Below are 72,089 nucleotides of genomic sequence, written 5' to 3'. Positions count from 1 at the left end.
GGGCCTGTTCTGCACTGTATCTCAATAAATAAATAATGTATGGGCTGAGGGTGGTACTCTCTGCAGCTTCTTGCATTCTGGCACATTTGAATTGCAATATCAGGCCTTAATGCAACATGTCAGGATACTTTCAACAGTACATCTCTAGAAGTTTGTTCTTATTCGGTAACTAGTCAAATCTCCTTGACCACCTGAGAAAGTAACGGTGCTGGCATGCCTTCCATGTGATTGCATCTGTATGCTGGGCTCAGGACAGATCATCGGATATACTCCATCTTTTTCAGTTTATTCAAATCACAAAGTCTCTAATATCTGAAATCTAAAACCATTTTAGATTCAGAAGTGGGAAGAAGAAAACTGGTTGGAAGAAAATGCTGAGAGTTGAGTCCATTATTATAAAGGGATCCCTATAATTGCAAAATCTTTTATGTTCCACAAGTATGCTTGCCTAAAAAACACATGAAAATACCTCTGTCACAAAGCATTCTACAGAAAACCTAACGTTTTTATCACACCAAACATCCTCATTATCTTTTGACAATTCAGGTATTCCCTTTCAAATCTAATAGTGTTAAAGGCCACTTGTCCAATATGAGCAGGACAGGAAAGTGTTGTATAGAAATTGTATTTATTTGCTTCAAGTAAAAAAGAAATTTCTCAATATAACAGCATGAAATGTATACACCCTTGTACGATGATAATGCAACATGTTATTACTTCTGCAATGGTAGAGCCAGGAAGTTTTCTTTAGTGATACTCTTAGCTGACATCCTCTGATCTTTAGAGCATGTGAAGATGTTGACACAGATTCAGAAATGTTGGACGTCAACAGCCATTGAACCATGATTGAATGAAGGTGGTAAGAAGTGGAAGTGCTTTTTGCAGAATCAAAACAAAAACTGCTGGAAGAACACTGCAAGATCATCGGCTGATTTCTTGTTTCTGTAGATATTTTTGTATCTCTGTCAGCTCTCTTCTGAGGACTTGCCTATATTTCACTCTTTGCTATGTGCAGGAGATCATTTTACAGAAAATCAGTTGGTCATAGCAGGTCCAATGTCCAAGGTTGGGCTCTTGGTTATTGTATTTAGATGACATTCAATGTTTATGCACTATTCAGGATGTAGTAGTTCTCTTTCAATGGCTAGTTCTGATTATCTCCACAAGTGGCATCTTACCAGTGGAAGAAGACATCATTGAACATGCAGTCCTGACGAAGGGTCTCAACCCATAATGTTGACTGTTCATTTCCCACCATGGATGCTATCTGACCTTATGATTTCCTCCAGCATTTTGTTTGTATTGCTCAGGAATCTATTTCTATCTGGGTCCAAATTCAAGGATAACTTCTATCCCACTGTTATCAAACTCTTGAATAGACCTCTCATATACCAAGTTCATGCACTGGTATAGAAGCACCAATGTCCTTGAATGGAAAATCCTTCTAAAAGTAGTCGATACGGTCCATTCCAACAGGGGTAATGCCCTCCCCACCATTGAGCACATTTACATAGAACATTGTCACAGAAAAGCAGCATCCATCCTCAGGGACCCCACCACCACCCAGATCATGCTCTCTTATCACATGCTCTCACATCAGGAAGAAGGTACAGGAGCTTCAGGACTCACACTGCCAGGTTCAGCAACAGTTACTACCCCTCAACCATCAGGCTCTTGAACCAAAGGGGATAACTTCACTCAACTTCACTTGCCCATCACTGAAATGTTCGTGCAACCTATGGACTTACTTTCAAAGACTCTTTATCTCCCATTTTCAATATTTATTTTGTATTTATTTATTATTATTATTTCTTTATTGTTCTATTTGCACAGTCTGTTGTCTTTTGCACACTGGTCAAAAACCCAGTTGGTATGGTGTTTCATTGATTCTATTATGGTTATTGGAATTATTGAGTAAACCCACAAGAAAATGAATCTCAGGATTCTATATGATAACGTGTATGTACCTTGATAATAAACTTACATTGAACTTTGGACTTTGATATCTCTATCATATAAGCTAAACTTATTAATCTCTGAAGATGGGGCATGTGCCATTGACCTGTACCTCTTTATTGTTAAAGCAAGCACTGTACTAACAGTGATAACCATTGATTGTGGTGATGTTCAGCAGCATTTATTCTGCTCTCTGTTAACTGGAAACTTCAGCTGGATCCAATATCATCAGAGGCCAACACAAGTTAAAACCAGTTTCTGCACCTCCACATGATCTGCAAACAAATGTTTCTCACATTATCTTCGTGCACCTAACAGTAATTGACCACTGTGGCAATCATTCTACTTTCATGTTTGAATTGCTGCTCTGTACTTTTGCATTCATATCTCCTCAGTGTCCAGAATGGGCAAGTTCTGTACACACTGACATGGGCTGTCTTCTGCGACTTATCGCGTTCCCTCTGACTTTCTCACTTCTGACGGGTGAAAACCCAACTACCTGCCCTACTGGGTTAGGCTGTAAAGAGTTTTCATGAGCCCACTGATGGGGTTGAACTCTATTGAGAGACAGTCTATAAGACCATAAGACATGGAAGTAGAAGTAAACCAATCATCCATCGATTCTGCTCTACAAACAAAACCAAATGTCAACAGTGACCTTGAACAAATCTTTCCAAGCACTTGGGTGCCCAATAGCAAATAAAATAGATCACTGGGGAAATATAAGCATAGGAAGACTAGGTCATTATTCTGAATGTGATCTTTCTTCACTTGCCACATTCATCAATACAAAATGACCAAAATGACATGTGGCTGGTTGCTAATTACTTTTCTTTAGATGCCATCCTGGACCCATTGCAATTTGCCTATTGCCACAATAGGTCAACGGCAGATGCAATCTCAATGGCTCTCCACATGGCTTTAGACCACCTGGACAACACAAACACCTACGTCAGGATGCTGTTCATCGACTATAGTTCAGCATTTAATACCATCATTCCCACAATCCTGATTCAGAAGTTACAGTACCTGGGCCTCTGTACCTATTCGCTGCAGTTGGATCCTTGACTTCCTAACCGGAAGACCACGATTTGTGCGGATTGGTGATAACACATCCTCCTCGCTGACAATCAACACTGGTGCACCTCAGGGGTGTGTGCTTATCCCACTGCTCTACTCCCTATATATACCCATGACTGTGTGGCCATGCATTGCTCAAATACCTCTATAAATTTGCTGACGATACAAACATTGTTGGTAGAATCTCAGGTGGTGATAAGAGGGTGTACAGGAGTGAAATATGCCAGCTAGTAGAGTGGTGCTGCAGCAACAACCTGGCACTCAACATCAGTGAGACGAGAGAGCTGATTGTGGACTTCAGGAAGGGTAAGATGAAGGAACATATACCAATCCTCATAGAGCAGGGGTCCCCAAACTTTTTAGCACTGCGGACCAGTTTAATATTGACAATATTCTTGCAGACCAGCTGACCGGGGGGGGCGGGTAGGGTTGCCAATGGACAGAAGTAGCAGTCAAATACGTTGTGTTTACCCAGAGAAAGACTACAATGACCATGAAGCCTCGCGTAGGCACCAGTGCGCATGCGTGTACCTGCCGATTTTTTTTCTGCAAATCGTTTTTGGCGATTCTGTTCGGGGCGGGGGGTGTTAATCACAACCAGAATGTAGGTGATAAGTGGCTAATACACTCAATTTCATTTCTAAAAGGGTTTACCTAACGGATTTAATATTAAACACACAGCGCATATTTTCCTCGCATGAATATAGTGATGTCAATTATCAGCGGAGGACAGGGGAGCTTGAAGTAAGTGTTGAACGAACTTCCAGTAGAAGTGGCAGAAGCTGGTTCAATATTATCATTTAACGAGAAATTGGATAGGTATATGGACAGGAAAGGAATGGAGGGTTATGGGTTGAGTGCAGGTCAGTGGGACTATGTGAGAGTAGCGTTCGGCACGGACTAGAAGGGCCAAGATGGCCTGTTTCCGTGCTGTAATTGTCATATGGTTATATAAGTAAGTCAATAGCATCATAACATTTTAAGTAATGTTTGGATATTAAACACACAGCACATATTTTCCCCATATGAACATATAAAATCATTACAACACACCAATATCGCTGAATCAGTGGGCGCCCTGGGCTTGTTTCCCTGCAACAACACGGTCCTATCGAGGGGTGATGGGAGACTGCGATACACAAATGGGTTCCTTATGTCCAGTCTATTCCGCAATTTAGTTTTCGTTGCATTCATTGCAGAGATATGTTGGAAATGGAAGCAATGTTTTCAGTGCTTTCATGGCTATCTCAGGATATTTAGCCTTGACTTTGATCCAGAATGCCGGCAGAGATGTTATGTCAAACATACTTCTCAGCCCACCATCACTTGCAAGCTCAAGGAGTTGATCTTCTTCCCGCGCTGACATGGATGACGCACGGGTAATGACCTCGCGTGCGTAATGGCTCAACAGTGGCCGTGACAGGGAATGAGGAAAGGTGCAGCTGACTCATATCGCCAAATCATATCATTTCCTCACGGCCCGGTAGCACATGCTTTGTGGCCCAGTACCGGTCCGCGGCCTGGTGGTTGGGGACCACTGTCATAGGGGGATCAGAAGTGGAAAGGGTGAGCAGTTTCAAGTTCCTGGGTGTCAAGATCTCTGAGGATCTAACCTGGTCAATGCAGTTATTAAGAAGGCAAGACAGCAGAACTTGTTAGGAGTTTGAAAAGATTCGGTATGTCAACAAATACACTCAAAAACTTCTGTAGATGTACCATGGAGGGGATTCTGACAGGCTGCATCAATGTCTGGTATGGGGGGGGAGGTCTACTGCACTGGACCGAAAGAAGCTGCAGAGAGTTGTAAATTTAGTTGGCTCCATCTTGGGTACTAGCCTACAAAGTACCCTGAAAATCTTCAAGGAGCGGTGTCTCAGAAAGGCAACGTCCATTATTAAGGACGTTCAGCACCCAGGGCATGCCCTTTTCTCAGGTAGGAGCGATAGAAGCTTGTAGGCACACACTCAGCAATTCAGGAACAGCTTCTTCCCCTCTACCATCCGATTCCTAAATGGACGTTGAATCCTTGGACTCTATCTCACTTTTTTTAATATATAGTATTACTGTTTTTTACATGATTTTTAATCTATTCAATATACATATACTGTAATTGATTTACTTATTTATTTATTATTATTTTTATTTTGTTTTGTCTTTTTTCTTCTATATTATTTATTGCGTTGAATTGCTGCTGCTAAGATAACAAATTTGATTTCACATGCCGATGATAATAAACCTGATTCTGATTGTAGCAAGATATACTTTAAATTGTGTGGTAAGTTTCCTGCGCAAATTTGTATTTCATGACTTCAAATTTTCCATGAATTAGGGCAATCAGGTAGTGTCACGGAAAATAATTTTCTTATATTTGAAATTAGTGTTTCAGAGAGTTAATGCTGCAGTATTATTGATACAGTTGAATTTATGCAAAAATAATCTTTTATTTAGGGTGTCTGTGGATAACCTGTTTTTTAAATAATTGAAAAGTACTTTGAAAGAAAATTCCACAGTAGTGTATTCATTAGAGAAACTAAACAGCTCTTGGAGAGATTAAGCAGCTCAACCCATCCGTTTTTACAATCTACTCAAGACGTCTCACATCCTTTAATATCTAACTCAGTCATATACAGTATCTATAAAAAGTATTCACCCCCTTGGAAGATTTCATGTTTTATTGTTTTACAACATTGAATCACAATGGATTTAATTTGGCTTTTTTGACAGTGATCAACGGAAAAAGACTCTTTTGTGTCAAAGTCTTTTGTGTTTTATGTTTGTAATTAATTTAGATCACTTTGTAGAGATCTGTTTTCACTTTGACATGAAAGAGTCTTTTTTCTGTTTATCAGTGTTGATTTTATTTACCAGAGATATTATTCTGTTTCCTCTCTTTCCTCATTCACTTGAAAGATCCTGGATTTGAGATGTTGACTGTTTCTCTTTCTACAGATGCTGACTGACCTGCAGTCTGTTTCCAGCATTTTCAATTTTTGTTAAAGTATCTAATAGATATATATTGCGATCTTAGTTAGGTTCCTGTAAAATCTTGGCTTGACTTGAACAGATTCATTGAAGCCTTAGAAATGAGTGCAATCTGTTGCAGCTCAATTCTCTGGGCCAGGACTAGCTTCCAGCTTTTTTTTTAAACGCAGAAGTAGGAGGAGCTTCAAATTCAAATACATAGAGGTAGCTACCATCAATACATCATTGATTAATAATAGCAGTTAACAAATGGTTACAACAGCATGTCAAAGTTAGGGGTTCAATTCTGACTGCTGTCTATAAGGAATTTGTATGTTCTCCCTGTGACTGTGAGTTTCTTTCAGGTGCTATGTTGTAATTGAGGTGGGGATAAATGATCCGAAGCTCGGACTCAGAGACACTGTGCGGTGATTTCTGATGTAAAGTGTATGTGTGAATGGCAGGTGAAGACCTGCTAAATTATGTAGCCTGTCAGCACCCATGGCCTGGACTCTTACATGAAGGATAGCCACTTCACAGAGGAATAAGAGGATAGCTGCCACTGCAGAATTGTGCTCAAGTATGAGTCAGCAGCTCTGAGAAGGAGATGACGAATGTTCAAATAGAATGCTTGAATCCCAGTCCACAATTAGAGCAATAATAACTGACGTTCATGGTGAGTGCCTCATTCTTTGGTGATTGGAGGATGGGTGGGGGAGTTTGGCAGTTGGTGTCATGGTCCCTTCTGGCAATCCCCCACCATACCATTTACCTCAGGATTTGGGCCTCAATCACCTCATTTAAATTCCAATCATTCCCAGGTTCCACTAACTACACACACCTGCTTCCCATCAGAAACTGCAGGATAAAGACCCTGTGACCACAACAAGGAGTTGCCAGTTTGTTGGTCAACTCTTGTATGAGTAGCCTTGTTGCATGGTTCTTAGGACTGTCAGTTCTAATTCTAGCATCATTCCTGAATTCTCTACTAAAACCAAGACTTTGGCTAAAGACTCTCTCTGGACATCAATTCCATGCTCGCTATGACCATAACGCCTCCCAACTCAGCCTCTGTGCCTGTGTTCAGCTCTTGGGTTCATACCACCGCCATGTCCTTGCAACGATTTGTTATTCCATAAAGTTGTGTTTCCTTCACAGCTTGCTATTGTTAAATGCAAGAACTAATTGCCATTCAAGAATCTGTTTCCTGCATTCATCATTCTTCCCAGGTGGCTAGAAAAGTCATTTTTAAGAAAGTTCTGGTTTTCCATCCCATAGTCTTACTGTGGTTAATACTGATTCACAATGTTTCTGAACTTGAAATATAAAAATTACAACCTTCCAACCAAGCCAGCTTGTTTTGGTGGTTCAAAAAATCTAATTGTTTTTTTAGTAATATCATAGCTTATAAAAAAACAATGTCACAATGTCACCTCTGAAGTACAGCAGATTCAGAAATAAATTCAACTTTCGATATCTGCTGTAGGCTTCACCAATTTTGTTGCATTTTAGATACAAGTGTGCCCTCAGTTCTTATTTTCCAATTACAGAGCACAACACAGAAGCAGGCCCTCCAAATTTTCTTGACCAACAAGCATGTTTCTCTACTCACCCTACATTAAGTTAGTGTTATAGTCTCTGCATTTCTATCAGCTTCTCCCAAATTTGATTCTACACACTGAAAGCAATTTAGTGTTGCCCAATAACTTTACCCTTTTGGGTGCTGTGAGAAGAAACTGGTGCACGCAGAGGAAACCCATGTGGTGACAGGGAGACTGTGCAAACTCCACCCTGCAGGTTAAGCTAAAATCAGCTTGCTGGAGATGTGAGGCAAACAGTCTATCAGGTGAATAACTGTGCTGCTTGAAGGAGTGTAAACAAAGCCTGATATCTTAAAAAAAAAGCAGAATCTGACACAGTCTAAGCCACATGTTCAAGTATTCCATGCATGATTCACCCATACAGTGCATCCAAACAGAAAGTGCTTAATTAGCTGAGGCTAGTTACCTGCTTTACTTCAAAATAAGGCAGCAATTACAATCAGACTTAATTAATTTAATTTGTGCAACTTGTCTTTGCATAATAAAAATGAATATGATACATGTCCCTGTTATGATCCATTAGCTAGCTTGATTTCACTGAGATAAGCTACGCAGGTATTCTCTTGCATTTACTTTTGAGAGGAGTGACAACTTCATATCTGATCACTATGAGTTGGAAACTTCCTAACATGATGTGTTTAATAGTTAAAATTTAATAAGACAGAGCAACATACTGTTTTCAATCTTTAAGAAAAACAACAGCTGGATTATATTAACATAAATATGGTTAATTATGTTTTGATTTCAACAATTATATGAATTCTAGATAGGTGTTCATGCAGAATACTTTCTTCAGAAAGAGCTCAATGAGTTACTGCGGCAACAATGATACTATTGGAATGAGAGCCAGTGATGAAATTCAGATACACTGATGAAATCAAAATATCTATTTACATACTTCTCTCTATAGAAATATTTCTATGTTCACACATTTCAATATGCTATTACAGGTGGCGCGTGGCCAAGTGGTTATGGTGTCGGTCTAGTGATCTGAAGGTGGCTAGTTCGAGCTTCAGCTGAGGCAGCGTGTTGTGTCCTTGAACAAGGCACTTAACCATACATTGCTCTGTGACGACACCAGTGCCAAGCTGTATCGGCCCTAGTGCCCTTCCCTTGGACAACATTGGTGGCCTGGAGAGGGGAGACTTGCAGCATAGGCAACAGCCGGTCTTCCATACAACCTTGCCCAGGCCTGCGCCCTGGAAACCTTCCAAGGCACAAATCCATAGTCTCACAAGACTAACGGATCCTATTACTATTATAGGTGGAATTAAAACCAGCTGTAGTAGGGCTTCTGGTTGTACAGCTGGATGTTTACAATTCATTTTTCATGACATTGCTGGCCAGGACAGAATATATTACCATCCCATATTGTCCTTGAGAATGTGATTGTGAATCACTTTCTTGAACTGCAACTAACCCTGTGTTGAATTCTAAGATTTATTTAAGGATTATGAGTAACTTGGAAGGGACCCTGTTGTTGGTGACGTACCAAGAAATCTGCTGCCTTTATCCATCTCGTTGGTAGAAGTTCCAGGTTAAAGAGGTGCATAAGTGAGTACTTGCAGTGTATTCTGTGCTTGACCACACCGTAGTCACAGTGCACTGGTGATAAATGGAAAGAACAATTAGCCTATTTGGTAGGGCAAGGGCTGTTTTTTTTTCCCTGAGTGGTGTTGAACTTCACAATTGATTTTGAAAACTTACTTATCAAAGAAGTGAAGAGCGTTTTATGAAAAGGTTGATGTGTCCTTTCTTGATAGTAATGAGGCTTTAAGATGCCAGGAAGCTACGTGTTACTTGGGCTCCCAGGATATATTGAGTACGTTGCATTGCATTGACAATTACTTGAACCACTTTATTAAAAACATATAAGCTGTTGTTTCAATGAATGTTTTTAACTGAAGATGCATAATTTTCAGCTGAAAGGTCAAATTACAATTATTCCAAAATTTACCATTAATGTGTTGCCTTCCTTGAAATTACCTTCTCTTCATGAATTAAAATAACAGCTCATTTAATTTAGTCTTATTGTACAGTGCAAGTATGAGAATGTAGGATGCACAAAATAGTTTAATTGATAATCGTTCTTGATTGGACGCTTCATTTTACTATCCTTTCCCATGTCAAGTTTACCTATTCATTTACTTCAAGATTTCTATGAAAGAAATTCATTGAAATCAGATAAACAAAACAATTCTCATAAATTTCAATGAAAAATGTGTGGTTTCTATTTATGCATGGATATGAATTTTTTAGATTATGAGAACACTCAGTCCTCTTTCATTGTCATTTAGAAATGCATACATTCATTAAGAAATGATACAGGTACAATGGTTCTCCGGCGTGATATCACAGAAAACAAGACAGACCAAAGACTAACACTGACAAAACCACATAATTATAACATATAGTTACAGCAGTGCAAAGCAATACCATAACTTGATGAAGAACAGTCCATAGGCACAGTAAAAAAAATAGTCTCAAAGTCCCCGAGTTGATCAATTCCTGAGTCCCCAATAACGGTGGCAGAAGGGAGAAACTCCCTGCCATAAACCTCCAGGCACCGTCAACTTGCCGATACCTTGGAAGCAGCCGACCCCAGCCGACCATGAGTCCATCTGTCCGAAAACTCCGAGCTTCCGAGCAGCCTCTCCGATACAGCCTTCCAAGTGCCAAGTGCCATCCTCTGCCGAGCGCCTTTGACCTCTCCCCGGCTGCTGAAACACGCAAAGCCGAGGATTTCGAGGCCTACAGCTCCAGAGATTCCGGTTACCACACAGTAGCAGCGGTAGCAAAGCAGACATTTCAGAAATTTTCCAGATGTTCCGCTATGTACTCACGTCTGATTCCATCAAGTCAGAATTGTGCACGGTCCCCTACATGACAAATAACAGATATTCATCACTGGAGAGGTCGTGCGCGCTGCCATTGCACCACCATCTTCTCCCAACCTTTTGATAGCAAATTGAAAAATCACAATGATCGAGAAGGAACAAATGCTCTTTAGATTTTGTTAAATTTCTGATTTGGGGGGAAAAGAATTGTACCCTGAAACTGTGAACATAGTCCACATTTGAGTTTTCCACTGGACAGTGTAGCAATAAAGAAGATCTCTTTCTTTCTGATGTATACAAAACTTGTGTTGATGAATTAAGTTTGATCAAATTTAATTTGTTTGCAGTAATATTACTTTATCTATTGTGCGTGAGCTATATGTACCGTGTTATGTACCTTGGTCCGGAGGAATTTGTTTCGTTTGGTGCTATACGTGTATACGGTTGAATGACAATAAACTTGAATGTGGATTTGAATGATAGTTTGCGTGAGGTACATCTTTAAGTAAAATATTTGAAAATTTTGAACTTTAACTTCAATGTAAAGATGGTACCACCTAAATCTGCCTGTTTATTTCCTGATGAGACTTATCTTTATTTGTACAAATGATTTGAATTAAAATGCAAATAAAATAAATGTCATTGTGATTAGATTGCATGCAGTTTTCACTTCCAGCTACCTCCTTCAAAGCAACGTGGCTGGGATAGGAAGCAGACATTGTTTTCCCGGCAGTTTCCTGATGCATTTTATGGACAGATAGATTTTTCCACTTGTGGTAGAAACTTATTTAAGATTCCTTCTTAAATAATTCAGAGTAATTTATTGGGTAAAGCAATTCCTTGTGAAGTTGGTACAAAGAGAGAGAGTTGTAATGTTCAGCAAAGGTGACTTTTAAGCTGGAGAATATTCATTTGCCTATAAAATTGGATAGCGTTGCCATTTAGTTAAGGCATTGTTACAAAAACAATCTCTCATCAAACCCCTTAGTTTCATCTCATTGCCTCCAAACAGAAAAGGCACTGAGTACAAAATTAAAATAATCCTTACAATACGTTGAAAGGAATGCTGTTTTTTTTTCAATTAAGAAATAATCAGAAATATAATTATTTGCTGGCTAAATTTGTAAGCACTGTAATTGATGTATTCAAATTAATTTTACTCATTCATGACAAAGACCTCCAGCTTCATTGGTATTAGTTTATAGGCCGTTTAAAAAGAAATATTCAGTGAATAGCATGATATTTCCCTTATCATCAGAAAACATATCATCCAACCAGCTCAAGGCTCAAATGGTGAACCAAAATATAGGCTCACAACTTAATGAGGACACAGAATCCAATGCTGTCATTTTTCAACAGTAGGGTTCTACTGATCAAAGAAGTGGTTTGTTAATCGGGGCATTGAACATAAATTGCAGGAGTATTTGCTGAAAGTATGTCATCTTAATATAGTTACTTAAACATTCAAATGGAGGAGTACTAGGTGTAGTCAACTTTCATATAATGCCTGCTTTTAAAGTTTATAATGAAAGTCAAATATTGTATATGCCAGAAGTCTGAAATAAAAGCAGAAAATGGCAGAAATACTCAGCATTTCAGGCAGCTTCTATGATAAAGCCAACAGAATTAACATTCAGGTCAAAGGCCCTTCGTTAGAAATATGTCTTCTCTCTGTATTCAAAGTTCAATGGATTGGTCATTTGAACTAATAAACAAAGGTATCTCATTCATAAAATAACTTCAGTTGTGAGAAGAAGCATCTCTCTTCTTCATGTCACCTATGGTTGACTTCAGTCAGAGTCATGTACACACAGAAATTAGTTGATCCATGAAACATTAATAAAAGAAAACAGAACAAATATAGGGTCTCCCCAGCTTAAAAACACCTGGGGATGGGTGGGCTAGGTTTGCCAGCAGCTGAAGGGCTGCAGGCATCTTCTGCTACATGGGAGCTCAGTTTATGGCAGCATTTCTGACTTGCCATTTCTAACTAACATGTCCAGGTTATGAATGGTTCACAAGAACTGGGGAGATTGTGGGGATGTCCTGTACAAGATATGGTCTGATGTCTACATTGATCCACAGAGCTAACATGCACTCCTGATGATGAACAACATTGATAGTCATGGCACATAACAATCTTGCTGGGAAATTGAATGCAAGAACATTAAACATGTTGTAGCAACCAACTAAACCTGAAGTATGTTTCAATTGTTCACCACATTCAATGTAAAGCATTCTAGGTTTCTTTGAGACCCAGCTGTGCAACAAATGTATTTGATTACTTTGTTCCTAGCCTAAGCAAAGTTGTATAATAATTCCACCGTACAAACACAAGAGCTCAGTTGTAGCGATGTCAATTGTCAACCAGCTAACACTGCTTCTTAAGTCAGTCAAGACTCAATCAACCTTAAAGTAACAGTTAAATTGAGTAATTAACATACATGAGCTATTAAGCAATATATATTCACCACACAACTGCTCTCTTTAAAATAAAAATGGAATGGAAAATACTGCACGCGCAACTGCATAGGGAACTGATTTGCACTAGCAAATTAACACTTTAGTTGTTGACATTTAAGTCTGGTTCCTTCAAGAAATGTTGTGTGAATACACAAGAGCAATCTAGCCATGCCAGAGATTATTATTTTTGTGTGACTGCTCAACGATCCATTGCGTTGATACCTCACTTTGGATGCTGGTGACAATGAGGACTCGTCTTTTTGACACCCTCATAAATCTCATTGATTCTAGACCTCAGCTTAACTCTGTCTTGTTTCTTGTTCTTCAGCTATCATGTCCACAACATCTTCCCTAATCGTATGTCTGATCACAATCAGGTTTACATTCATTGATATTATGGCTTCCACATTTTTTCCTTTGGACCCTTTCTGGGAAACCTTCTCAATGAATGTATTCCCTTTTCCTGTACTGGAATTCATGTCTGTACTCTGGTTGTCTTATCGTCATGTACTCTTTTTTTCCCCTGTTTTTTTTCTCTGCACTTCTTCCCTTTTGAAATCACTGTTGATGGACTCCAGTTCTGCTTGCTTTTCATAGAATGTTCCCATGGTATCTTGCTTGGAGTCTGTTCTAACATGTAGGAGCGACTATATTCTAAGCATGTATTCTATCTATCTATCTATCACTGTCACTCATCTATTCATGTAATAGATTCTGAAGTACTGCTATAATACTGATTATTTTTACAACTCATCCAATTATATTTGATATTTAGTCTTTCAGGAATGCCATAATAATTAGGCTGATATGTACACAAAAATTTCATGTGTTCAATAGTCTGACCCCGATGCAAAAATGATTAGTGGAATGCCTCAGTGCTCACAATTCCATTGACCTTTCAATACCATCAAAGCAGCTTCCTTGCAGACCCTTTTCCATGTTGCCCTGATCCTTGTATAATTACCTGTTCAGGTACAAGACTCTGTACGGATCAGTGGTGAAGTGCTTGACTTCATGGAACTCCTAAAAGGCTGAACCAGTTATATATGGAAAGAACTTTTTACGTTATATGTCAATGATTTGGATGATGGAATTGATGACTTTGTTGCAAAATTTGCAGATGATATGAAGATAGGTGGAGGGACAGGTAGTTTTAAGGAAGTAGAGAGGCTACAGAAGACAGATTGGGAGATTGGGTAAAGAAATGGAAGATAGAACACAGTGTCAGGAAGTGCATTGTCATGCATTTTGATAGAAGAATAGAAAGGGTTGACTATTTTCTAAATGGAGAGAAAATACAAAAAAACCTGTGGGGCAAAGAGACTTGGGGGTCTTTGTGCAGGATTCTCGAAAGGTTAATTTGCAGGATGAGTCTGTGATGAGGAAGGTAAATACAATGTTAGCATTCATTTCAAGAGGATTAGAATATAAAATCAAGGATGTAATATTGAGATTTTATAAAGCACTGGTGAGGCCTCACTTGGAGTATTGTGAGCAGTTTGGAGCCCCTTATCTTAGAAAGGATGTGCTGAAACTGGAGGGGGTTCAATGGAAGTTCACAAAAATGATTCCAGGATTATACGGCTTGTTATATGAATAGTGTATGATGGCTCTGGGCCTGTATTCACTGGAGTTCAGAAGAATGAGTAGTGACCTCATTGAAACCTATTGAATGGTGAAAGGCCTTGACAGAATGGATGTGGAGAGGATGTTTCCTATGTTGTGACAGTCCAAGGCCAGAGGACACATCCTCGGAATAGAGGGGTGTCCTTTTAGAATGAGGATGAGGAGACATTATTTTGGCTAGAGAATGGTGAATCTGTGGAATTCTTTGCCACAGGCAGCTGTGGAGGCCAAGTCTTTATGTATATTTAAGGCAGAGGTTGATAGATTCTTGATTGGTCAGGGCATTAAGGGATACGAGGAGGAGATTGGGACTGAGAGGAAAATTGGATTAACCATCATAAAATGGCAGAGCAGACTTGATGGGCCAAATGGCCTAATTCTGCTCCTATATCTTATGGTCTTATGGCCTTATGAACTGATTTACAAGGAGAATGTTGTTCACTACAGAAACAGGATCAGGGTCCAACCAGTTCAAGAATATAGAGCCATAATAATTCTGGTGATACGTCAGCAAGCATGAGAAAATCAGGTTGCTGAGGAGAAAACAGAATCGAAGAACACCTGACAAGTTTCAAAGAGGAAGAAGTAAAGCGAAACAACATTGGCAGAGGAAGACCTGTTTATAAAATGACCAAGAGTCCAAAGGTGAATTCAGTAATTAAAAGAACAAATGTATTCAGTTCATTCTAACCACACACTAGACATGAAGAGTGTCACTCACTGGTCCCTCTCTATAACCTCACCAGCTAAATTTCTTTCTCTGGCATTGACAGGCAGTCTTCTATTCAAATTATTGAAGATGACCTGGAATTCTCAGCATACCTACACTACCAAATAGCCACAAGTCCCGGACTGAGTGAGAACACGGCAATAAATGGGTGGGGTGTTGGTACAGCCGAGTGATGTTGTACATCCAGTAAAGATTGAAGCTATGTCTTCCAGAGGGATAACTGGTCAAGTTCATTTGGGAGTTCAGACTGTTCGTCATAGAGCACCAAATGGCAATTATTGGGTATGCAAAGTCAAACGACATTGGCCTAATTTTTCCTAGATGTTGTGGTTTAATGTGATCTCACTTTAAACTAAAAAAAACTGGAATTAATGTTAAATTATTGTAACTGGATGGTTGGTGATCAGTGCAGACAAGATGGGGCAATGGGCAATGGGCCAATTTCAATGCTGAATCTCTCTGTAACTCTGAAACCCCTACTTCAGTTTCAACAGCTACCTACACAGGAGGGGCAATTTACAGTGGGTAATCTTTGGGATGTGGGAGGAGGAAATTGGAGAATCTGGACCAAATCCAGCAGTCTCAGGGACAACATGCAAACTCCACACAGGCAGCATTGTACCATTGTGCTGCTTCACTGTGAACTTGTCCTTACTTTTTAAGTTCCCCATGGCAGAACATGTCAGTTGGATGATATTATAGACCACCCAACAGTCCACAGAATTTAGAGGAATCTCCTTGTAGGGAAGTTGCTAACTATTGCAAGAAACATAATGTTGTGATAGTGGGTGATTTTAGCTTTCCACATATTGACTAGGACTTCCATATTGTAAAAGAACTAGATGGCATAGAGTTTATTAAATATGTTCAGGAACATTTCCTTAATCAGTACATAGAGGTCCCAATTAGAGAGGGTGTGATATTACACCTCATATTATGGAATGAGACAGGGCAGGTGATAGAAGTTTGTGCAGGGGAATCCTTAGCATCTAGTGATCATACTGCCACTAGTTTCAAGATAATTATGGAGAAGGATAGGTCTGGTCCTCGGGTTGAGATTCTAAATTGGAGAAAAGCCAATTTTGATGGTATCAGAAAGGATCTGGCAAGTGTGGATTGGGACAGGTTGTTTACTGGCAAATGTGTACTTGGTAAATGGAAGGCCTTCAAGAAAGAATGAAATTTTGAGAGTACAGAGTTCATGTGCTCCTGCAAGAATAAAAAGCAAGGATAACAGCTTTAGGGAACTTTGGTTTTCAAGAGATATTGAGGCCCTGGTTAAGAAAAAGGAGGTGCATAGCATGTATAGGCAGGAAGGATCAAACATGGTACTTTAAGAGAACCATTAGAAATGCAAGAGAACAAATGGAAATCAGGAGGGCTAAAAGAAGGCATGAGGTTGCTCCAGCAGGCAAGGTGAAGAAAAATCCCAAACAAAAGAATAGTAAGGGACAATATTGGTCCTCTGGAAAATCAGTGTTGTCATTTATGCATAGAAGAAAAAGAGATGGGGGAGATCTTAAATTGATTTTTTTGCATCAGTATTTCCTCAAGAGATGGACACAGAATCTATAGAAGTGAGGCAAAGTAGCTGAAAGATCATGAACCATTTACAGATTAAGGAGGAGGAGGTGTTTGCTGTCATGAGGCAAATTATGGTAGATAAATCCCCAGTGCCTGACAAGGTGTTCCCTGGGACGCTGTGGAAGGCTCTAACAGAGATATTTAAAACGTCCTTACCTACAGGTGAGATGTCAAGGGAATGGAGGATAGCTGATGTTATTCCAATGTTTAAGAAAGGTTCTAAGAATAAACCAGGAAATTATAGGGCACTGAGCCTGACATCAATAGTGTGTAAATTATTGGAAAGTATTCTTACAAACTGGATACATGAGTACTTAGATAGACAGGGACTGATTAGAGATAGAAAACATGACTGCGCGTGATAGGTCATGTCTAACCAATTTTGTGAAGTTTTTCATGGAGGTTACCAGAAAAGATGATAAAAGCAAGATAGTGGCTGTTGTCTACATGGACATTTGACAAGGCATTTGACAAGGTCTCACATGTCAGGTTGGTCAAGGAGGTTCAGTTGCTTGGTATTAAAGATAAGGTAATAAACTGTATTCGACATTGGCATTGTGGGAAAAGCCAGGGAGTGGTAGTAGATGGTTGCTTCTCTGACTGGAGGCCTGTGGCTAGGGGTGTGCTGCAAGGATCAAGCTGGTTCATAATTCCTTGAAGGTGGCGCCACAGGTGGATAGGGTCGTAAAGAAAGCTTTTGGCACATCGGCCTTCATTAATCAAAGTATTGGTACAGGAGTTGGGAAGTTATGTTAAAGTTGTATAGAATGTTGGTGAGGCCTAATTTGGAATATTGTGTGTAGTTTTGGTCACCTACCTACAGGAAATATGTCACTAAGATTGAAAGAGTGCAGAAAAAATTTACAATGATGTTGCCTGGATTTGAGCAGCTGAGTTATAAGGAAAGATTGAATAGATTAGGACTTTATTTCCTGTAGGATAGAAGAATGAGGAAAGATTGAACAGAGGTATACAAAATTATGAGGGGTATAGATAAAGTAAGTACAAGCAGGCTTTTTCCACTGAGGTTGGGTGAGACTAGATTTAGAGGTCATGGGTTAAGGGTGAAAGGTAAAATGATTAGGGGGGGATCATGAAGGGAATTTCTTCACCTTGATGGTGGTGGGAGTGTGGAACGAGTGCCAGTGGAAGTTGTGAATATAGGATCGATTTCAACTTTTAAGAGTAATTTGGATTGGCATATGGATGGGGTTGGTATGGAGGGCTGTAGTCCGCGTGCAAGTTGATGGGATTAGGCAGTTGAATAATTCAGCATGGACTAGATGGGCCTTAGGGCCTATTTCTGTGTGGTAGTGTTCTATGAGCACGTACACTAAAAACAGAATACTGCAGTGCTACATTTAGCTGAACAGGTAAGAAGACAGCTGAAACGTCTCAACCCAAGCAAGGCTGCAGGACCGGATGGTATCAGTACCAGGGTGATCAAAGCCTGTGCCCCTCAGCTACGTGGAGTACTTCACCATGTATTCAACCTGAGCCTGAGGCTCCGGAGGGTTCCCATGCTGTGGAAGATGTCCTGCCTCGTCCCTGTGCCGAAGACGCCGCGCCCCAGCGGCCTCAATGACTACAGACTGGTGGCATTGACCTCCCACATCATGAAGACCCTGGAGAGACTTGTCCTGGAGCTGCTCCGGCCTAGATCCCCTCCAGTTCGCCTACCAGCCCCTACTAGGAGTTGAGGATGCCATCGTCTGCCTGCTGAACCGTGTCTACGCCCACCTGGACAAGCCAGCGAGCACTGTGAGGGTCATGTTTTTTGACTTCTCCAGTGCGTTCAACACCATCCGCTCTGCTGGGGGAGAAGCTGACAGCGATGCAGGTAGATGCTTTCCTAGTATCATGGATTATTGATTACCTGACTAGCAGACCACGGTACGTGTGCTTGCAACGTTGTGTGTCCGACAGAGTGATCAGCAGCACTGGGGCTCCACAGGGGACTGTCTTGTCTCCCTTTCTCTTCACCATTTACACCTCGGACTTCAACTACTGCACAGAGTCTTGTCATCTTCAGAAGTTTTCTGATGACTCTGCCATAGTTGGATGCATCAGCAAGGGAGATGAGGCTGAGTACAGGGCTACTGTAGGAAACTTTGTCACATGGTGTGAGCAGAATTATCTGCAGCTTAATGTGAAAAAGACTAAGGAGCTGGAGGTAGACTTGAGGAGAGCTAAGGTACCGGTGACCCCTGTTTCCATCCAGGGGGTCAGGGTGGACATGGTGGAGGATTATAAATACCTGGGGATACGAATTGACAATAAACTGGACCGGTCAAAGAACACTGAGGCTGTCTACAAGAAGGGTCAGAGCCGTCTCTATTTTCTGAGGAGGCTGAGGTCCTTTATCATCTGTGGGACGATGCTGAGGATGTTCTACGAGTCTGTGGTGGCCAGTGCTATCATGTTTGCTGTTGTGTGCTGGGGCAGCAGGCTGAGGGTAGCAGAAACCAACAGAATCAACAAACTCATTCGTAAGGCCAGTGATGTTGTGGGGATGGAACTGGACCCTCTCACAGTGGTGTCTGAAAAGAGGATGCTGTCCAAGTTGCATGCCATCTCCGACAATGTCTTCCATCCACTACATAATGTACTGGTTGGGCACAGGAGTACATTCAGCCAGAGACTCATTCCACCGAGATGCAACACAGAGCGTCATAGGAAGTCATTCCTACCTGTGGCCATCAAACTTTACAACTCCTCCCTTGGAGGGTCAGACACCCTGAGCCGATAGACTGGTCCTGGACTTTTTTCATAATTTACTGGCATAATTTACATATTACTATTTAACTATTTATGGTTTTATTACTATTAATTATTTATGGTGCAACTGTAACGAAAACCAATTTCCCCCAGGATCAATAAAGTATGACTATGACTATGACAATTATTATATCATGACTTATGGAAGTGAATGCTGGACCATTTCTCCAGCAATGGAAAAGAGACTAGAAGTTACTGAATTATGGTTCTACAGGAGAATGTTAAAAATATCATGGACCACACACACATCAAATGAAGAAGTTTTCAGAAGAGCCCAAGCAGTTCGATCACTCATACCAACAATAAGAGAAAGACAACTCAGATTCCTAGGACACATCATGCGGAAAGATGAACTAGAAAAACTCATACTCTCTGGAAAGATTGAGGGGAGTAAACCTAGAGGAAGACCTCGGTTATGTACATCAAAAGCATAGCCAGGTGGCTACACATCGAGGAAATGGAAGTCATCCAAAAAATGGCTAGATCTATATGGAAAACCATGGTCACCAAAGTCCGCATTGGACATGGTACCTAGACAGACAGACAGTGTTCTGTGACTGTATGCTGCTCCATCCGTCACTCTACTTCACTTCAAGTCCAGTGAAGACTTCCAGACATACTGTGATGCTTCAGGTTTTTGTGAGGGAATCCATCTCCATAACATATACCAGCCAGACCTGCTTTATGCTTAGTATTATCATTCATTCAAACAGGAAATCTGAAAAGGGGATTTGCAACAAGTTATTTGTTTTACTTACTATACAAACTTATATTTAACAAACTTATATTTTAAGTTGTTACTTTTTAAAAATTAGTTATAGCAGTTTAATAATTTCCAAATTTCTCTGTATATCTGCTGACCAGTACAGCCTTGTCACATCATCCGAGAAGACAGTGGGATTGGGACACTCCCTATGATTGGATTCACATATCTGCACAGAATGGGGAGAGTGAGAGAAATGGCAAATCATAGCAATGAGCCAAACTGAACACAAATTATCTGATATTATATGAATTGGACATCCTTTATGTTTCTGCAGCATGACTTTCAATAGCGGGAGTGCAAATGAACATCTGATAAATTGTGCTGTCAGGTATTTGAGGAAAATTCCTCATTTCCAAATCTCACCAGATCCCAAACTTGGATGACTTTCTCAGAAACTCTCATTGTTGACATATTTGGCTAATTTATTAAACCATTCGTGGCACAAAAACTTTCTACTGCATATTATTAAACATGAGAAAGTCTGCAGATGCTAGAAATCCAAAGTAACACTGACAAAATGCTAGAGGAACTCAGCAAGCCAGGCAGCTTCTATGGAAACGAACATAGTTGATGTTTCGGGTCAAGACCCTTCTTCAGTTCATCCAGCATTTTGTGTCTACTGCATATCAATTCTTCTACTGAGCACAAAGCCAACTAATACCAATACTGAGCATTGGATTCCTCTTAAAATTAGTTTGCACATTTTGTATGCTCTGCTGAGAGATTTATTTGTCATGTTTATTTTCCTCTGCCTTGCAGCCGGAGTTTATTTTAGTCATATAAATAGAAGAAACACGTGCAAAGCTGCTGTTGATCTTTTGTGTTGCCTCCAGGCAGTAATATGTTTTTTAAAAACATTGGTTTCTTTTGAAGGCCACGCTTCTAGCAACCTTTCTGACTTAATAAGAATGCACATAAAATGAAAGAAGTGCATCAGATACTGTTGAGTCTGCAGAGTCCAAACTGAATATGAAATCACAGGGAACATTTGATCATGTAGAAAGCTTTTACAGCTTTGTTTTTTTTTGCACTCTAATGAAAAAAATATTATGTAGTGTAGATTATTTAATTCATCCATCCATTACCTGATATTATAAGACCTGTTGTTGTAGTATTTGCTAACTATTAGCAGCTGATTTTGTTCTCAAATATATGAACAAATTGTACTTACCCCGTGGATTAGTTGTGTGGACAGGTGGTTCCAGGTGAACACAAGCAAACTACCAAACACCTATCGTCTGCTCCACTGGGGAATTCTCTTTCAAAACAATACAATTTTGCAGTAATTGTTTGATGTATAACATTACTACCATCCATTGAGTGCAAAGATAAATTCCTAATGTAATTGTCTATTTGGCTTTTATCTGACTAAAGGTTGGATGACCATCTGGTCCAAACGATGAGGAGTATACTTAGAATAACTAATGCAATAAACATGGGAAACATTTCTCGGAAGGGAGATAGGCAGAAAGTGTGATGGTTACATATGTTTGTATTTCAAATTGAATGTAGAATCCATTGGCACACTATCCTCTTGCAAAATAGGGTGGCAAAGTTCAAGTTTGGATAGTGAGATGTGCTAAACGACTGTGAATTTGCACAGCAGTCAAGGATGTCACTATGGTTACTGTTGCATGCAAAACATCTACTTGCTGTCACAGGTGAGAGCAAAGTGTCTGGTAGGGGCCAAAGGTGAGCAAGCTGCCCCAGAATAGACACAACATGCCCCTTCACTAGAGGAGTTACACCCCCCCCCACCCCTGGACACCCCATACACCTCCCATAAAGACAGGTGAAGAGTAAAGAAATAAATATGGTTACATTTAAATAAAGATTTATAATATCCATTGAAACATCAAGGTTTACAGGAAGCCACATTATACGAGTGAAATGTAAATAAATCCTGCTTCACAAATCTCTTCTTTCTGCTTCTTTTTCACAGTTAATTGTCTGTTTTTCCTCCATGTAATGTAGTGATCTCCTAATATTTTATATAAAGGTCTGCTCTCCTTTGTGGTTTCCTTTGTAAAATAAAAAAAAAGTTCTTCCCTCATTTTTTAATCAATTTTTAACCAAAAACAATGCTCTCCTCATGCACTCACTTAAAATCATTCATAGTTTTAAAGTTGCTTCTATTGGTCCTCTTCCTTAGGTCTTGTCTTCATTGAAATTGAATGAGGATGTCCCAACATAGTTTGATGCAATGTCCTCATTCTCTAACGTTCTAATGTTTAGGAAGGCCAACGCTTACACACAGGGGAATAATCCTTCCTCAGGCTACTGTGTGCAAGGATCTTTCTCTCTTGACTTCCCATAATCAGATACTAGAAACAGTTGATTGGGCAATGGAAATGGAGTGACTGAGTGGTATGAGTTACTAACTGGAGGTTCTGGGTGGAAGATCCAAATAGGTGTACAGAGATGCAAGCAAGCCTTAATGACTATCGCCCGGTAGCAATCACATCTACAGTGATGAAATGCTTTGAGAGGTTGGTCATGACTAGACTGAACTCCTGCTTCAACAAGGACCTGGACCCATTGCAATTTGCCTATTGCCACAATAGGTCAATGGCAGATGCAGTCTCAATGACTCTTCACACAGCCTTAGACCACCAGGACAACACAGACACCTATGTCAGGATGCTGTTCATTGACTATAGCTCAGCATTTAATAACATCATTCCCACAATCCTGACTGAGAAGTTACAATACCTGGCCTCTGTATCTCCCTCTGCAATTGAATCCTCTGCTTCCTAACTGGAAAACCACAATCTGTGCGGATTGATGAAAATATTTCTTCCTCGCTGACGATCAGCACTGGTGCACCTCAGGGGTGTGTGCTTAGCCCATTTCTCTACTCTCTATATACCCATGACTGTGTGGCTAGGCATAGCTCAAATACATTTTATAAATTTGCTGATAATACAAACATTGTTGGTAGAATCTCAGATGGAGAGGAGAGGGCGTACAGGAGTGAGATACACCAACTAGTGGAGTGGTGTCACAGCAACAACCTGCCACTCAACATCAGAAAGACGAAAGAGCTGATTGTGGACTTCAGGAAGGGTAAGACGAAGGAACACATACCAATCCTCAATGAGAAATCAGAAGTGGAGAGAGTGAGCAGTTTCAAGTTCCTGGGTGTCAAGATCTTTGAGGACCTAACCTGGTCCCAACATATCGATGCAGTTATAAAGAAGGCAAGACAGCAACTATACTTCATTAGGAGTTTGAAGAGATTTGGCAATCTCAACAAATACACTCAAAAACATCTATAGATGTACCATGGAGAGCATTCTGACGGGCTGCATCACTGTCTGGTATGGAGGGGCTACTGCATAGGACTAAAAGAAGCTGCAGAAAATTGTAAAACTAGTTGGCTCCATCTTGGGTACCAGCCTACAATGTACCCAGGACATCTTCAAAGAGCAGTGTCCCAGAAAGGCAGCGTCCATTATTAAGGACCTCCAGCACCCAGGACATGCCCTTTTCTCACTGTTACCATTGAGTAAGAGGTACAGAAACCTGAAGGCACACACTCAGTGATTGAGAAACAGCTTCTTCCCCTCAATGTTCCTAAATGAACATTGAACCCTGAACACTACCTCACTTTTTTAATATATATTATTTCTGCCTTTTGCGCAATTTTCAATTTATTCAGTATATGTATACTGTAATTGATTTGCTTTTTTTTCTTCTTCTATATTATGTACCACAATGAACTGCTGCTGCTGAGTTAACATATAGTGTATGTAATTTGATAATAAATTTTCTTAAAATGTTGAAAAATTATCTTATCTAATATATATGGCATGTTGTTTTTGATGCTGGTTGAGAAGGGGGTAGGTAGCAAAAGAAATGAAGTTGCCCATTCATCTGTCAAGTCTGTTCAATCATTTTGTTTCATCATAGTTATGCAATACACAACTGAGAAGCTATATCAGTCCCACACCCTACATCCAGTATTTGAGAAAGATTGACCAATCCCAGTCCTGAAAATTTCAGATGGGTTAGAATCTGGAATCTTGTCAGATAGCATGTTGCAGGTTTTCACTAACCTCTAAGAGAAAAAGTGTTTCCAATTTTATTCTTAAATACTACCAATGTTACCATCATTTTCTTTTATCCTAAACTCTCCAACCGTTGATCTTTGATTTTCAAAGAGAGAAAAAATGGTTCTGTTTCTACTTCTTGTCATATTACACCCTTTAATTGGAGAAACCCTAATTTTGCTGAACAATTAGCAAAAGCATTATGTCCTCAGTTTATTTTATGCCAACAACTTTGGCAGGACAAACATCTCTTGCCCCAAGGGCACAATAGAAGTCAGAATTGAACAGGAGATAAAAGAAATTTGGTAAACTGCAAGGAGGGTAGGAGGAGCAGTAATGTCTCTCAGCAGGAAAAACAGAAGATGGGGTGTAAGTTGTACGTAAGGTTGTCTGGTCAGTCAGTGAATGGAGCTGGTTAAAGAGTGAGAATGTAGATAAAAGAACATGGATAATGTTGGAGCTCTGAAATGCAGAGCAGGAAGATATGCCAGGTAAGTCAGGCTAGACGTGTCCTCGACTTCCAAAGAAAATAAAGGGGAAAATAAGCACAAAAAAACACATCTAATGTCATGATTGGATGACTGATACAGATTTAATACCACTTTGCAATTCAGGTCTTGAAATGATATGTGAATCTGTCAGCAAAATCCAAGGTACTACAAACTGAACCAGTAATGTATTTCTTCAATTGACCAGTGGATGATTTAAATAGCAAATGAATGCGGGTGGTACATTGCTTAAAAAACAACAGGGAAGGACCAGGAGCAAGTTCTTTAGACAAGTTCACATGTATATTTTATGCATTTTTATGGTTACGTTCACTCAGAAGAGAGAGGAGGTTGTGCATCACTAGTTCAGGATTATAATGGCTATCCTGAAGGATGCCTGCACATCAAAAATGTATTAGCATCATTTTTCAGTAATCACTTAATGTATAATGCTGGTAGCATTCTTTGATCAAAAATAAACAAAGTGAATGTTCAACTGTGTATGAGGCTTCCTATGAATTAATTATAGAGGTAGACTCCCAGCTGGTTTAAATGTTGAGGATCCTACTCAGAACAGCAAATTAAATTGGTGTGGAAATGTTTCTTGGTGGAGTGAAGGGAAGCAGCAATTATGGACACATATGTTTGTTTTGGAATTGAGTGAATTTTATTGGCACATTGTCCTGTTTTATATATGTTTGTGTTAAAATTCATTGGCCTAAAAATCGCATTGCACAATCTTATTTAAGCACCCCAAGTTTCGTCTTTATGGACAAAGCCAACTGTTAAATATGATTGGGTATTTTATGGACAAGTTACACAGTACTAAATGTTGTCACTGCCCTCTGCCTGAATGGTTGCAGGTGGACATGCTTAGTGATATCAAATGGTTGCACAGTACATCTTAAGTATTAATCTGTGTCGGAACCCATGAATATCAGATCTCACAGCCCAATGGTATTGGTAGTTTAACTGTCACTCTCCTTAATATTCCAAGTTACAGACTTGAGCAAGGGTTTCTTATATTATTACTACTTCACTTCATATAAATTAACTATGATTAAGTGAAGATCTAACATAATGAGACTTCTGCAAAAACATATGATTTTATTGCAATTTTTGCTGATGTTCTGATTGATTTTTCCAAATGTGTTTTGATATGTTGATTTATCTTATTCCTAATCAAAATATTTACAAATTTTCTTTCTGAAGTTATATTTCTTTCTAATTTTTGCTCTCCTTATTTCAAAGGTCTCAGGATAGTGCACGCTGTATTGAATTCCAAAGCCGCAGCCTCAGGGTAACGTAAATACATTTTCGTGACTTTTTCTGTATAATTAATAACAATACAGAGAAGTGCTTAAACAGACCAAGTAGATTCTTTGTGAAATATGATGATTTATTTGAGTACTGGTCAAAATACATTTTCTGATCCTAATTTGCTGAATTAAACAGTGCCTATAGAAAGTATTCAAGACCCCCACCTGCCGCCCCCGACACCTTGGAAGTTTTCATGTTTTATTGTTTTACAACATTGAATCACAGTAGATTCTATTTGGTTTTTTTTGACACTGATCATCAGGAAAACACTTTTTCGTGTCAAAGTGAAAACAGATCTCTACAAACTGATATAAATTAATTGCAAATATAAAACACAAAATAATGAATTGCATAAGTATTCAACCCCTTTAATATGACACAACAAGTCATCGCTGCAACAGCCTATTGGTTTTAGAAATCACATAATTAAATGGAGCAGTCAAAGTGTTTCAATTGATTGTAGTAAAAGTATACCTGCACCTGGAAGGTCAAACTGCAGGTGAGTCAGTATCCTGGCAAAAACTACACCATCAAGACAAGAGAGCACTCCAACCAACTCCATGAAAAGGTTATTGAAAAGCACAAGTCAGGAGGTGGATACAGGAACATTTCCAAGTCTCTTGGAGTACAGTTATGTCAATCATCAAGAAGTGGAAAGAATATGGCACAGCTGTAAATCTGCCTAGAGCAGGCTGTCCTCAAAAACTGAGTGACCATGCAAGAAGGGGTCTAGTGAGGGAAGCCACCAAGAGACCTGTGACAACTCTAGAGGAGTTACAAGCTTTAGTGGCTGAGATGGGAGAGACTGCGCTTACGACAGATGTTGCCCAGGTGCTTCACTAGTTGCAGCTTTATGGGAGAGTGGCAAAGAGAAAGCCACTTTTGAAAAAAACTCACATGAAATCTCGGCTAGAATTTGCCAGAAGGCATATGGGAGACTCTGAGGACAGCTGAAAAATGGCTTTATTGTCTGATAAAAGCAAAACTGAGCTTTTTTGGCCATCAAAATAAACACTATGTTTGGCTTAAGCCAAACACTTCATATCATCAAAAACACACCATTCCTACCATGGAGCATGGTGGTGGCTGCATCGTGCTGTGGGGATGCTTCACTGCAGCAGGCCTTGAAAGGCTTGTGAAGGTAGAGGGTAAAATGAATGCAGCAAAATACTGGGAAGTCCTGGAGGAAAATCTGATGCAGTCTGCAAGAGAACTGTGACTTGGGAGGAGATTTATTTTCCAGCACGACAATGACCCAAGCATAAAGCTAGAGCTACCCAGGAATTGCTTAAAAACAAAAATGTTAATGTCCTTGAGTGGCCAAGTCAGAGTCCAGACATCAATCCAATTGAAAATTTGTGGCTGGAGTTGAAACGGGCTGTTCACTCACAATCCCCAGGCAATCTGAGAGAGCTTGAGCAGTTTTGTAAAGAAGAATGGGAAAAATTGCAGTGTTCAGATATGTAAAGCTGATAGAGACCTATCCACACAGACTCAAGGCTGTAATTGCTGCCAAAGGGGCATCTACTAAATACTGACTTGAAGGGGGTGAATACTTATACAATCAATTATTTTGGGTTTTATATTTGTAATTTATTTAGATCACTTTGTAGAAATTTGTTTTCACTTTGACACAAAGGAGTGTTTTTCTGTTGATCAGTGTTTTAAAAAAAAACAGACTAAATCCACTACGATTAAATGTTGTAAAACAATAAAACATGAAAACTTCGGGGGTGGGGTGTAGAAAACTTTTTATAGGCACTGTATGGTTTGATTTAATAAATAAAGTATTTCTGAACATGGTTATAAAAGGCTGTTTTTAATGTTATTTATAGTTTTAAACCTGATTCTGCGCTCCTGAAGTTGCCTAGAATCATTATGTGGTACTATTTTTATGCACTATAAATCACATAGATCTCAGTTTAAGCAGCAGCTTGTGCCTTGTGAACAGCTGTTTCCTTGGTTATCAACTACTTTATACTCAATGACAACAGCAGATTATGTTGAATGTTTTTAATCCATAAGTAAATGTTGTTGTACCTAACTGCTGGGAAATACAACTGTCAGTCTCACCTGAGATTTGTTTATAGCTGCTTGTGGTGAGGTGTCGTCTGACAAAAAATATCGTAGGGCAGGAAGTTTAAGACCTCTTAGCATCTTTGTGCATTCACTTTCAATAATTCACAACAAGACTGGAAAAATAATTTACCTGAGAACTAGAAAATACAACATTAATTTATGATATCAGGTGAATCACCCTTTGAGTTGAAAGTTTATATCCCTTGTTAATGATTGATAGATAGCCTTTGTTCATGATCAGAGTTTAGTGAGATGAAAGGCCTATATTTCATCCTATGTAGAATAGGAAGTGTCAGTCTTCAACTTCTAAAAAGCAATGAGTACTCGATATTAATGTTGGTTGCAGTCTTAAATATCATTTGGGTGTCATGCTGAACTCTGGAATCAAAAGTTGGAAATTCATATAAGTATCCATTAATCTATATTCAGTGATAAACTGATCCAATTGTATTATGTTCTTCGCCTGTATTTCCAAGGGAATTTCCCAAGTGACCACTGAAACCTTGGTGAAAGTTGACAAATTTTTTGAGGAGCCATTTATCTCTGGATTACCCTCCAAAGTAAGGCAGGAGATTAGACGTTCCTTTTTTTTCTCTATCTCCCAGAGATATCATGAATTCAGAAGGTAGAATTACCATAACACTGTGTTTCTATTGAATGAAGACTTAAATAAAAGTTCTTTTCCTTTCTATTCACCGCTCTAAAATCACATCATATTTTTTGAATCTACACAACTAGTCACCTAGAGAGGACAAATAATTAATTTGTGCATGTTAGTTGTTTTCCACTGGGTCACTATTGAATCACTTTCCTTAAAACTTCGAAATGAAAGACAGTAAAGTTCCTAATTATGTCTCTTTCTGATGTAATAATTTAACAGATCTTTGGAAGCGTGGACTTGTTTCAACAAAGTAGTCCACAGAAAATAGGTGGACTCATTCTTAGACTTGTGTTCTTAGGTGGCATGTTCTGAGAGTCATTGCAAACGTTATAGTTAAAGTTTGATGTTCTTAGAGTTAAAGTAAATACAAAACCCACATGAAGCAGATAAGCACTTTGAGTGGAATATGAAGCAAATTGTGTTCATTTAGTAGTGTTGAAGTTTCAATTTAGTTATATGGGAATCAGACCAAATTTCTCCTACTATCTTCCTATTGACTGTTACATCATTGTCTGGAAAGCAGCTATTTTTTTATATCGCAAATTCTGCTGGTCAAACGGTAATCAGAAGCAAAGAAATTAACTTTAAAATGGGTGAAGCATATTTGTTGTACCAATATCATCCTTTAATTTAAGAAACACATCAAAATATCACAAGCCAGAGATACATTTTCTCAGTACACTCTCTTTAACAGATAAAAAAATCTATTTGAGAAATGGATATCTGCCCCCAGGTGGCTACACAAGCATGCAATTTCTCTGCAAAAGAAATATCATTATTGTGACTCTTTAAAGAGAAGGACTGATAAATTGATTTTTATTTGGTGCTTCCTGCTGCCAATATTGTACATTAAATTTAACCATACCTAGATGGAGAGTGAACTTTATACTCACTACTCTGTGTACACCTTTGACACCACCCCATCTAACTTTTCAAAGTCCTCAGCTGAAAATTCTATAAACAAAGACGTTACTATCCAGTTGTGTTCCGTATCTTCCAGCAAAACAATCTTATTGAAGTACCTTGCAAGACAATCTAAAAGATGTGTCAGCATTCAGTTGATAGGAATCAGAATACCTGGTCAGTGGGATGCATTGCATGAAAGCCTTTGCTGCAATATATAGTAGAAGGAAAGAGGTATGCTTTATCAATCTGTTCTTCTGTTTACACAACATCCAATGCATATTTTTGCTGCAGCATTTACCAGCATCATAGAAGGTGACCAGGACAAATAAAACATAGTTAAAAGCCGCAATTAAAAAATTAATTCATCATAATTATCATTTAAATCACGCTACAGGTTACCTCTGGTGAAAAGTTAGAATGCTTCATCTGCAAACTGAGAAGGATCATGTGCTCCAACTATAAGCTGGGGTGTCTGCCCAGCACCAACATTTGTGGTTATTCTCATTAAGCTTGGCTTCTCTTTCTGTCAGTTTTCAACAAATTACCCTGATTTGTAGACTAAGAAGTGAAAGGTTCATCTTAAATGATAAGTGAGGTATTTTGCTACTTCCTCCTCCTTTACATCTTCATGACAACAAAAGAGAACCAAAAACGTAATTACTGGGGGAAAAAACTCCAGCAAATGAAGTGATAATATGGTTTGTAAATTAAGCTGAGGAATTTATGGGTGACCTGCTGATGGTGTGGTATGGGGGGAGGAGTTATTTAGAAATATGGAAGACTATTTAATTAATCTCTTTCTAAAAGTATCATCCTGAAAATAACCTGAGTATTATTTGCCATATCTATATTTTCCAAAAAATATTTGCTTAGAAAAAAGCAATGAGAAAGCATTCAATAAATAGCATACTGTATTTTTTTTTACCTAGAAAAAGGATTTCTTTCTTCAGTGTGACTTTGAGGTGTGCTCGTGGTATCTCATATGCCCGGCTTGAGTGCTGAATTCTACTTTTTTCACAAGTTTTCTTTTGGCTGGAGTCATTTAGGGTTGTGCAGTGGAGAAAGCGAGCCTGCCATCAGAATTCTACACTTATTGTCAGAAGATAAACCTCCAAGGTCTTAGCCCCAAAACTATTGCAATTTTCCCTGGTTTAGGACAGGTTGTCAACTGTGAGCTTGGTTGTAAGAGGATGGATGTGCATCAGTGAAAACTCATTAAAGCTGGGACAGATTTATGGCTGATAACAACAGAGCAGATTGTTGTTCACAGTAATACAGACACATGCGTGTTTTCTTCTAGTTTAACTGTTTTGTGGCTTGAATCAGCACTCGCCACATAGAATTCCATTATCAGATGGCCGTTTTATTCCTAGTTTTGGCTCCTACAGTTATACAGGAAAAAAATTCATGTAAGTGCATAAATAACTTCTCATGAAGATGGAAAAGAATATAGAGTACAGACATTTATGGGGCAAGACTGCAAGAATTTTTTTATATGTGTGTGTGTAGCTGCATTGAGGGTCAGGGAGAGAGAGAGAGAGAGAGAATGATAGAACATATAGAACATAGAATAGTACAGCACAGTACAGGCCCTTCAGCCCACAATGTTGTGCCGACCCTCAAACCCTGCCTCCCATATAAGCCCCCACCTTAAATTCCTCCATATACCTGTCTAGTAGTCTCTTAAACTTCACTAGTGTATCTGCCTCCACCACTGACTCAGGCATTGCATTCCATGCACCAACCACTCTCTGAGTAAAAAACCTTCCTCTAATATCCCCCTTGAACTTCCCACCCCTAACCTTAAAGCCATGTCCTCTTGTATTGAGCAGTCGTGCCCTGGGGAAGAGGCGCTGGCTATCCACTCTATCTATTCCTCTTATTATCTTGTACACCTCTATCATGTCTCCTCTCATCCTCCTTCTCTCCAAAGAGTAAAGCCCTAGCTCCCTTAATCTCTGATCATAATGCATACTTTCTAAACCAGGCAGCATCCTGGTAAATCTCCTCTGTACTCTTTCCAATGCTTCCACATCCTTCCCATAGTGAAGCGACCAGAACTGGACACAGTACTCCAAGTGTGGCCTAACCAGAGTTTTATAGAGCTGCATCATTACATCACGACTCTTAAACCCTATCCCTTGACTTATGAAAGCTCACACTCCATAAGGTTTCTTAACTACCTTATCCACCTGTGAGGCAACTTTCAGGGATCTGTGGACATGTACCCTGAGATCCCTCTGCTCCTCCACACTACCAAGTATCCTGCCATTTACTTTGTACTCTGCCTTGGAGTTTGTCCTTCCAAAGTGTACCACCTCACACTTCTCCGGGTTGAACTCCATCTGCCACTTCTCAGCCCACTTCTGCATCCTATCAATGTCTCTCTGCAATCTTTGACAATCCTCTACACTATCTACAACACCACCAACCTTTGTGTCATCTGCAAACTTGCCAACCCACCCTTCTACCCCCACATCCAGGTCGTTAATAAAAATCACGAAAAATAGAGGTCCCAGAACAGATCCTTGTGGGACACCACTAGTCACAATCCTCCAATCTGAATGTACTCCCTCCACCACCACCCTCTGCCTTCTGCAGGCAAGCCAATTCTTAATCCACCTGGCCAAACTTCCCTGGATCCCATGCCTTCTAACTTTCTGAATAAGCCTACCACGTGGAACCTTGTCAAATGCCTTACTAAAATCCATATAGATCACATCCACTGCACTACCCTCATCTATATGCCTGGTCACCTCCTCAAAGAACTCTGTCAGGCTTGTTAGACACGATCTGCCCTTCACAAAGCCATGCTGACTGTCCTTGATCAGACCATGATTCTCTAAATGCCTATAGATCCTATCTCTAAGAATCTTTTCCAACAGCTTTCCCACCACAGACGTAAGGCTCACTGGTCTATAATTACCCGGACTATCCCTACTACCTTTTATGAACAAGGGGACAACATTCACCTCCCTCCAATCCTCCGGTACCATTCCCGTGTACAACGAGGACATAAAGATCCTAGCCAGAGGCTCAGCAATCTCTTCTCTCACCTCGTGAAGCAGCCTGGGGAATATTCCGTCAGGCCCCGGGGACTTATCTGTCCTAATGTATTTTAACAACTCCAACACCTCCTCTCCCTTAATATCAACATGCTCCAGAACATCAACCTCACTCATATTGTCCTCACCATCATCAAGTTCCCTCTCATTGGTGAATACCGAAGAGAAGTATTCATTGAGGACCTCGCTCACTTCCACAGCCTCCAGCCACATCTTCCCACCTTTATTTCTAATCGGTCCTATCTTCACTCCTGTCATCCTTTTTTTCTTCACATAATCGAAGAATGCCTTGGGGTTTTCCTTTACCCTACTCACCAAGGCCTTCTCATGCCCCCTTCTTGCTCTTCTCTGCCCCTTCTTAAGCTCCTTTCTTGCTTCCCTATATTCCTCAATAGACCCATCTGATCCTTTCTTCCTAAACCTCATGTATGCTGCCTTCTTCCTCCTGACTAGATTTTCCACCTCACTTGTCACCCATGGTTCCTTCACCCTACCATTCCTTATCTTCCTCACTGGGACAAATTTATCCCTAACATCCCGCAAGAGATCGCTAAACATCGACCACATGTCCATAGTACATTTCCTTGCAAAAACATCATCCCAATTCACACTCGCAAGTTCTAGCCTTATAGCCTCATAACTTGCCTTTCCCCAATTAAAAATTTTCCTGTCCTCTCTGATTCTACCTTTTCCATGATAATGCTGCAGGCCAGGGAGCAGTGGTCACTGTCCCCCAGATGCTCACTCACTGACAGATCCGTGACCTGACCTGGTTCATTACCTAGTACTAGATCTAGTATGGCATTCCCCCTGGTCGGCCTGTCCACATACTGTGAAGCTTTTTAAATTTTAGTTTTATTTAGAGATACAGCACAGAACAGGCCCTTCCTGCCCAATGAACTGTGCCACCCAAAAACCCACCTATTTAACCCCAGCTTAATAACAGGGCAATTAACCCACCCAACTCACCAATTAACCTACTAACTGGTACATCTTTGGACTGTGGGAGGAAACCAAGGTATCCAGCGGTAACCCATGCAATCACAGGGAGAACGTACGAACTCCTTACAGAAGGTGCCAGGACTGAACTCCAAACTCTGATGTCCCGGGCTGTTATAGCTTATGCTATCCACTAGACTACCGTGATGTATGAGGGATAATAACTCCTCTTCAACTCCTTGGAACCTACCTTAATTTATTATACTGAATTGTATCCTATACTGTATCTATCTCTTTCTCTCTCTCTCTCTCTCTCTCTCTCTCTCTCTCTCTCTCTCTGTCGCTGTCTCTCTCTCTGTCTCTGTATCTCTCTCTCACCATCACCCTCACCCTCCCTCTCTTGTCATCTCACTCCCCTCTCTCTCCTCCTCTCTCTTCCTCCCTCCCCTTCTCACCCCCTCTGCCAAATTCTCCCCTCTCTCCCCTCTCTCTCCACTCTCTTCCCATCTCTCTCCCCCCCATCTCCCCCTCTCTCCCCCTCACCCCTCTCTCCTCCCTCCTCTCTCCCTTTCTCTCCCCCTCTCCCCTCCCCCTCCCCCTCTCTCCTCCTCTTTCTCCCCCGTCTCTCTCTCTCTGTCTATGTCTCTATCTCTCTCTGTCTCTGTATATCTCTCTCTATCCATCACCCTCACACTCCCTCTCCTCCCCCTCTCCTCCTCTCTCTCACCCCTCTCTCTCCCCTCCCCCTCTCTTTTCCCCCTCTCCTGCCCTCTCCCCCTCTCTCTCCCCCTCTTCCCCTCTCCCCCTCTCCTCCCCTCTCCCCCTCTCTCTCCCCTCTTTCACCCCTCTCTCCCCTCTCTCCCCTCTCTCCCCTCTCTCCCCCTCTCTCCCCCTCTCCCTGCCACCCAACACATGTACTCACATTCACACACAAAAATTCCTATACTCGTGCCCCATAAATTCCTGTACTCTATAATCTTTTGCATCCTCATGAGAAGTTATTTATGCACTTAAAAGAAATTCCTGCTCATGTAATTAATTGTAAGAGCCAACAACTAACCAAAAATACAAGGGCACTCAAATTGATTATTTAAGTGAGAGCTGTCATTCCGATGACAATTTTTACAATGTCTGATGACCATTGGTGTCGATGTGAATGTCAACAATATATAATACAGTGAATTCTGGTTAATTGGGACAGATCGTGAAACAGTACATTTTGGCCCAATTAACCTAATTAGCCAAAGTTCAAAGAAATAGTAATAAAGATATAAAAAAGATAAACTGAGTAACAAACTATGTTTTTACATGAAGTACAAAACAAATGAGAACACTACTGCAGCACAATAAAACTGTGTATTAGTTTCTAATATTTGTCAATGGAGGAATTCATCCGGATCGTGTTCTTTCGACTATAAATGAAGAAAATCAGCACAGACACCTGGTGCAGATAATGGACTGCCTTCATATAATGCTATCAACAGTTGCATCCTCCAAACCTTCGTTTTCATTGTAACATTCAAGATGATTGTTGATGACTTCAAATTCTTCATAGTTTCTAACTAGTTAAAGTAGTGAAATTGTTTCATTTTCACTCCTGGCCGTTTCTGGCATCTCCAATTTGACAATCAGTGACAAAAGTTACTGCTTTTTGAATACATACACATGCAATTAATGCTATTTATAAACTGTTGGCTTGAAAAGCACAGAGTTGTGTCTAACAACCACACAAGCGCATGCAACTGATGCTAGTTCGAACCTTCAGCAACAGTCTCCTGCTCCAGTTAAGCAGCCTAGTGTCCCAAATAAATCAAAGGAATCATGGCTATTTTCTCAATTAGTTTCAGTTCTGTAAGAGTTGTCATAAATAAGAGGCTGCCCCGATTAACCAACGGCCCAATTAACAGACATCCACCATATTTGAAATAGAATTGCTAAACGTTAACTTCAGAACAATGAACTAAATGGATTGCACTTGTTGTTCTGCTACAGATCAAAGGCTATGTGTCCCCAATATTACGTAAACCACTGTAATATCACGTTATAAAGACCAATGAGCCAATATAATAGTCATTATAGAGACCAAAGTATTGTTGATATTGATTGCCAGAAGGTGAGAAGGTATTAACTGAGTCTGTGTTATGCTGTGTCCATGATGAAAAATGAACTCAAAGCATAGAAGTTTATGGCTTGCACTCAATCTATCCGGCATTAGTCCCTTTAGCAAACTTGCAGAGGTCACTTAGTTTTAGGTAACATGAACAAACGCGGAAAGCAGATGTTCATCTCCTCATGTATATCTTCAAGAAGTCTGCTGATAAATATGGTAAATGAGGGGCCAAATTAACACAAAATTATCACTGTCCTCTGCAGCCACCAATGAAATGTAAGTTGGAATAATATAGATAGATTAGATAGATTCTGGCATGGTTCCGGAGGACTGGAAGATTGCAATGTCACTCAGCTATTTAAGGGGGCAAGGAAGCAAAAAGGAAATTATAGACCTGTTAGCTTGACGTCGGTGGTTGGGAAGTTGTTGGAGTCGATTGTCAAGGATGAGGTTACAGAATACCTGGAGGCATATGACAAGATAGGCAGAACTCAGCATAGATTCCTTAAAGGAAAATCCTGCCTGACAAACCTATTACAATTTTTTGAGGAAATTACCAGTAGGCTAGACAAGGGAGATGCAGTGGATGTTGTATATTTGGATTTTCAGAAGGCCTTTGACAAGGTGCCACACATGAGGCTACCTAACAAGATAAGAGCCCATGGAATTACGGGAAAATTACAGACGTGGATAGAGCGTTGGCTGATTGGCAGGAAGCAGAGAGTGGGAATAAAGGGATCCTATTCTGGTTGGCTGCCGGTTACCAGTGGTGTTCCACAGGGGTCTGTGTTGGGGCCGCTTCTTTTTACATCGTACATCAACGATTTGGATAATGGAATTTGTGGCTAAGTTTGCTGACGATACGAAGATAGGTGGAGGGGCCAGTAGTGCTGAGGAAATGGAGAGTCTGCAGAGAGACTTGGATAGATTGGAAGAATGGGCAGAGAAGTGGCAAATGAAGTACAATGTTGGAAAGTGTACGGTTACGCACTTTGGCAGAAAAAATAAACGGGCAGACTATTATTTAAATGGGGAAAGAATTCAAAGTTCAGAGATGCAACGGGACTTGGGAGTCCTCGTACAGAATACCCTTAAAGTTAACCTCCAGGCTGAGTCAGTAGTGAAGAAGGCGAATGCAATGTTGGCATTCATTTCTAGAGGAATAGAGTATAGGAGCAGGGATGTGATGTTGAGGCTCTATAAGGCACTGGTGAGACCTCACTTGGAGTACTGTGGGCAGTTTTGGTCTCCTTATTTAAGAAAGGATGTGCTGACGTTGGAGAGGGTACAGAGAAGATTCACTAGAATGATTCCGGGAATGAGAGGGTTAACATATGAGGAACATTTGTCCGCTCTTGGGCTGTATTCCTTGGAGTTTAGAAGAATGAGGGGAGACCTCATAGAAACATTTCGAATGTTGAAAGGCATGGACAGAGTGGATGTGACAAAGTTGTTTCCCATGAAGGGGGAGTCTAGTACGAGAGGGCATGACTTAAGGATTGAAGGGCGCCCATTCAGAACAGAAATGCGAAGAAATTTTTTTAGTCAGAGGGTGGTGAATCTATGGAATTTGTTGCCACGGGCAGCAGTGGAGGCCAAGTCATTGAGTGTATTTAAGGCAGAGATTGATAGGTATCTGAGTAGCCAGGGCATCAAAGGTTATGGTGAGAAGGCGGGGGAGTGGGACTAAATGGGAGAATGGATCAGCTCATGATACAATGGCGGAGCAGACTCGATGGGCCAAATGGCCGACTTCTGCTCCTTTGTCTTATTGTCTTATGGCCTTATGGTCTAAAGATAACTTCTTTTAGGAAGCTTGGAGGAAGATGAATATTCAGAATTAGAATCAAATTTATTAACAGTGGCTTACATGATATAGATTTTTTTCCTCCTTTTGTGGCAGCAGCATAATGCAGAAATGTAAAATTAATATAAATTGCAAAAACAAATAGTGCAAAGAATAAAACCATAACAAATAGTGTTTATGCACTATTCAGAAATCTGAAGGCAGAGGAGAAGCTATTCCTGAGACATAGAGTGTAAGACTTCAGGCTCCTATAACCACCTCCATGATGGTAGTAACAAGAAGAAGGCATGTCCTGGATGATGTGGGTCAGTCGTCATTCTTGAGGTACTGCTCCTTGAAGATGTCCTCAACGGTGGGAAGGATTACACCCCGAATGAAGCTAGTTGAATACAACCCTCTGCAGCCTGTTGAAGTCTCACGTCCAGCAATAAGACCATTAGTTCTCCACGCAAAATTGAAGCAGCCTGATAATGATGTCCCCTTTCCAAGGAGCTGAATGAGGACCTTCAGTTAGCTGTATCACACCAATGCAATTTCCATAAATTGACATAAAGGGTTGAGCCATCTAGTTTCTGGGCAAGAATTGTTCACTGTTGACATTAGCAGATTATGTCATGTAAATTCTACCTCCAGACAGATATGCTGGCCATTTAAATTGCCTGTCACACAGAAGAGTAAATATTAGTGCACAGGAGAATGAGCAAATATTAACCCAACATTTTGCAATCCATTCACCTGTTGAAATAAACTACTTTCAGAACTGACAGAGCATTGCATGGATGAAAAGACCAGGAAATGGTTATAATTCCATTGACTTTAACCTGTATAAATTTTTTTGGAAGATTTGCACTCAGGTTGCCTGGAAAACACTGGGGGCTATTACTAACAATGCTTAAAATGTTGAACATATTCATAATCAGAGCTAGAAATTCAGTTAGATAGTCAGTTTCATTGCCTACTAGAAGCTGGTGCCCATAGCTTTAATGTCCTTCAGGCAATCAGCTTGCTAGGTTTTCAATAATCTGATGCTGTGAAATTATCTCATTTGCATTATTTTGTTTGAGCCTCTGAGGGATTATGTGCAATGGTTAAAACTGCAACAGTGGAGATCAGCAGCCTTGCACCAATTTACTAACTGTTTCTAATATTCAATAACTGTTTCCTTGAATTTAATGTTGTGGATTCCAGTTAATTGGGCCATTGGTTAATCAGGGTAGTCGCGTATCCAGGTCAACTCTCAAAAGAAAAAAGAACAAATAGAGAAAATTACCACCATCCACTTTGTTTATTTGGGACATTATGGCACTTAATTGGGACAGGAGAGTTGCCAAACCAGTTCTAACTAGTGTCAGTCACGCGCACTTCTGGCCAATGGACGATATTCTGTGCTTAGACCGAACAGTTTTTAAATAACATCAATTGCATGCATTTGTGTTCATAAAGCAGTGATCTTTGTCACAGATTGTTGCTAGTACACCACTTCAAGTGGCGGGCAAAACCAAATGAGGTTAGTTGGCGGTTCTCATACCTCAGTGAGATCGGGACATCCCTGCCCTAGCATGCTCAATCAGCTCCAGCAGAGATCTACAGTGAGATCCAACAGCCAGGAAGACAGCTCTGCAATGCTCAGTGGGGAGCGAAGGGCATGATGAGGACACCCAGAGCAGCCAGGGAAGAACCCAGTTGTGATGTTGTCTCATACTGCTGGACCCGGACTTCCAAAGTCAAGAGATCAGAACCACTCCAGTATAACGGCTTTTGCACCTTAAAAATCCTCCACGCAGACTCCGCTCTCCACGTTGCATATGACAGACAGCCACCAGTAGTACAGGTAGTGTTCTATGTATCATGGATTATTCTGAAGTAGTGAAAAACTTGTGTTATCTCCACAGACTAGATGGGTAAGTTATGAAATGGCAATTGGATTTTTCATCCAGAAAGTTATAAATTTATCATTGTGGACCAGCAGAAAGGAGTGTTCATTTAAAAGAAAAGCAGAATGAAATATGGGATTTAGGCATTGACAATTAACTGAACATTTCTTGCCAATCAGGAAGAGTTATCCATGAGCTTAATTCACATGTATGATATTCTTTTTATTATTTAATCATAAATAAAATAACATTTATTTCTCTCTTGTGTTCAGTCAAAAGTAAGACAAGTTTGAGGACATTGTTAACAGTTCAACCAGGTAAAAAATAGATGATACCATGCAGAAGTAGAAATTTAACCTCCAATGCATGCACTAAATATGCACTGTTGTCAACTATATGCAATAAACTCTGTTCTTGAAATTTGATTCAAGACTGAAAGTTGAAAGGAATGTATATTACCTTCCATTAGACAAAACAAGAAGGACAAAATGGATATTTGCTTTCTACACATTTTAACAATTTGTTGTGGGTGAACAAGTTGTTTTAGTCTTGATATGAGCAAAAAAAAAGTATTAAACAAACATGATTGGATGAGAGCAGAAGAGAAATGAGGTGAGAATCCCTGCCTTCCCCAGAAAACTGCAGATAAGCTGAATACACTGCAAGAAAAATCTGGCAATGAATGCATTAATTAAAGCAGTTACATCTGTACCTGACAGGGAATGGAATTTCAGTGTCATAAATATGTGATAGGAACAAGATAATCAAACACATTGTGGAATATAGTGGCCATGCAAATATACCAAGAAAAAAAGAATGCATACTGATCGATGCACCAGTCAGTACTTTGCAAATTTACTTTTGGATGATTTGCTGTGTGAGCCTGTGCAGAATTTTTTCATTTCAGAGACCACATATGTAGACCAGTGTCTATCATGGAGCAAATTGTGTGTGGATTTTGAAGGAAAGAAGGCTGAACATCATTTTCTTCTGTTGTTATTCTCTTATGGCAATTGGAGACATCTTCCATGAAAAGAGATGCTTCCAGGCTTGTGCCCACATTTGTACAAGTGAAGCTACCAGACAATAACGTGTGAAAATTATTCAGCATTGCAGAATTGCTGAGAATTGTTCTAGGAATCCTCATTTTCACTTCAACTTGCTGAAACGATATAAAGAACATTTACTTTTGTTTTTAACAATTTTTTTTGTTTTGCAGAATGACTTCTTAGTGCCCATAAGAAAAAAATAGTTTCTTACCTTGTTCGTTCTAATATAGAGCTGTCACCTAGTTTTCAGACTGGTATGTTTCATTTCAGTTTGTTCCATTAGACATGTAGTTGAGTCCTTATTTAGAAAACAGCCATACTAGCTCAATTTACAGCTTGCAAGTCAAACACACTTGTTCCTGTGACATTTAAATGGTTTGAAGTAGATAACCTCAATATATTGTTTCATTGCTTATGAGATTGTTTGGGCGCATGGCTATATGAAACAGAATATAATGGTAAATGTGTTATTGTGCTTGCTAATTTCAGACAGAATGAGATCATATTCTTTATGGAGTGAACCCTCCTCTCCATTACAAGCCTTGTAAAATGCAGAATGTCACATTGCATATCATGCATTTTAATTTGCTTTTATGTCTGCTTTTCTATCTTGAAAAAAGCTAAAACATGATTATAAAGAGAGTTTGAATTAATTTATTATGAATTTAGCATGTTGCCGTGAGATACTGGTATTCAAGTGGAATAATCACTTATATGAACTGAACTTTTTTGTCAGTTTGGACTCTACCTCTTCAGCATGCAAGCTTTTCATGCCCTGCCATCTGTAAAATAAAGATCTGTTGTTTTTAATTCAATATATGCCACAAGTAATTGCTACAGCCCATGCTACACGGTCAAATTAAACAACATCAATAAATCCAGAAGATAAAACTGATCGGCAGCTCATGAGCATGTCAACACTGTGTAATTCGGTTACATGTGTGAATTTAATTAGTTTATTTAATTTTAGGGTTCAGGGCAATTAACTTGTTGGTTTTAAACAAGATTGGATTTAAAGCTGCATTGTTCACCGGAGACAGAATTATTATTTAAAATAATCTGCACAGTAACCTCATTGGAAGGATAAAAGCCTGTCTAAATACTGCATAGGGTATGAACATTTTGATGTCCTATTAATCTTGTGTAACACTTTAAACTTAACTCTGTTCTTGAGTATAAATCTTCATTGTCGGGGTAGAATTAAGGGGAAAAGTGAACAATAATTGATTATTTGCATTCAATAGCTAGTTGACTGGATCACAAAGTAGTTTGTAATACTTCATATGTTGTTTAACTAAACTGATTATAAATTTAAATATACAATAAGAAAGATCATAAATTATTTTCTATATTATGGGAAATTTGAGGTCTGTTTGATTAGAATATGTTCTGCAACTGTTCTATATGTTTTTAATTGCATTGGGTATTGTATGGATTACTGATTCTGGTCCCTCTTTTACCACTCATTCTCTCTACTAGTCAGTCTTTCTGTCCTCAGACTAGAAGCATGTGCAGTGAGATAGCCACTGAGATTCTGTGCATTGTGCAAGTAGCTATTCTTCATCCAGGATACCAACACTGTAACAAAGTTATTTAGTCCTTGAAGAGTGGAAGCCAAAACTGTCCTGAGTCTTACATCAGCTTGGTTTCATGGCTGCGGCTTGTACTGTGCCTGCCATGTGACCTGATTACTTTGCTTTGAGAGTGGTGACTCAGAGGTCCCAGCTATTCAGAGGCCAGAGTGAGTCATCCTGGAGCAAGAGCTGACCTGGAACCTTCTGAGGCACTGTGGTAACATGGGATACCGTGGTTGTTTTGTAAGCATTTGAATTCTTCAAGTCAATTCAATGACATGTATGGTTAATTAATGATTTTGCTCAGATGGTAATTGATATTGCAATTCTTATTCCAAATAACAGCCACTATAATGACTTCATTCATCCAGGCAATATATCATTTTGAGGCAAGAGAAATACACATTATGGGAATGCTTATTTAAAATGGGATTAAGCTTTGCTCCTGTGCCTGATAACAAAAAAAAACACTCTGGAAGAGCAAGCATCTGTTCCTTCTGTCACTAGCTCTCCCAAAAGTAAGAAATATTGTGCCATCAGCTTGAATCCAGTGAAAAGAAGAAAGGAAAATGGATGCCTGTAGTGGGTTAAATTGTGCTAATAATGTGCAGGTGGGGTCAGTTTAAATTTATACTGTTTGATGGATTGAAAAAGAATTGCATAGAATTAAAGGGCTGCATCAACTTCATTTCCAAAATCCTGTAACTGTTTTTCATTGGATGACTGCAACATCTTATCGAGTGACATCTCTCCATGTAAATTAAACATGTCCTTTAACTGAGAGATAGCAATTCAGCCCGCCACACTCTGCAATTATGGGCAATTAGTCAGTTTTCTCTCACCAGCACCGCATCCCCTGTAATCATCAACTTTAAAAGCTGCAGCTGCACCATTGTGGCCAAGTTTCCTGGTGACCAAACTGAAAAAAAAAGCTTTTCCACTTCCACCAGCTTGTCATAACTGAGGAGAGCGAATTGTCAGATCTGGCATGAATCCAAATTGTTGGTGCAGCAAAGACTTAAGCTGTGAAGCAGCTCGATTCTTCTTTCACAAAGCAGGACCTTTGGATTCAGCATCAGGTTTAGCACAGACTCTGTGAGATATCTTTGCCCGGTTTGAAAGTGCAGTTCTTGCTTCCTTTGAAGATATGTTTTTCTTCAATGTAGCCACTGTTCTGTGATACTGCAAAGTGAGTAGCTTGTGCTGTGAATCTTGTTTAACAGGTCAATGTTGAATCTTCCGAACTACACTACTTTGTCCCAATAGTCTTGGCCTGACTCAGACCTTGATGTGAAAAAAGAGGCTTTAAATTGCTGCGGAAGCAGTCAGTTATCTTGAAGTTATGTTATAATTATGTGGTTCTGTCAGTGTTAGTCTTTGGTCTGTCCTGTTTTCTGTGATATCACTCCAGAGAAACATTGTATCATTTCTTAATGCATGTATGCATTTCTAAATGACAATACAAGAGGACTGAGTGTTCTCATAATCTAATCTAATCTAAAATGTCCATCATTGCTGCTATGTTAATCTTATCCTGGCCTTTGATAAACAGTCTTGCGCCATAAATTCACTTAGTTGTTATATCACACAATGAGATTATGATGTCACTTGATTTTTCTGTTTCCTCAATCAACAAAAATGAGTAACATAAATGGATTCCCATAGGTCATACAACCAAGAATGAGCTTGTTCAGCCTTCAAGCCTGTAATCAATTAATGGAGCAATCCAACTCTTCCATTAATATTTCCACCTAATGCATCCTTCTCACATTTCCACCAATTTCCCATACCACTTATTTACACACTGGGGACAATTTACAGTTGCTAGTAAACTTACCAACTTGCATGTCTTTGAAATGTGAACCACAGTAGGTACCCATGCAGTCTAAGGGAGAATATGCAAACTCCATGCAAACAGCATCGGAGGTCGGAATTATACTCGGGCTCTGAGGCTGTGCGATAACAATTCTAATGCACCACTGTGTTGCCATTCCTCTGCCTCTCAAAGGTCCTTTGAAAAGAGGTAATCTAGAGGGCAAATTTAACCTGTGCTTTAAACACACATTATGACAAAAGGAAAATATTCCAATTAGCAGAATCAGAGGTAATTATTTGTAATAAATCTGTTTGCATTTTTACCTTTGAGTATACTTGAGAAAATTTCTTAATTTGAGTGAATAGAGCACTAAAATTGCCTAACATCAAAACAGGTCTACGGAGGATGTAATCTCCCTGGCCTTCTACTCATCTCTGGAGCATCTGGACAGTAAAGCCATTTATTTCAGGCTATTGTCTACAGCTCTGCCTTCAGTATTATTATTCCAAGCAAACTCATCATCAAACTCCAGACTCTGGGTTTTCATGCAACTGTGTCCTTGACTTTCTGACCGACAGATCACAACCGGTAAAATGGGCAACAACACCTCCACCACAACTAAAAACTCAACTCCTGGTGCACTCATGACTGTGACCAGATTCTGTTCTAATTCCATCTACAGGTTTGCAGATGGTGCCTCTGAGGTTGGCTGTAGCTCAAAGAATGATGAGTCAGAGTACAGAAAGGAGATAGAGAGCTTTGTGGCATTGTGGCATGACAACAGGCTTTCCTTCAATGTCACCAAAAGAGCTGATCATTGACATCAGAAAAGGGGACAGATGCACGTACAACTACATCAGTGGTGTTGAGGTTGAGAGGGTTGAGAGCTTCACGTCCCTGTGTACAGTATGATCAACAATCGCCTGTATGGATCCAACCACGTTGATGTCATGGCCAAGAAAGCTCAGCAATGCCTCTGCTTTCTCAGGAGGTCAAACATTTTCAGTAGGTCCCCGTTGATTCTTACCAATTCTTATCAGTACACCATAAAAAAAACATTCTGTTTAGATGCATAATGGCTTGGTGTGGCAACTGTTCTGCACATGACCACAAAATTGTAGAGACTTGTGGACTCAGGTCAGCACATCACAGGAACCTGCCTCCCATCTCTTGCTGCCTCAGTGAATCAACCAATCTACCTTGTTATAATCTTGTTTTTTATTGTTTACCTGCACTGCACTCTTTTGTTAGCTATTACACTTTATTGTTGTATCTTATTCTAGCTCAATGCACCGTGTAATGAATTGACTGTATCTTGGTACATGTGACAATAATGAACCAATGCCAACATCAGTAGTTGAGTGATGAGAAATTTAAACAGAAAAAAATGAACAAAAGGTTTATTTTGTGCCTTAGAAATTGCACTGCTGAAGTTGAAGCTCTGAAAATACTGGAGCAAATTTCATTAATAGACAGAGAAGGGAGAAGGAAGTCTGGCATGTCTGAAATGAGTCCAAATACTGTTTTTTTCTAAAAATTTAATAATGCCTTCAATTTGTTCTTGTTATTCTCCTACAAATGTGCTATTTCTCTATAGTTTCCAGCATTTGACCTGACTCTCATTTTATCCACTCTGGGATAATTGTATAAGCACAATACATAAATCAGCAGCAGATCTGCAAGTTTCATCTATGCCATGAATGTTGATAATCTAAGAGACGGAAATGTGACATTTTTCTCTATTACAGCAAATCATCTTTATTTTTCTGGTTCAAAAATGCAATGGTTTTTGTTAGGTTGTATATTTCTTTATTTGACTGAGTAAATTGGATGTAATATTCAAATGCATTCTTTCTGCATAATTCATTTTGCATTTTAACAATTCTATCTTATTCACCTGCTTGTCTAAAACAATCTTCCTAAATTTTTATTGCAAATTTTGAAAATAAGCATTATTTTGTTTTTGCTTATGTGTTTAATTGACTGATTTTAAATCTTCTGGGTCATTGGTTCAGGCTGGCTCCATGTGCATGTGAAGATCTATGGTGCTAATTTTGGATCTTGTGAATCTTGTGGATATATACTTAATGCTGCAATAGAAGCTCTGGGTGCATATGGGATTCTCACATCAGTGGGCAGCTTGGACAATGAATAATCATTAAATAGTACATATTGGTGCAATAATTGTAAATTTTTTCTCAGGGCTATGCCAAATAATCAATTTTGATTTCAATAGTTTTACATGGTTCTTTGTACTTATTTCACCTTCCCTACATGAGTAGAGTTTATAGCTTGGTATCAGATGAGCAGTAGTTAATAATTAAGGCTGTACCCAATGGATCTGACTTCAAATCATTCGAAAGTGCTTTAGTCTTCATTTATTTCTGCATTCAGTCACAGTTGTTGATCCAAGGATACCCAGTTTACACAAGGATGAACGCATTAATAGACCAGATTATGTATTTGCCAGCATTTATTGACAGACAATTTTGGCCAGACTATAAGAAGGATCGCTTGTATTTCTTTGAATAGCATTACAAAACCTTTTGCATCAACCTGAAGAGGCTGTTGAAAGTCTTCATTTCATCTTTTGAACAGTGGCAGCTCGGACAATACAGCACACATTCAATACTGCTTAATGCAACTAACTCCTGTAATAGATTACAGCCTAATGGCAACTCGTTTAAATTTGACCCATTGCTAGTCTCTTATTTTGCCTTTTAGCTAAAGAACAGTCCAATGCAGATACCCCAGATGTTAAGATGTGATTTAATGGCATGCATAAAATAACAAAGCCATATGTATTAACATTCAGAAAGTGCAAAGACTTCAGCACATAACCATGCCTAACATAGTACCACACTGACTGACCCCTCCAACTTACAGACAAAATGATAAACAAAAGTCTCATTGAGCTTTTCAAATGAAGTAAGACTATTGCAAGAAGAGTAGGTTAGTTCTCTTTTATTTTGGCTAACATCTGCCACTTAGGCATCATCTTGACAGATATATCTCATCATTTATTTCATGGGAGCTTGCTGTATCCAATTTGCCTGACACATTTTCCATGCAATAATAGTAAGCACTTCAGAAGTACTTTGCATGTCCTGAAGTTACAAAAGGCACAAAAGCAACATCTAAATCTCTCATTCAGGGGAAATTGCCATGACTTCTGCATAAGGAAATTAAAATGTCATCATTTTCATTTAAGTTCAAGAATCTCAGTGATTGAATACCCAAAATAAGAAAGGCTTAAGTGACGAATTACTAAAGAGACAAAGATGCAAGAACACTCATCAAACACATCACCTGGAGGTTTGCAATGAGTACTTCATTCAAGCTCAGTTTATGAGCTTGGTTTTAATTCAAGTGCACTGCATCTCTGATTATGAATCTGCCCAATTTAAGAAATCTTTAAGGATGTGGATCAGTTACTGATAGAATTGCAGAATGATGACAGTGATGAGTCTTCACCTGGAAATCAATGCTAAATCACAGAGAGCAGAATTATTTATTTTCTACAGGAGTAGAACACAAAATATTACAGGTGATTGAAAGGGAAAATAAAATAGCTTTAAAATGATGAGTGGTCCAAAAGGTATTCTCACTGGACATAGTGCAATGTACTTTATTTGAAAATAGGAAAACTGATAAGTATAAAATGTAGATAGTCTGAAGATGTTATCCCTAAAATTGTTTTGTTTTTGTTTTTGTTTTGTCCTATGTGCTGAGATATAGTGGAAAAACTTAGTCTTGCAAGCTATCCATACGAATCATTTCAAAACATAAATATATTGGGGTGATACAAGAGAAAAATAACAAAATGCAGATCATAGTGTTTCAGCTAGTTACATAGCAAGGTAGAAAATAAGGCAGAAATGCCATAATAAGATAAACTGCGAGGTCAAGACTTCATCTTAACTGAAATGAGAGGGAATTTCTTCTCTCTAAGGTTTGTAAATCTTTGAAATTGTCTACATGGCATTGCAAACGAAGACTTTTCACTGTATCTTGGTACATGTGACAATAATAAATCAATTATTGATTACCAACATAGTCCATCTTTGTGCATGATGGTCAAATTATTAGAGACACCTACCCTAATGATTGAAGCACTTGAGTTTATGTCCCACCATCAAAGCTAGATCATTTAAATCTAGTTGATTAAATACATTTTGGATTCTAATATTGTTAGCAATAGTGAATCTGACTATTGTTAACAATAGAGAATCTGACTATTATTTGGCACATCATGAAACAGGTATTTTAATCCATCAAATACCCATTGTACTGATCCCATTTAGCAGCACTTGGTCTGTATCCTTCAACAGCCCACAGCAGAATATTTTTATCTTCACTCAGTTTCTGAAGAATACTCCTAGCTAAGATGTCCTCTATGCTAACTTGGGCAAATCTGCAAGTGAGAAAATAAATATCGTCAGACCCAACCACTTAATCTTCATTGTTATTTTTAATTTTTTTGTCCTTTTAGCCACTGTTTCTGGTTTGTATAATTTATTGTTGCTTCTTGTTTTCCCTTTTTTCGTGTTTGGCCACAGCCAAGGGCTCAGAATTTGGGACTTACCATCATTGATCCTGATGGAATGCTCATTTAGCACCCACAAACAGTAGGAAAAACCCAAGGGTAAATGATGTGGATAAGCTAAACAGCCATCTTCAGTATCATAAAGAAGTGTGGATATGTTATATCAGTGCTGCCTATTTTGAGATCCTAATGGAAGAGGTGGACATCTGGAGAAACGTCCTTCATTGAGATTATGATGCATCCTTCTGCTTTCAGTCAGCCCAGGAACTAAGGTTTAAGTTTGTTTTCTTCTTAATGTGTTACCATGAGTATCATCAGGGAAATAGGAAAATGGGGAATAACTGTTCATTTGATTGTACCCACACAACTTGAAAACAGAAAGAAATCACAAACACTGGGGTTTATATTCAGAACTATATTTTTCTTTATTACAAGCTTATGTCAACAGGGGAGTTACTTGTCCTGAAACAAATGCTCCGTGATCCAACCTTTGCATTCTTCTTATCCTTTTTCTTGTCTACATTTCCCCCATAATCTCTAGCCTACATGCACTGTATATATTGTAGGTAGAGTGAGGTAAGCGTTTTGCAATGTTACTCTTCAGTGCCTATGTGCAACACGAAGAATCAAGCTTGAGTGCCTCATGTTCTGCATAAGCTGTGTGCAGTTCTGTCTATATGTACAATGGCAAGCTTCTGTCCTGGAGTTTATGGGAATGGTGTTAGGCTGAGTTTACTGTAGTTCGCTTTAGCTTGTAGCTTCTGGTGAGGGTTGGTTGAACTGGTTCCAACCCTGCAGAGTCCCCCTGTATCTCTCTGTAACACGATCTTCCCTCATCCTCTACTACAGTACGACAAAGCAATTTCGCTATTCTTTACTACGCTGCTAAACCAGATTTTTGTAAAGCAGTTGGAAAGAAAAAGGAATTTGAACTGTCCCTTCATTTGTCTAACTAGAATATTAATCCAATCTGACCAAATGAAATCTATAATGTTGAAGGGCCAACAGTTTTAATACATTCAGATAGTTTATTTATAATCGTAATTGTGAATTAATATAAGGTACTCCAGGAATAACTTACTGAAAGAAAATGTAATTTGTTTCATCAGGAAAATGAAATAAAAATAATGCATAGTTTTATATGCACCAATGGATCTTTTAATTGACGATATAGAATACTATGAGATATCAGTCATTAACATTGTTATTGGTATTACATAAAATTCTTGAAATGTTAGCAATACATTAAATATTGTGGTATTTAAGATCCACATTTGTTAAAAGATATTGCTATGCACTGGCATTTATAATAAGCATATGTCTTCTAAGATATACATTAAATGTTGTGCCTTGCATTTTTAAGCAAATTCCTTGTTCTACGGGATAATTTTGATGTGCAAGAAGTGAGCTTGGTGAGCTCCAGACTACAGCCCAGTGAATAGAATTATGAAATTGGCCACTTGGGTAATACTTCGTTGGATTATGAAGCTGATTGTTGAGGATTGGTGGAGGCCATGTGTGAAGGTAACGTGAGCTGTCTCTTGGCATTGTGCATTATACATTGGAGTTCTGGGATAGTGCCTGGATCCACTGAGGCTATGAGAGTAAAGTAGCATAGTATGTGATATTACTAAGAGAAATATCTTTGGATATCGGGACTTTTCAGAAGGCTTCCTAGGTACATAAGAACTCTAATAATTCACTTTCCTGCCTTTGGAAATGTCACTCGTTCAAGATCTAGCTTGATATATAATATTTTCCATAGTTCCCTGGGACGTCTTGGGGCCTGCACTTTACTGAAACTTTCCAGACCTCACACTGCCCACCCCCTAACAAGTCTCACTAATCCCCAGTTTCCACAATCCCCTGAAATTTACCAATTTCAATGGACATGTTATTATAAAATAAACGAGTTGGGAATAGCATCCAAAGTCCAGAATATCTGCCATCAAAGTGTTAAAACTGGAGATACGTGAGACTGTGGATGCTGAGATCTGGAACTACACATAAAATGCTGGAGAAACTCAGCAAGTCAGACAACATTCTGAAGGGAAGTAGACAGCCGATGCTTCAGCTTGAGACCCTTCATCTTGACTGTAAAGAAAGAAGGGAGATGGGGGTGGCGATAGGCAAATCGGCGGTAAGCGGAAATGATATTAGAAGCTGGAAGGTGACAAGGTTGAAGATGACAGAATCTGATAGGAGAGGAGGAAGGTGGAGCATGGAATTAAGGGACAAAAAAAGGGCAGCTGAGCTGGAGATCATATATATTTTCTCCAGATAAAGCAAGTTTTCATAGGTTAATGCTGGACTGCACATCCTAAGAACTACAATATAGCTGCAGCAAGCTGTGAAATCATTCCAAAACAGCAGCTTGTCTGCAAATTAGTGGATAATGATAGGTTATGAGATCCTTGAATGTGCTTGGGAGGTCATGAGGGAGAAAAAGTCAAGTAGGCGAGATTCTTTATTCCCCAGGGGTGTGGGAAGCTCTCTGAACACATGCCGAAAAGGTGGCAGCAGTAGCATGTTGAAGTCAAACCTGGAAGTCAGTCCACACTGTGTCAAAGCCAGTAAATATAACTGCATAATATAACTACACCACTCTGTTCCAATACTGCTCAATTTTCCACACTTACATTGACAACCTCCCTCACACAAATAATTTCCAACATGCTTCATATTCATTTCCTCCACGGAACCTTCAGCCACTTCAAACTGTTGCCTGCATCAGGCACTATTCAGAGCTTTTATGGTTTGCCAGCTTTTTGATCATGACAGCCAATCATACTGCAGTACACTCGTTGTGGCTTGCGTCCCTGCTCACATTCGTTGTGCCTTGGTTTCTGAATTTGGAGTTTATCCTTTCAGCTTTTCACACATTTGAGGACCCATTCATCATGTTGCACAGGTGGGCAATGCAGCAACCACCAAGCATCTCACCCGCTGTTGTGGGATTTCAGATCACTGTCATTTCAAAATCAGTTTCCTGTTTCACAAACTCAGACCACTGTAATCTGAGGATATGATTGTTCAAAGGAAAATGCCTTTCTGCAGATTTCCACTGCCTTATGAAAGGCCACCAGCTTCTCCAAGATGCAGTGCCAAGAATGTAGAAAACGAGCCTGTCATGAACAGCAATTTGCATTTATGTAACACCTTTTCCCATCAGCAAAATTTGATACTACACTACGCTAAGAAGTGTTAGGTTAGTCGACCTAAAGCTTCTACACAGTGATAGGCTTCAAGTACTTCTATCACTACCTCTCCAATTGCGCCTTTGCTGTTAGGTGCTAATTAGCCTAGACATTTGTCCATAGCCAGATGGTGCCGCTTAAAGCTGGGTGTTCTGGGTGGAAAGTTGAATATTTGTGTTCAAACTCCATTTGCTGTTCACCCCACTGAAAGACGGTACTTTTTCCAGAGTCATATTGCTCCCAGTGTATAAGTACGTTACACAGGAAGGGCCCTAAAGGAATGAATAGGGTGATTGCTAACTATTAAATGTACTGTGACATGATTTCATATATAAATCTGATATGAAATATTTACTGTCCAGGTCTTTGGTAGTCAGTAATGCGAGGTTGTTAAGATATGCAATTGGTGACCAATTTCAAATTGGGTTAGCAGTGTTAAACTTGAATGATCATTATGGACAGAGCAGGCAAAAAGGGGTGGTCTACAGTTCTGGTCACTTTTTCAATTCTGCCCCCCCTTCCCTCCTCCCGTCTCTTCACAATCCTGCCTTTACGGTGGAGCAGATGTCAAGAGTTTTGATCCTTATATGGGGCAGCTGCAGACAACCTCAAGACCTTAAATGTAACAGGCAGCAGTGTTCTTCAGAGTGTGCTTCAGAAAGTGCTGTTTCAGCAGGCTAATTACTTGCTTTATTATATCGTGTTGTATACTGGAGTTATCAGTCATGCCATGAATAAATAGGTTTTGATGCCTCTGGCTGACACAATGGACTCAAGGCATCAGAACTGGAATACTAACGATCATCTGACATGATTCATTGCCTTTGATGGCAGGCCAGTTGGGTATTGGGGAAGTGGAAGTTCTTTTGGTTTCACTTTGGACAAGAATGACATGTAACCAAGGCCGGATTTAGTGGGGCCGGGGCCCCTGCCAACACCGTAAAATGCTGCTATTCAAGCAAAAAAAGGCAAGAACAAGAGCAAAGGTCGTACTGGTCTAAATATCAAAGCTGTGAACCAAAACATTGGTTTAGTACAATACGTAGGCTATAACCTTACAGGCCTTAAGAGGGAGGACAGAAAGTAATGCAGATTCTTAGTTTGAAGGACAGCATCTAAAGCACTCAAAAATTGACCTAGGTTTAGTTGGCTTAGTAAAGTTATGAGGGAGACAAAGTATGATGTACCCAGACTTAAATTTTTATTTCGCTATTGCTGCACGTACCATTGGCCTTATTTCACAAACAATGCCAAAGCATTTTTATCTAGGTTTTTTTTCTCAACCATGTGTTCTGAGAAAGTAAAATGGAAATGAGAGACAAAAAAGCCAAGAGAGATGGCACTATGGCAAACTAGGAAACTTGACAATACTCCAACAATCTTTTTGAAAAATGAGATCTAGCACATACTAACCTATTGCAGTACTGTGTAGCTTGCAGAGTAAAGACCACTTATTATTTACTAAGTTTGTAAACAGTCAACTATTAGCCTATTGCCACAAAAACAGGAACAGCACTGACACAGAAGCCTAGATATTTACAGAGTCAGATGCTTGTTTTTCAAAATCAAAGCCTAGTTCTTCTGGATTTCTTTGCAGCAAAGCCCTTGATCAGATCACTAAAATACAGTTTCCAAACAAGATCACTTTCAAGTGACATCAAGATGACTCAGCCTGTCCTGTCCCATTGTAGATCTGAGCCTATGTAGTTGCCATTATCAGGCCTGCCAAATATGTCACTGGAGCCTCGAATAACCAGTCCCCTCTCGACCAAAAACTTCACAACCACCAACACTTTTCTCAGTAGACACACTCTGACTCGAACTGTTTTTGCACTTCTGTATCTATTCTTCCGCTGTCAGACGCTAGTGTAACGTAGGTCAGTATCGTTTTCCTGTGGTGCTTTCTATCTTCACGCTCTCCTATGCGCTCAGCAGCATGTTTCCAGTCACTAAAGCCAGTTTCGAAGATGGACTGACAATTACCATCATTGAAGATGCGGCATGCAAAACAAAACACACAGCCAGTGGAAGGGGAATATAAGAGCCACTGCTTTGATATGTACTCACCATTTACGAGCTTGCGTTTGAAGTAAAATTTGGAGAAAAAACGTCTCTGCTGTTTGTATTTAAAAACGCAAACAACAGGAATTCTGCAGATGCTGGAAATTCAAGCAACACACATAAAAGTTGCTGGTGAACGCAGCAGGCCAGGCAGCATCTCTAGGAAGAGGTGCAGTCGACGTTTCAGGCCAAGACCCTTCATCAGGTCTCGGCCTGAAACGTCGACTGCACCTCTCCCTGGAGATGCTGCCTGGCCTGTTGCGTTCACCAGCAACTTTTATGTGTCTGCTGTTTGTATGCTCATTCCAAAGCTTTGATATCCACATCCTTATTCTGGCAGGACTCCAGCCCTTTCTTAGCCCAGTACGCTCAGACTGAATCATCTAGCGTTTCCTTTCCCCAGCAAGCAGGATCAGTGCTGTAAGGATCCTCAGTAGCGGTACTGTTAACATTAACGGCGGCCTGACTTGGTTGTTCGGAGGTTTCTGTGGTCGGGAATCCCAAAGTCATTGCTCTCTGCCTCTTCAATGTTAGCTGCTGACTGTGGCAAGGACGGTGGTCCTGTGCTAACGCAGGTGCTAGCGCTAGCTGTTCAACAAGTCACCATTTGTCCACCGGTCTCAGACTGTGACAAGAGCCATGGTACTGCTGCATCATCGAGAACAGGTTTTAAAAATTCTGTCAATTTCAATGTCTTGTTTAATGCTTCTTTCTCATGGTCCTCTTTTTCTTGTTTCTTTTTTTTCTTTTCTGTGCTCCACTCTTGTATTTTTTTTTGTCCGCCATGGTGATAGCTACCTATTTTGGGCCCCTCTGCAGCTCGGGCCCCTGTGCTGCAGCCCAGCCTCGCCCTGCCTAAAGTCCGACCCTGCATGTAACCCTCACAAAATGACACCTTGAGCATGGGGAAGCCTGCAAAATAGCAAGGTATCTGGCCTTCTGTGCCCTGGAAGCTTGGTTAAGAGTAGCTTTGGTTAGTTATCACTGAGTAGACTGTGGCACTGACAGTAATTCAGAAAACAGTGGATTCTGAAGTTCAAAAATTCATTGATCACTCAAGCAAAAAAGTTTTTGTTTTGCTTTGAGGTTGCAGTTGAATCAGTAGCAAATGATTGGTTATAGTGAAGCAATTCCCCCTAAACACCACTGTTTCCAGCAGATTGTCCTGTATTGCTTCCCACCATCCACCTATTCCCCCCTGACTCACTCACCATCCATTACCCTGTGGTGTTCTATTATAAAGGGAATGCATTATCCTGTATCATTATACCTGAGCAGTTGGTTGCTATGGAAGCAACAAAGGCTGCAAAAAGTCTTTCAGCACCTGCCGCACCATTCACTTGTCGACTTGGAACTTGAGCCAGCTAATGGTGCCAAATAGTCATTGAATCTTGGCAAGAAATTAACCATCAACTATGCTCTGTGATTGATTATCCATTTCCATTGCACTACTTGGAAGGTTATATTACTGATTAACTCACATTCAGCTAGATCAGGGATGGCCAACCTATGGCGCATGCGCCAAAGCTGGCACATTGGATGATTAGAAGTGGCGCATTGCACTCCAGTGATAATAATAAAGTAAGCCTACTCATGCAAGAAGTATTAACCAAAAACTGATTTGTAGAAAACAAAATCTATAACAGGAATTCAAGTAGCTTAGAGCTAGAAATGGGTTTTACAGAGAATAAATCTAAAACTTAGCAATTATTTTTAGCGATTTTATTATTTCATGCACATCTTTTGGCGAATATTATCTTCTTTCACATTAATCTGTTTTCAATTTTAAAAAATGTTCAATGAGTCAAACTAGGAAAGAAAGACTTTTGTTCTGCAGTCGTTCCATAACTGTTAAATACACGTTTGATACCTGTTTGATCCTGAGGCGCTAGGCATCTGCACCAACGATGTGTCGCAGGTTTTTGCCAGTCAGTTTACAACTGACACTCGTGCGCTAAGCAGTTGTGCTTTGTTCGTCCTTTGTGAACATTTGCAGTTTTGTACTTCTTTGAAAATTAAGCCTCGCTTTTACATTCAGTTACCCATCACAGTGCAAAAGAAAATGAGCAAAAGAAAAGCAGAAAGTGATAGTAAGCGTGAATTCGATGAACAGTGGGAAAATGAGTTCTTATTTATAGCGGGTCCGTCGGAAAACCGTTTCGTATTGTTTGTGAAAACACTTTCTCACATAATAGAAGACATAATCTTAATAGACACTATAAAACACAACATCAGACTGAAATAGAAGGAAAACTGAAGCTAGTGCTTGGGTCTGAGTTACGGAAAGAATATGTGATTAAGAAAAAGGAAGAAATCAAAAGAAGACAAAATATATTAAAAGTCTCATTAAGGTAAGTAATGTTTATCTTGTTTTTATATTAAATCAATATATCATGTAAAAATGCTAAATATATCTATATTAACATATTTTTACAAGAATTGAATGGGGGTACAGGAGTTGTATGGCGCATCTGAACTCGTGCATGAAAACATTGACGCATGGAATGTAAAAGGTTGGCCACCCCTGAGCTAGATGATGTTAGTATTAGTCAGAGTATTGAACTCTTAAAGTAGCAGAGCTGGTATCAAATCAGTAGTGTGTGTTGATTAACATTGTGATCAAACCGCTCTGTATGATTCAGGTCCTCTTTACAATAACAGCTGTAATTCAATTCAAGGTTGTGAGCAGGTGCAGTACACAAACCATTTTGAAAGCCCAGTGACACCTGAATACCTCCCCCACTGCCAGCAAAAAATATGACACAAATATTGCATGCTTTATGCATTTTATTGTTGTTTTTATTTCGTGGATGGCTCTCCTGGTCAATATAGGGTTAATTCAGTGAATTACAGTGCCCTCACCTCCCTCTGGTGCTCCTCCCTCTTCCTATGCTTCCATGGTCTTCTGCCCTCTCTTATCAGATTCCCCTTCTCCAGCCCTTTATCTCTTTCACCAATCAAATTCCCAGTTCTTTCCATCACCCCCTCCCCCTGCCCAGTTTCACCTACCACCTAGTACTTCTTCCTCCCCTCCCCCACTTTCTTACTCTGACTTCCCATCTTTTTCCATTCCTGATAAAGTTTCTGGGCCTGAAATGTTGGCTGTTTACTCTGTTCCATGGATGCTGCCTGGCCTGCTGAGTTTCTCCAGCATTTTGAGTGTGTTGCTTGGATTTCCAGCATCTGCAGCTTTTCTCTTGTTTGTGCTCTCCTGTGGAGGTCATCTGGACTGTAATACAATTCTTTTACAGGATTAAATTAGCTCTGCTACAATGACAAATGATGGGAAAGCACTTTCTGAAATTCAAAGAGCACTTACACTTGATACACTCAATAAACTCTATCAATCTGACATAATTTCACGAATCTCAGCTGACTGGTAGGGCTGCTGTTTCACAGCACAAGAGACCCGGATTCTATCCTGACCTCAGCTGCTGTCTGTGTAGAGGTAGAAATTATCCCTGTGACATCATGGGATTCCCCTAGGTAATCCTATTTCCCCCAACATCCCGAAGTTCAAAGTAAAATTTATTATCAGACTACTTACATGTCACCATATGCAACCCTGTGATTTTCTTTCCTGTGGGCATACTGAACAAATCTGTAGAACAGTAAATGTAAACAGGATCAATCAACAAATGCAAATATAAACAGATAGCAATAAATAAAAAATCTGAAACAGCAAGATACAGAGTCCTTAAAGTGAGACCATTGGTTGTGTGAACACCAGAAGTAGCATGAGTGTAGTTATCCCCTTTTGTTCAAGAGCCTGATGGTTGAGGGGCAGTAACTGTTCTCGAACCTGGTGCTGTGAGGTCCTGAGGCACTTGCACCTTCTACCTGATGGCAGCAGCAAGAAAAGAGCGTGGCCTGAGTGGTGAGGATCTTTGATGAGGATGCTGCTTTCCTATGACAGCGTTTCATGTAGATGCTCAATGTTTGGGAGGGCTTTACCCGTGATGTACTAGGCTGACTCCACTACCTTTTGTAAGATTTTCCACTCAAAGGCATTGGTGTTTCCATACCAGGCCATAATGCAGCCAGTCATCACATTTTCCACTACACATCTTAGAAGTTTGCCAAGTTTTTTCATGACATGCCAAATCTCTGCAGACTCCTGAGGAAGTAGAGGCACTGTCATGTTTTCTTTGCAATTACATTTATATGATGGGTCCAGGACAGGTCCTCTAAGATAGTGACACCCAAGAATTTAAAGTTACTGACTCTCTCCACCTCTGACCTTCCGATGAGTACTCGCTCACGGACTTCTGGGTTTCCCTCTCGTGAAGTCCACAACCTTTATCTCTTTCACCAATCAAATTTCCAGTTCTTTCCATCACCCCGTCCCCCCTCCCAGTTTCACCTACCACCTAGTACTTCTTCCTCCCCTCCCCCACCTTCTTACTCTGACTTCTCATCTTTTTCCAATCCTGATAAAGGTTCTGGGTCAGTGATATTGAGTAAGAAGTTGCTGTTGTGATATCACTCAGCCAAATTTTCCATCTCCTTCCTGTATGCTGATTCATCACCACCTTTGATACAGCCCACAACAGAAGTGTCATCGGTAAACTTGTATCTGGTGTTGGAGCTGTACTTAGCCACAAATTGATTTAATGTTTAATGGTTAGCACAAATTCAGTGGACTTAAGTTCCTGTTTCCATACTGCATCTCTTAATGATTCTTGCTTATAGTGTGAAGCATGATGGAAAGAAATGAGCAACAAACTGCTGGAGGAACTCAATGAGTTACCTGAGCAGCACTAGTAAGGCCAAAGGAAGTGTCGCCGTTTTAGGTTGCAATCCTGCTTCAGTACTCTGGAGAGAAATTATCTCTTTGAAGTTGGGGTATCCCTAACTTGTCATTTTGGGAGTTATTGTAATTTATTACAGCATATTACAGCAGTGCTCAGGCAGGACAGATTAGAGGGCTTGTCTACTGAGTCTTTGTGGGTGGAGCTGAGAAACAGGAAAGGTATGGCCACATTAGTGGGATTGTATTACAGACCACCCAATAGTCAAAGAGAATTGGAAGTGCAAATTTGCAGAGAGATAGCAGGCAACTGCAGGATACATAAAGTTGTGGTGGTAGGGGATTTTAATTTTCCATATATTGATTGGGTCTCCCATACTGTTAGGGGTCTAGATGGTTTAGAGTTTGTAAAATATGTTCAGGAAAGTTTTCTAAATCAATATAGAGAGGGACCAACTAGAGGGGGTGCAATATTGGATCTCCTGTTAGGAAACGAGTTAGGACAAGTGACAGAAGTCTGTGTAGGGGAGCACTTTGGTTCCAGTGATCATAACATCATTAGTTTCAAGTTGATCATGGACAAGGATAGATCTGGTCCTAGGGTTGAGGTTCTAACTGGAAGAAGGCCAAATTTGAAGAAATGAGAAAGGATCTAAAAAGCGTGGATTGGGACAGGTTGTTCTCTGGCATGGATGTGATCGGTAGGTGGGAAGCCTTCAAAGCAGAAATTTTGAGAGTGCAGAATTTGTATGTTCCTGTCAGGATTAAAGGCAAGGTGAATAGGAATAAGGAACCTTGGTTCTCAAGGGATAGTGCAGCTCTGATAAAGAAGAAGAGGGAGTTGTATGATGTGTATAGGAAGCAGGGAGTAAGTAAGGTGCTTGAGGAGTATAAGAAGTGCAAGAAAATACTTAAGAAAGAAATCAGGAGGGCTAAAAGAAGACATGAGGTTGCTTTGGCAGTCAAAGTGAAGGATAATCCAAAGAGCTTTTACAGGTATATTAAGAGCAAAAGGATTGTAAGGGATAAAGTTGGTCCTCTTGAAGATCAGAGTGGTCGGCTATGTGCGGAACCAAAGGAAATGGGGGAGATCTTAAATAGGTTTTTTGCGTCTGTGTTTACTAAGGAAACTGGCATGAAGTCTATTAAGGGAAACAAGTAGTGAGATCATGGAAACTGTACAGATCTAAAAGGAAGAGGTCCTTGCTGTCTTGAGGAAAATTAAAGTGGATAAATCCCCAGGACCTGAGAGGGTGTTCCCTTGGACCTTGAAGGAGACTAGTGTTGAAATTGCAGGGGCCCTGGCAGAAATATTTAAAATGTCGCTGTCTACAGGTGAGGTGCCGGAGGATTGGAGAGTGGCTCATGTTGTTCCGTTGTTTAAAAAAGGATCGAAAAGTAATCCGGGAAATTATAGGCCAATAAGTTTAACGTCGGTATTAGGTAAGTTATTGGAGGGAGTACTAAGAGACAGAATCTACAAGCATTTGGATTGACTGGGACTTATTAGGGAGAGTCAACATGGCTTTGTGCGTGGTAGGTCATGTTTGACCAATCTATTGGAGTTTTTCGAGGAGGTTACCAGGAAAGTGGATGAAGGGAAGGCAGTGGATATTGTCTACATGGACTTCAGTAAGGCCTTTGACAAGGTCCATCATGGGAGGTTAGTTAGGAAAATTCAGTCACTAGGTATACATGGAGAGGTGGTAAATTGGATTAGACATTGGCTCGATGGAAGAAGCCAGAGAGTGGTGGTAGAGAATTGCTTCTCTGAGTGGAGGCCTGTGACTAGTGGTGTGCCACAGGGATCAGTGCTGGGTTCATTGTTATTTGTCATCTATATCAATGATCTGGATGATAATGTGGTAAATTGGATCAGCAAGTTTGCTGATGATACAAAGATTGGAGGTGTAGTAGACAGTAAGGAAGGTTTTCAGAGCCTGCAGAGGGACTTGGACCAGCTGGAAAAATGGGCTAAAAAATGGCAGATGGAGTTTAATACTGACAAGTGTGAGGTATTGCACGTTGGAAGGACAAACCAACGTAGAACATACAGGGTTAATGGTAAGGCACTGAGGAGTGCAGTGGAACAGAGGGATTTGGGAATACAGATACAAAATTCCCTAAAAGTGGCGTCACAGGTAGATAGGGTCGTAAAGAGAGCTTTTGTTACATTGGCCTTTATTAATCAAAGTATTGAGTATAAGAGCTGGAATGTTATGATGAGGTTGTATAAGGCATTGGTGAGGCCGAATCTGGAGTATTGTGTTCAGTTTTGGTCACCAAATTACAGGAAGGATATTAATAAGGTTGAAAGAGTGCAGAGAAGGTTTACAAGGATGTTGCCAGGACTTGAGAAACTCAGTTACAGAGAAAGGTTGAATAGGTTGGGACTTTATTCCCTGGAGCGGAGAAGAATGAGGGGAGATTTGATGGAGGTATATAAAATTATGATGGGTATAGATAGAGTGAATGCAAGCAGGCTTTTTCCACTGAGGCAAGGGGAGAAAAAAACCAGAGGACATGGGTTCAGGGTGAGGGGGGAAAAGTTTAAAGGGAACATTAGGGGGGGCTTCTTCACACACAGAGTGGTGGGAGTATGGAATGAGCTGCCAGACAAGGTGGTAAATGTGGGTTCTTTTTTAACATTTAAGAATAAATTGGACAGATACATGGATGGGAGGTGTATGGAGGGATATGGTCCGTGTGCAGGTCTGTGGGACTAGGCAGAAAATGGTTCGGCACAGCCAAGAAGGGCCAAAAGGCCTGTTTCTGGGCTGTAGTTTCTATGGTTCTATGGTTAAATTGGGTCACGGAGCTCTCTGAAGAACTGTGTTCACCTGGTAGAATTCATTAGAGATAACAATGGGTTCAAATATGCCATGTAACTGTAGCAAAATATTTACCAGAAGCAAAAGTGGTGTGTAGCATTGCTCAATGACCTCTTAACATATCACATTACCGCACTTTATCATGTAATAAATCAGTGTCCATTATACAGTCAATGGTGATCCTTACACTGACCACTAAACCTACCATATGTCCATAAATGTTTCATGCTGTGAGTTATTTATATGAAGGTGGATTGTCTCTGAATATAGAATCATAGAGTCTCGCAGCAAGAAACAGGCCCTTCAGACTGTCATCTCCATGCTGACCATTGAATGCAATCTACACACCATATATTCATTCCATCATCTAGCACTTGGCCCATGGCCTCCTATCATGCACTTCAAGTGCACATTTACACACTTCTCAAAATTTATCAGAATTGGCCTTGTCCCAAACTTAAATCTACAAATGTCTGTTGGCTAAAGCACAGGTTACTTCAGGTTCTGTTTTCATTTCACAGTTTATTTACCTGAGGTTTACCTTATACCAAGAAGTACACTGCTACTTGGCTGCACCTCTGAATGCACATGCAGAAAGTAATCACTATGTTTATACTGTTGTAATGTATTCCCTTTTGCTGATTGAGAATATGAAATGGTAACTATTTCATTTGCCGTAGGTCAACAATTGTGTTTATTTGATTTTTCACTTTTAAATAAGTGGTGGCATCCTCTTGATACACTTGCATAATATCCTGTCAAAGGTTTTCCCATGAGCATTGGAGGGTGAAGCCTTAATAATAACAAAATGGATCCTAGTTTACAATAATAGCCTTTATCTCTTTTTGGAAAATGTAATTGCTGGAATGTGAGAAATCTGTGAAGTTAGCATTTGTCTGTTCCATGCTGTATTTGTGGTCTTTTATAGTGTTGACAGCCTTTGTTATCCAATGTAGCTGAGTATGAAAATTTAGATAGTATTATAACTTGTAAAAGTGAAGATTTTAAAAGTCTGCTAAGCTTCTCTCAACTGAACTTTGAACTGATTCCACAACCTATAGACTCATTTTCAAGGACTCTACAACTAATGTTCTCAGTATTATTTATTTACCTTTTTATTATTTCTGCAATTTGTCTTTTTTTTAACATTAGTTGTTCATCAGTCTTTGTTATTTATAGTTTTTCATTAATTCTATGTATCTCTTCAGTGACTAAAAAAAATGCATTTCAAGGTAATATATAGTGACAGATACATACTTTGATAATATATTTACATTGACTTAACTTTCATTTTGAAAAACTTCAGTAGTAGATATGAGTAATTGCAACCGATCCAATTGGAAGCTTTACTCACCTTTATGTTACATTTTGTAAAATTAACACATGTTAATCATATAATCAAATTAATAATGAAATTGATATCAGAATGTCATCATAAACTAACTTATGTGAGAACCAAAATATTATCCTGCAATTCTGATGCTATAAAATTACCTATTGCCCTTTATGCAGTCCTCCATACTAAGTTGTTGCAATTTTACTTACATCCATATCATTTGATTAAAAACAGGTCTCTTCCACAATCTTCACATAGTAATTAAATCTAATCCAGCAACTAATATTAAATTGAACATACACAGAGAAAATAAAACCACTTCCTGATAAAAGATAACTTTTAAAAACAAAAGCTATGAATGATGAGATCGGTAATATGATCAGGATGCTGCAAGTGAGTGACTTGAATGCTTCACTTGTAGCATGCTGCTGTGTTTTATGCTTTATATATACAGTAAATCTTCTCTGGGAATGTTGAATGAGAAGCATTAAACTTGACACTGATAAATCACAATGAGCTGTAAAATGGTTGAAAAGCAGAGAAAAACCTTTTTTTAATTTTTGAGGTCAGTTGGTATGATGAAATAACCACTCAACAGTTGAATAAGAGGAAGATAAGAAATCCTCTGAACCATCGAACTAAAAGGTGTTCGAGTTCATTGTCACAGGCATATATACCCAGGTATAATTGGCATGAAATTTGCACATTACAAGCATGATAAATATAAGTTAACATAGAATTAGATTAACATAAGTTAGACATAACTTATGTAATTAAATACAATGACATGACTGCAGATGAGAGAACTTGCAGTATAGTTTGAGGCTATGTTAAGGTTTTTCATGTCAATTCAAGAACCCAATAGCAGTGGAGAAGAAGCTGGTGTTTAACCTTGTATCATGTGTCTTCAGGCTCCTGCACATCCTGCCTGATGGAAGCATCAAGAAAAGAGCAATGCATGGATGGTGGGAGTCCTTAATGATGGAATTCACCTTCCTGCGACATGCCCTCGATGTCGGAGAGAACTGTACCAACAATGGGATTAGCTGAGTCCTCCGTTCTCCATAGCCTCTTGCATTTTGGTGCATCATTTACATATGTTTCTATTTACAAAACTCATCCAGGTTAGGACCAAAGAGATATTGACACCCAGGAACGTGAAATTGATCACTCTATCCACTTCTGATCCCTCTATGAGGATTGGTTTACATTCCCTCGTCTTACCCTTTCTGATGTTCTCAGAGAAATGTACGGAAGAAATGTGGCAAATGTTCAGGGGATACTTGCATGGGGTTCTGCATAGATACATTCCAACGAGACAGGGAAAGGATGGTAGTGTACAAGAACCGTGGTGTACAAAGGCTGTTGTAAGTCTAGTCAAGAGGAAAAGAAGAGCTTATGAAAGGTTCAAGAAACCAGGTAATGATAGAGATCTAGAAGATTATAAGGCTAGCAGGAAGGAGCTTAAGAATGAAATTAGGAGAGCCAGAAGGGGCCATGAGAAGGCCTTAGCGGACAGGATTAAGGAAACCCCAAGGCATTCGACAAGTATATGAAGAGTAAGAGAATAAGGCGCCAGAGAATAGGACCAATCAAGTGTGACAGTGGAAAAGTGTGTATGGAACCGAAGGAGATACCAGAGGTACTTAATGAATACTTTGCTTCAGTATTCACTACGAGAAAAGATTTTGGCGATTGTAGGGATGACTTGCAGCAGACTGACAAGCTTGAGCATGTAGATATTAAAGAAGAGGATGTGCTGGAGCTTTTGGAAATCATCAAGTTGGATAAGTTACCGGGACCGGACGGGATGTACCCCTGGCTACTGCGGTAAGCGAGGGAGGAGATTGCTGAGCCTCTGGCAATGATCTTTGCGTCATCAATGAAGACGGGAGAGATTCCGGAGGATTGGAGGGTTGCAAATGTTGTTCCCTTATTCAAGGAAGGGAGTAGAGATAGCACAGGAAATTAAAGGCCAGTAAGTCTTAGTTCAGTGGTTGGTAACTTGATGAAGGAGATCCTGAGAGGCAGGATTTATGAACATTTGGAGAGGCATAATATGATTAGGAACAGTCAGCATGGCTTTGTCAAAGGCAGGCCATGCCTTACGAGCCTGATTGAATTTTTTGAGGATGTTACTAAACACATTGATGAAGGTAGAGCCATAGATGTAGTGTATATAGATCTTAGCAAGGCATTTGATAAGGTACCCCATGCAAGGCTTGACTCTGAGTCCGTCCGAAAACTTTGATCCTCTGACCAGCCCTCCGCCACCAAGCACTGAGCACCATCTCTGCCGAGCGCTTCGACCCCGGCCCTGGCCGCCAAGCAACAAGCAAAGCCGAGGATTTGGGACCTTCCCCTCCGGAGATTCTCGATCGCACAGTAGCAGCGCAGCGATCCGGGCATTTCAGAAGTTTCACCAGATGTTCCTCCGTGCTTTCACGTCTGCCTCCATCAAATCAGAATTGTGCACGGCCTCCTACTTGACAGATTACAGATATTCATCACCGGAGAGGCCACGCGCGCTGCGTCGCGCCCCCATCTTCTCCTCCTCCAGCAGTGGTGGGGGAGGTGGAAATGATAGGGTCTTTTGAGAGACTCCTGGATAGGTACATGGAGCTTAGAAAAATAGAGGGCTATGGGTAAGCATAGGTAGTTGTAGGGTAAGGACATGTTCAGCTCAGATTTGTGGGCTGAAGGGCCTGTATTGTGCTGTAGGTTTTCTATGTATTTATGTCTATGTTTCTGTGAAGTCCACAATCAGCTCTTTGGTCTTGCTGACAATGAGTGCAAGGCTGTGCTGTGATACCACTCAACTAACTGGTATATCTCACTCATGTTCACCTTTTTGTCACCATTTGTAATTCTTCCAACAATGGTGGTATCTTCAGCAAATTTATAGATGGCATTTGAGCTATGCCTAGCCACTCAGTAATGGGTGTAGAGAGAGTAGAACAGAAGGCTAAGCATGCATCCCTGTGGTGTGCCAGTGTGGATTGTCAGCAAGGTGGAGAAATTAATTCCAATCCACACACGTTGTGGTCTTTCAGTTTGGAAGTCAAGGATCCAGTTGCAGAGGGAGGTACAGAGGCTGAGGATCTGTAGCTTTTCAGTCAGGACTGTAGGAATGATTGTGTTAAACCCTGAGCTATAGTCAATAAACAGCATCCTGACATAGGTATTAGTATTGTCCAGGTGATCCAAGGCCACGTGGAGATCGCATTTGCTGTAGACATATTGAGGCAATGAGCAAATTGTAGTGAGTCTAGGTCCTTCCGGAGACAAGTCACTATGATCAATCTCTCAAAGCATTTCATCACCATAGATAATGAAATTACTGCTGGTTACTTCCTGCATTTGCTGTTTTTATATTATGTTAGTTATTCAGGGTCTGTTCGTTATAGATTTATTATTGTATGAAGTTACTTTTCTTTTCTCCTTAATAAGACTCATGTTGGGGTGTTAATTAATGGCATTAACAGTAAATTAGCATAGAAGAAAACACGGGCTTGGAGTCTATGCATCAATGTTACCAATCAAGAACTCTAAACCAGAAAGAGAATAATTTGCATGCTTTGTGGGCCCTTCATAGAAGTAATCAATGGTTGTTAAAGATCTTGAAAATTTTACCTTTTTAATGATTGTGGGAAAAAGATTTGCCTGCAAAGTTGATGGCAAAGTCAAATGGAGCATATTATAAGATGCATTCCTTTAGCATAATATGTCTTTTTTCAAATTTATTGTTGAATTCTTTTAGAAAATAAATAATCTATTTGTTTCTTTTTTAATTTACGGGATGTAGGCATCACTAGCTAAGCCAGCATTTATTGCCCATCCCTAGTTGCCCTTGAGAAGGTGGTGATGAGGTGTTTTCTTGAACTGCTACAGTGTAGGTACACCCACAGTGCTGCTAAGGAGGGAATTCCATGGTTTTGACCCAGCAACAATGAAGGAATGGTGACATGTTTCCAAGTCAGGATGGTGAGTGACTTGGAGGGGGATTTCCAAGTGGTGGGTTCCCATGTATCTGCTGTTCGCGTCCTTCTAGATGGTATTGGTTGTGGGTCTGGAAGATGCTGTCTTAGGAACTGTGGTGTGTTGTTGCAGTGCATCTTGTAGATAGTACACTCTGCTGCAGCTGTTCGTTGAGGTGGAGGGATTGGACGCTTGTGGAAGGGGTACCAATCAAGTGGGCTGCCTTGTACTAGATAGTGTCAAGCTTCTTACGTGTTGATGGAGCTGCACTCATCCAGCCGAGTGGTGAGTATTCCATTATTTTTGAACAGGAAAATTCACTTGTATTGAATTGAGATGACTTTATTACTTACATCTTTCAAATACACTCCTGACCTGAGCCTTGTAGATGGTGGACAGGCTTTGGGGAGTCACACACTACAAGATTCCTAGCCTTTGACCTGTTCTGGTTGCCACCGTGTTTATATGGCTAGACCAGTTTAGTTTCCTATCAATGGTATCCCCCTGGATGTTGATAGTGGGAGATTCAGTAATGGTGATGCCACTGAATGTCAAGGGACAATGGTTAGAGCCTCTCTTGTTGGAGATGGTCATTGCCTGGCACTTGCATGGCTTGAACGTTACTTGCCTCTTGTCAGCCCAAGCCTGGATATTGTCCAGGTCTTGCTACATTTGGATATGAACTGCTTCACTATATGAGGGATCGCGAATGGTGTAGAAATTGTTCAGTCATCTGCAAACATCCCCACTTCTGACCTTATGATGGAAGGAAGGTCATTGATGAAGCAGCTGAAGATGGTTAGTCCTAGGATACACCCCTGAGGAGCTCCTGCAGTGATGTTCTGAAGATGAGATATTGCTATTATACAAAGGCATTTTTCAGCAGTATTCTTTGATCATGCTAGATAGAAGATCACTGGTTATATATTTTTGTGGCTTGTAATTTTAATTCACAACTAATAGTAGTAGCATAACTTGCTCTTAAGGTGGAGGTAAGGAGCAATTTATATGACTCTCTACTGAACTAATGGTCAAGATGCTTCCACACAGCATGGACTGGGTTTGCACAATTTTTCCTGAGCAATGGTGAACAAATATTAACATTTATCCAAGCTGGCATAGTGTACTTAACCAATTGGGGAAAACCTGGAAGCTTTGGATTCCCCTCATCTCAGCTACACTTACCATTCTAGGTGCTCAAGACCAAGAATTTAGGAAGCTGCTTCAAATGAGTCTTTGTAGGTTGCTGAAGATACTATGTGTTGCATCTAGGTGTGCTGGTGGAGGAGGAAACAAACCTTAGAAATGGTAACACACACAAAATGCAGGAAGAACTCGGTCGGCCAGTCAGCATCTAGTCGACATTTCGGGCCGAAACCCTTGGGCAGAAATGATAAGAAACATGATATATGTTGTAGAGCCTCAAAGCTCTCCATTTCTTTCTGGAAATCAGACCCTATACATCTCCATCCCCCACACACCTCCATCCCCCACCACAAAGGCCTCAAAGCTCTCTGTTTCTTTCTGGACTCTAGATCCAACCAGTTCCCCTTAACTACAACTCTCCTCGATTTGCTAGGATGTCCTCACTCTCAATAATTTCTCCTTTGGTTCCTCCCACTTCCTCCAAAGCAAAAGTGTAGCCAAGGGCACTCGCATGGGTCCCAGCTATGCTTGCCTTTTTGTCGGTTACATGAAACAGTCTATGTTACAAACATACACTGGTATCACTTCCAACTTCCATCCTGCCCTTAAATTCACCTGGTTCATTTCCAACACCTCCCTCCCCTTTCTCATTTCTCTGTCTATATCTCTAGAGACAGCTTATCTACTGATGTCTATTACAAACCCATGGACTCTCACAGCTACCTAGAATATACCTCTTCCCACCCTGTTACTTATAAAAATTGCATCCCCTTCTCTCATTCCTCCATCTCTGTCACATCTGCTTTTCCTTCCAGAGCTAAGGAGATGTTCTCCTTCTTCAAAGAAAGGGGCTTCCCTTCCTCCACCATCAATGCTATCCTCAACCACATCTCTTTCATTTCACGCACAATTGTTCCTTGTCCTTCTGCCACCCTTCCAGGGATAGGGCTCCACTTGTCCTCACCTAGCCTCCGTGTCCAGCACATAATTCTCCATAAATTCTGCCATCTCCAACATGATCCCACTACCAAGCACATCCTTCCCTCCCCCCCCCGCCCCACTTTCTGCTTTCCACAGGGGTCACTCCTTATGCGACTCCCTTGTTCATTTGACCCTCCCCACTGACGCACTGATCTCCCTGCTGGCACTTACCCTTGCAAGCAGTACAAGTGCTACACCTCCTCCCTTACCACCATTCAGGGCCCCAAACAGTCCTTCCAGTTGAGGTAACACTTCACCTGTGGGTCTGTTGGGGTCATCTACTCTAATCCGGTGCTCCCAGTGTGGCCTCCTGTATATCGGTGACACCCTAAGCAGATTGGGAGACTACTTCATCGAGCACCTATGCTCCATCTTCCAGAAAAGGCGGGATGTCCCAGTGGCCACCCATTTTAATTCTACTTCCCATTCCCATTTCAACGTGTCAGTCCATGGCCTCCCATACTATCGCAATGAGGCCACGTTGAGGCTGGAGTAGCAACACCTTGTATTCCATCTGGGTAGCCTCCAACATCAATTTCTGCACCCCCCCCCATTTTACCATTCCCCTTTCCCATTTTCCAATCTCATCTTATCTCCTAACTAGCCCAACACCTCCCTGTGGTGCTCCTCCCCCTTTTCTTTCTTCCATGGCATTTTATCCTTTCCTATCAGTTTCCCCCTTCTTCAGCCCTCTATTTCTTTCACCAATCAACTTCCCTTCTCCTTACTTCACCACTTCCCCCCTTCCCAATTTCACCTATCGCCTTGTGTTTCTTCCTCCCCTCCCCCCACCTTCTTTCCCTGACTCCTCATTTCTTTTTCTCCAGCCCTGATGAACGGTCTCAGCCTGAAACGACTGTACTCTTCTCGACAGATGTTGCCTGGCCTGCTGAGTTCCTCTAGCATTTTGTGTGTGTTCCTATATGTTGGTGAACTTCTTGAGAATATTTGGAGTGGCATTCTTATAGGAAATTGCCAATTACTGAAGCCTCTGATATGTACTTTGAAGATAATGCATAGGCTTTGAAAAATCAGGTTAAAAAATCATGGAAGAATATCTTGCATGTACTGTATAATGTAATATTGGTGTTTAGGTGACTTCCAGTTGCACTTTTTGGTTATTGGTTTACCCAAGATTTTGATGGTAAGAAATTTAAAGATGTTGCAGGCATCCATTGTCAAGAGTTTTGCTGTTGTTAATTACAGTCTGGCATTTTTGTGCTGTGAATGTTCCTTTCCTCTCATAAGCTGTATATTCACTAGTTTAGCTATATATGGTCATGGGCAGCTTTATTTTCTGAGAAGATGCAAATGAATTAAACTGTTCCATCAGTAGAGAAAATACACACTTCTGAACTTATGTTCGGAAGAAGTTTATTGATGAAATGACTGAGGATGTTTGCACTGGAGGAATTTCTGAAGCTATGTCTTTGCCTGTCTTTATTAGCTTCCTATGTCTCACTTTGGCTGCATATGAACTCATCCAGTGGAAATGGCTTCTTCCAATTCGCATTGTCTCATACCCCTCTCAGACATCTGGATGTGAGCTATTGCCAGATGCTACCTTGACATAAAAAGCAGTCATTCCCAAATTACTTCTGAATTTCAAGTTCCTTAGCCATCTTTGCACCAGAACTGTAGCTTGGTCACGAACCTAGTGGTCCTGACAAGTTCTAAACTGAACATGAAGGAGCTGATTAGTTATGTGTGAATTGACAACATTGATATTGAGGAAAAAATTATAATGTTTTATTTCAGCGTGACTTGATTTTTACATTGGTAATTGGTAATTGGCTTATTATTGTCACAAGTGCAGTGAAAAGCTTTTATTTGCGTGTCATCCAGACAGATGATTCCATACATAAGCACATTGAGGTTGTACAATTTTATCTTACTTTGAGTAATAGCGTCATAGCGAAGTGCAGCACAGGAACAGTCCTTTGGCCCACCTAGTCCATGCTGAAACTATTTAAGCTGCCTACTCCCAATGACCTGCACTGGGACCATAGCCCTCCATATCCGTACTGTCCATGTACCTATCCAAACCTCTATTAAATGTTGAAATCAAGCTTGCATGCACCACTTATGCTGACAGCTTATTCCACACTCTCATGGCCCTCTGAGTAAAGGAGTGGCCCTTCATGTTCTCTTTAAACTTCTCATCTTTCACCCTTAAGCCATGACCTCTGGTTGTAGTCCCCCCAACCTCAGTGGAAAAAAGGCAGCTTGCATTTACCCTATCTATCCACCTCATATTTTTGCATACCTCTATCAAATCTTCTCACAATCTTCTACATTCTTAAGAATACAGTCCTAACCTCTTCAACCTTTCCTTATAACTCAGGTCATCCAGACATGGCAACATCCTTGTATATTTTTCAGCACTCTTTCAACCTTGTTTACATCTTTCCTGTAGGTAAGTGACCAAAACTGACCACAATACTCCAAATTAGAACTCACCAACATCTTATATAAATTCAACAGAACATCCCAGCTTCTGTCCTTAAGACATTGTTTTATGAAGGACAAAGTGCTTTCTTTACGACCCTATCTACCTGTGATGCCACTTTCAACAAATTATGTACCTGTATTCCTAGATCCATTTGTTCTACCACACTCCTCAGTGCCCTACCGTTCACTGTGTAAGACCTACCCTAGTTGATCCTACTGGAGTGCAAAACTTTGCACTTGTCTACGTTAAATTTCATCTGCCATTTTTCAGCCCATTTTTTCAGCTGATGCAGATCCCTCTGCAAGCCATGATAGGCTTCCTCACTATCCACTACACCCTCAAATTTGGTGTCATCCACAAATTTGCTACTCCAGTTAACCAGATCATTGCTATAGATGACAAACGTCAAAGGAGCTATCACTGATCCCTGCAGCACACCATTAGTCATAGGCCTCCAGTCAGAGAGGCAACCCTCTACCACCAACGTCTGACTTCTCCCACCAACGTCTGACTTCTCCCACAAAGCCAGTGTCTAATCCAATTTACAACCTCAACTTGAATGCTGAGTAACTGAGCCTTTCTGACATGCCTCCCGTGTGGGACCTTGTCAAATGCCTTTCTAAATTCAATGTAGACAACATCCACTGTGTTGCCTTCATGCATTTTCCTGGTAACTTCCTCAAAAAACT

The sequence above is a fragment of the Mobula birostris genome, chromosome 5, assembly GCF_030028105.1.
Source record: "Mobula birostris isolate sMobBir1 chromosome 5, sMobBir1.hap1, whole genome shotgun sequence".
In the NCBI taxonomy this organism is placed as follows: domain Eukaryota; kingdom Metazoa; phylum Chordata; class Chondrichthyes; order Myliobatiformes; family Myliobatidae; genus Mobula; species Mobula birostris.
The sequence above is the reverse complement of the archived record's forward strand: the minus strand, read 5'-3'. Positions refer to the sequence as shown.